Source organism: Mercenaria mercenaria, chromosome 5 (genome assembly GCF_021730395.1).
Source record: "Mercenaria mercenaria strain notata chromosome 5, MADL_Memer_1, whole genome shotgun sequence".
Lineage (NCBI taxonomy): Eukaryota > Metazoa > Mollusca > Bivalvia > Venerida > Veneridae > Mercenaria > Mercenaria mercenaria.
The window spans coordinates 77962449-78023396 of record NC_069365.1 but is presented as its reverse complement, the minus strand read 5'-3'; the positions used below and the strand labels follow the sequence as shown (position 1 = coordinate 78023396).

Below are 60948 nucleotides of genomic sequence, written 5' to 3'. Positions count from 1 at the left end.
TTTTGCAAGATTTATGGCCCCCTTTTGGACTTAGAAAATATCAGATTTTTTTGGGTTTAAATTTTATGTTTAGGTCAACTTTTTCTCTTAAACTAATCAAAGCTATTGCTTTGAAACTTGCAACACTTGTTTCACCATCATAAGCTGACCCTGTACAGCAAGCAACATAACTCCATCTTGCTTTTTGCAATAATTATGCCCCTTTTGGACTTAGAAAATCATTTTCTTGGTTGAGTATTATGTTTAAGTCAACTTTTCTCATAAACTATCAAAGCTATTGCTTTAAAACTTGCAACAGTTTTTCACCATCATAAGTGGACACTGTACATCAAGAAACATAACTCTATCCTGCTTTTTGCAAGAATGATGGCCCTTTTTAGACTTAGAAAATCATGGTAGGACAATATTTCTATTACACAAAAAAAATCAGATGAGCGTCAGCACCCGCAAGGCGGTGCTCTTGTTTAGCTCATCTGATTTTTGAAAAAAAATGATGAGTTATTGTCATCACTTGAGCGGTTGTCGGCGTCGGCGTCGGCGTCGGCGTCTGCGTCGCGTTGCCTGGTAAGTTTTATGTTTAGGTCAGCTTTTCTCCTAAACTATCAAGCTATTGCTTGAAACTTGGAATACTTGTTCACCATCATAAGCTGACCCTGTATAGCAAGAAACATAACTCCATCTTGCTTTTGCAAGATTTATGGCCCCTTTTGTACTTAGAAAATATCAGATTTCTTGGTTAAGTTTTATGTTTAGGTCAACTTTTCTCCTAAACTATCAAAACTATTGCTTTGAAACTTGGAATACTTGTTCACCATCATAAGCAGACCCTGTACATCAAGAAACATAACTCCATCTCGCTTTTTGCAAGATTTATTGCCCCTTTTGGACTTAGAAAATCAGTTTTCCTTGGTTAAGTTTTATGTTTAGGTCACTTTATATCCTAAACTATCAAACTATTGCTTTAAAACTTGCAACACTTGTTCACCATCATAAGTTGACCCTGTATAGCAAGAAACATAACTCCGTCCTGCTTTTGCAAGATTTATGGCCCCTTTTGGACTTAGAAATATCAGATTTCTTGGTTAAGTTTTATGTTTAGGTCAACTTTTTTCTTAAAACTATCAAAGCTATTGCTTTGAAACTTGCAACACTTGTTCACCATCGTAAGCTGACCCTGTACAGCAAGCAACCATAACTCCATCCTGCTTTTTGCAATAATTATTGCCCCTTTTGGACTTAGAAAATCATTTTCTTGGTTGAGTATTATGTTTTAAGTCAACTTTTCTCATAAACTATCAAAGCTATTGCTTTAAAACTTGCAACAGTTTTTCACCATCATAAGTGGACACTGTACATCAAGAAACATAACTCTATCCTGCTTTTGCAAGAATGAAGGCCCTTTTTGGACTTAGAAAATCATGGGTAGGACAATATTTCTATTACACAAAAAAAATCAGATGAGCGTCAGCACCCCAAGCGGTGCTCTGTTTAAAATACATTTAAAGTAGCGGTGTCACTATAAACATTATATCGATATATTGCAACTAATTTGACGCCATCTTAGGAAATATTGAAATAATTTTTTCATATATGGGCAATATGATGAATTCCCCACTTGCGTCAAACACTCGAAAGACCAAAATGATTGAAGCAATTCCAGATGAAATTTTCATCACTGCTGACGCTTTACTTGCTATAGGTATTAAATGCCAATTATTTCACGAATTGGCCATACATTCAAAAAAACAATGTATCGAAAGGATCAAATTTAATTCCTCATGGATTTATGTAAAATTAATTAAATAATGTCCAAAATTAGGAATTTTCTGGTGATTTAAACCTGTGTACATACTACACACCGATTTACGTTTACCATGTGTCTACACGCCGATATGTTAAAGCAATAAAACCAATAACTTTACATGACTGTGTAAACGTCTGCCTGCTTAGCTTGGTAGAGGGTTTGGTCTACGGATCGCGGGGTTGTGAGTTCGATCCTCGGCTGATTGTATATTCTCCATGACTATTTGATAAACGCACTGTGTCTGAAACCATTATTTTCAATGTGGTTTGGATAACATGTAGTGTCAAGAAAAAAAAATTAAATATATGTTTAAAATGTAAATGATTAAATACTGAAGTATACTATTAAATTAGAAACATATTGCAGAACCGTGATCATATAAACTTCAGAGAAATTCAGACCTCAGAGAATACCTGACTTTACATGCATCATTCTTCTCTAACCGAATTCTGCTTGACAATGTATTAACTATTAATTTGGGCTGACTTTTAACACCTTTTGCAATAATATTAAAGACTGAATGGCCTCCACCTCTGATTCATGTGGGGAATTTGGCAGTTACTTGCGAAACAGGTTTGTACTGAAACAGAATCCAGGAACACTGGTAAGGTTAACTGCCCACCGTTACATGACTGAAATACTGTTGAAAAACGTGTTAAACCCAAAACAAACAAACAAAACATGACTGTGTAATGTGATTTATGGCCCATTATTTTGGTCCTTCAAAGTTAAGATTGCCTGTCACAAATAATATATCATCTGAACGTTGAATTATTTTGACTATATTGCAATATGTTGCCAAAACTGTATGGCACGTGATACGCAACCAACATCCCAGTTTTTATGGTATTACTTCACATTTTTCCTTGCTAACCTCGGCCTAGGCACATCGGAATTATGGCCCTTGAAACAAATAACCAATAGGCTGGTTACTCCAACATGTGAATTACCAATAGGCCGCTTACTCCAACACGTAAACAGTATACAAAGACAGACTTACTATCAGAAGATTAGGCAATGTAGGAGACATGCGCTTTTCTCTCAAAGTACCTCTAGTATTATTGTTGTTTTTTTTTTCCAAATAATACAGTACCAGAGTAGACCCCTTAAACACTCTTTAGTTGACCCAGTATACTTAAGCAGCATAACAGAATTTGTCTTAGAAATTTCAGCTGCAGACATACAAATGTTTTTGAAATGCAGCAACAATTTTTTGGTAATTTAATTGTTTATTACATCACTATCGTAAAGTTATAATACTGGCCAGCTAAGATTACGTACGAAAGTTATAGGAAGGTCATTTTCTACAGCAATGCTAAAAACATCCGTTCACGAAGACATTGGCTGGATAAATTTACTTGTAAATTGATAGATTCCACCGATGGAGACGGATATAAAAAATGTTACTTTGGGTTTTCAGTGACACAACCGCCATCATTCGGATACGTCCGTGACACGCTAGAGGAAGTGGCTAATCGTACGATCCCGTATGAATAGTGAAATAAACCGCAGGTGGTTATTCGTATGGCAGTTTTGTATTACATTGTACTGAGGTCATTCAACTGATATGTTTTCAACCGATTTCTTAAGTTTTCTTTAATTTTCAGTCGCCCCAAACAATATAGAAAAAGGCTAATTTTATGTCTGCATGCAATATTGTTGTCCATCGTGTGACACATATGCAGTAAGTGTGAATAATAAAATTGTCATCTATAGAAGTTCACATCATCGTTTGAATATCATGTAATATGCTTACTTTTTCTTTCATATTTCGTTGATAAGACTGGAACTAATTATTTACAATAATAAGTCTTTTTCTCTCCTCTTGCCTCTCTCTCTGCCTCTCTCTCTCTCCCACTGAAAACTAGAGACGCTGCTAAATATCTGAGCGTCACACTAAGTAAATACATGTATCTCATTTGGTCAGAATATGTTGATAACATCACATCAAAAGCAAATAAATCACTTAGATTCATCAGAAGAGGAATAAACAAAAAACTGAAAAAAAACCCAAAAAACAGGAAAGTAAAAGAAACAGCTTACAACACAATGTCCGCCCACAGCTTAAACATTGCTCCTCTATAAAAATGAGACTAACATTTACATGTCTTCACTTGGTACCAGCAGTGTTCCACAAGATTGGAGGACGGCTATTGTTGTCCCTGTATACATAAAGGGCCTATGAAGCAAAGCCAGCAATCACAAACCAGTTCTCTTACTTGCAATTGCCTCCAACTGATGGGGCATGTTAGTATCAAATATTATTAATCATCTAGATAATAAAACTTGATTAATTCCTTCCAACATGGCTTCCGATAAAGGCACAGTTGTGAATCTCAATTATTAAATTTTAGTCAAGAATTTTTGATTACCTTGAAGCTAGTAAATAGACAGACCTAATAGTAATGGACTTTATCAAATCGTTTGACAAAGTCGATCACAATCGTCTGGTCTACAAGCTATTTCAATTAGGTATATATAGAAAAACATCCATGTTGGTTAAATATTTCCTTTAAATACAATACGAACACAAAAGGTCTTCAAACAGATATGCCACATTTGTATCAAGGGTACCGCAAGGGTATGTCTGTAGGCCTTGCCTTTTCTTAACATGTCCGTCACCTGCCAGGCTCACTAAAAGCACCGTAAGACTCGTTGTTGATGATACAGTAGTTTATCTCACTATAAATATCATGCATGATTGTGAGACTCTCTAGCGGTACCTCCATAAAGACCCGGTCAAAGGAGTTAAAATTCCGATAATGCGAAGTGATTTAGGGTATATAAAAAGAAATAAAAAAAAAAAACAACATTGCTTTTCGCTATAAGCTACATATCCATGAATTTAAAAATGCTTAATATTTAGGCGAACCAGCAGTGTAGATCACAAAAAAGACAAACAAGACCCTAAAATACATGAAAAAATGATCAAACAAATGATAAATGTACAATTTAAGAAAACTCCGTTATAAAACATGTTTAACCATAATTGGAATATTGCTCAACTGTTTGGCATTCACAGTCTCTAACATATGGAATTGAAAGAGTACGAAAGGCTGCCGCCAGATATGTTCAAATCAAGTATGTCTGTAGATGAAGCATCACGAAATGTTAAACTGTACTGGCAAACGTTAGAAACAAGGAGAAATTTCACATCCTTACATCCCTGATTCTTTTATATAAAATCCGTCATTCCATTGTTGTTGTTTTTTGTAGATCACCAGTACCGGCTAGACTCTCAGGACCTTCACTTTTATATTCCCTCCTCTCGCACCCATTATCACAAGAACTCAATTTTCCCCCAAGAACCATTAGATTCTGAAACAACCTACCACATCATGTTAAATCTAGTGCTACTCTTAATGAGTTTAGGAGTGGCCTAGATTGTTTAAACCTGAAATATCTGTTTTATCATCTTTTAACCTGTAACTTGTAATATAATAGTGCTGATTTTAATATTGCACACAAATTTGTGTTTTCAATGAAGGCTTAATCATCAGTGTCGACCAGACAGTCGCCTCCCAGTCGCAGTCAGTCATTGACAATGGGGACTATCTAGTTCTGGCTAACATAACTTAAATGACACTGTTTTTATTTTCTGATGGTCGCATTCATTTAGTTATGGCGAAACCCCATTTGTTTAACTAACAGTATCAAACCGCAACATCTCGCACAGTCTCTCGTGAGAAACTCATGATGTCACGCAACAGTTCAGAGCACGTGGTTATTCTTGAAAATCAGTATAAAAATTTTACCTATTTATGAATTTAATTTAATCACATAAAGTCTATAAAACAACATACAATTTCTCAGAAAATGTCAATAAATAACGATTCTCTACAGCCTATTGGTTTTTCAAAATGATGAGTACCCTGATCAGATGACAACTGCAATGACGGACAAAATATTGCAGACAGGGTACCAATTTGAAACTTGTGTTCAAATTATGTTGCATGGATTATTTATGCCAGATCAAAAGGAAAATTGATTAGAAATATTGTATAGTAAAAGGTGAGTCCATTGCATTTGATAAATTATAGCATGACAGACTTCTGGAACGATTCCTGGTTAGTTTTCAGTACGGGATTCATTTTAGCTCAGAGATCCGTAACAGCATATTAATATAAACATCTTTGAGCAGAACTTTTAGCTAGGGACTACTGTGCAGATGTAGACAAATTGATTGTGAAACGTGCGGGACCGTAATACGAGCCACGCTAAATGATTGTTCGTACGGGACTGTACAAAGAGCCACGCTAATCTATTTTAAGACATGTCTAGCACATTCGTATCGCATTTTCTGGTAAACTGCCTTTCCTTTTATTTAACAACAGGCTTAATTTTATAACATTAATGCATTGTTTGTAGAAATGGCATCGAAAAGCAAAATATTTGTAAATTTCTGCATTTTGTCCGCCGTCTTTACACATAACCCTTTCACGGCCGATCAGCCATTGTTGTTTTGACGTATTTAAATTTTTGTCACGTGACACTGTTTTCGTTGGTTTACGGAATTCGGCGAAGCCTGGCGAGTGAATTAGTGACCAGCTGGTCATTAAATATTTCATGGTTTTATATCCATTCGTATCTCAACAATATTTGGCCATCCAAGTGTAACTAACAGGCGAATTAGTTCATTAGACTGTTTTCTACAAATCTACAAAGTTATTTGCTTTATTTTAACGGTGATTTTTAACAGTATTATAACTTAAGTACAGTGGTACTGGCGAGGACCAGACTATTCTAAAATTGTTTAAACATCAGCCAGACATAGACAAAAGTTAATTTTATTAATGGTCCCAGCAGAAATTTTATACTCTGAAATTTTGCTGGACCATAAAATTGGCTTTTGCGATATTACTTGACTGATATTATTTTATTTTCTGATGGTCACGTCCATTATGGCATAGTCACATTTGGTTTACCGTTACCTAACCAGGTCGAACTGCAGCATTTGCGCACTGACTCTCGTGAGAAACTGATGACATCATGCAAGTATGTCATGTGGAGTTCATGGCACATGGTTAATTTTGAATATTAGAAACATAACTAAATTACTTAGATCTAGTTTAAATTCACAAAACAAAATCAATAAGTAACAATTTTTTTACAGCTAGATTTGTTTTCAAAAGGAAGATTACCTTGATCATGGACAACTGCAATGGGATAAAATATTTCAGACAGCAGTGCCGATTTGAAACTTTTGTTATAACTAAGTTACCTGTTTTCAGAATAGCGTTGGGTACCGATATTACCAGAATGATTTAAATTCAGTTTATGTCGGATCAAAAGAAAAATGGATTAAAAATAAATTTAAGTTAACGTGTAACATGGTGAATCGAGTGTGGCATTGATTTAATGAAATTATAGCATGACAGATTTCTGGCATGATCTGGTCACGGTAGGCTTCATTAATGGGTCATTTCAGCTCAGAGATGCAAAATAGCATAATTATAAACATTCTGAAGCTGAATTGTTTTAGCTAGGTAACTGTTAGCTAAAAGATTCAGCATCAGAGATATTTTATATGCTGTTAAGGTAAGCAACTTACTATCTATTAAAGTATAACTAGTTCAATATTTTACCAGAAAAACACATAATTCATTAATAAATTGATTACCAGATAGCTAGACACTTCATATTTTAAATTTTTTCCAAAAGGTTCATGTTATAAAATTAATCAGCAAAAGACTTTCTAACATTTCTCATGACTTCTGTGCAACATGTATCCTCCAACATATCATTTCATCATTGCCATCATGATTGAAACTTCTGTTTGTCAATATTTGTCTCGGCACAACTACAGAGCACAATAAACAACATTAGAATGTTTTTAAACAGTGGCATCTAAAGCAACAGCATTTTTAACACAAATTCTATGTAGTTTTGCAAGTTATTAGTATGTAAAGTATAATAAAAGACTTCAAAAGTACTAAATTCATAAACAAATTGATTAACCTTAACCCTGCTAAATTTCAGAAAATAATGGTCTGGTCTATCTCTCAATTTGGGCAGTACCATTATTATTCCAGATGATGTTCACTGAAAATTTACTGATTGAATAGCAAAAATTGCAAACTATGATCAACTGCAGGGATTGAGGCTGGTCTTGGTCTGCCCTGGTCGCGGGAGAAATTTTATTCAAAATTTGATTTTCATGCAAGCAATAACATAGCAGTCCGTTTTCGCGTAAAGAAGCAAGAAGTTCAAAGCGAAAATTCTCAAAAAGTTAATATCACAGACGAAAGAGACTAATTTATAAAACGTTTTAAGATAACAATATGGCTATTTAAATTGAGGTGTCACAGTCTGTATTTCGCTAGTTGTAATATAACTCATTTGTTAATGCAACTGAAATTCAATCCCTTGAAAACTCGCGTTGCAATATATTTTGTTTCGTTATGAATTACTTCATTTGCGTGCATTTGGTAATACCGGGGTATGCCCTTGGAAGATCGACCAGATATGAGGAAAGGAAAAAGGCCTGATTTCTTGAATGTTTTAAATTAATTTTCAGTCTGTCAATTTATGAAAACAATGTGCATGCTATACAATGCTACAAGAAAATACAAAACACAAAAAAAAAAACGAGAGTAAATATCCAGCCATGATCACATTTTAAAACGTAAATGTCCATAATTATAGAAGTTTTTATATAAATTTGCTTGCTATTTGGTATGTTCATATATACTGATAGATAAATACTAAACTGACTCGTTTGTACCCATTTTACTGCTGTGTATATTATCAAACATATAAAATAAAAAAATATATACTTTGGTAAATAAATATCCGTTAATATTGATTACAATCGTAATAAAGATAAATATCTAAGTATACTGATACCCAAACAGATCACATATAATACTGAATGGAGAAAAGATAAATGCTTGATTACTGTACACATATCTGATACCAACCGCAGCAATAATTTTGTATTTTCTGCTTCAATCTTTTCTGTATTTTTCTTCTCGGTTATTAAAGAAGCCTTTAGAGTTTTGCTTTTCTGTCGAAACTTTTGTGTCTTTTTACTTTCTGCTTCTACTTTTGCTTTCAGATCAACGATTTGCGTATTAAGGTTTTCGTTTTCTGATAACACCTCTTGTAGTATCTCCTTGTCTTCCTCTGGGAATGTGTAAAATATCGATTTTCCTTCTTTTTGCTATAACAAGAATAATAAAAAAAAATATGGTTAAAACCAATGACCGCTCCCCGAAATATGATTATTCCAATAAAAAGCACAACGTTGAATTCATAGACTGTGCTCATACCTTGTCTTAGTAATGAAGCTTCCAATGAAGTCTAAGAACTCCAGCAAGTAGTCGTTGACAAAAGGCGTTTTCAAGATATTCGCATCTCTCTCCTCTTGGGCGTGAAGCTTTCTATGAAGTTTCGCCAAATATCAGTCAAGGGTTGTAAGAATACACCGAACACGGATGGCACTATAGTTTACTTATGTCGAATAATCAAAGGGAAATAAATCAGAATCATCCGACCAGCATATAAAACATATGTGCAACTCTTCTTCAGTGTGAAGCATCCTGTGACTGTTCGCTGAAACCACCCTGTGCTTGCTGAGAAATACTCTAGACAAGGATGGCAATTTAGTTTACAAATGTTGGATGAGCAAAAGAAACTATCTAAGTAAAAATCTTCCGACCGCAACACCAATAAACAAACAAGTGAATGAAGTATTGCCATGCAATACAAAGTCCCCTACTGGTAGGCACCTAACTTTTTCTACTGCAGAATAATATAATGAACTGATATCTGTCAATGATGTATAAACAATATTGTACTATATGTACAATATGTTAAAACAAAAGACTTGGATTAAAATTTGCATGTATAAAAACCTTCAGTTGTTTTCATATGGAATTTTTTGGCCAATTATAAAAATGTTATCATACAAGTTATTTATAGTATTATAGTAACAACAAAGGGAAATTAGTCCTGAAAAAAAATTTATTTAAAGTCCAAACAAAACTCTTTACCTGTTAGAGATAGGTCAAAATACACCTAAAAAATTGATGTAACATGCATGTTGTACCACTGAAAATTGGTCTCGATTTTTCCCTACGGCCAGTAATAATAAAATAACATTATAATATATTTATAGTAACAACAAAAGGACGTAATTCTAAAATCAATGCCTCATGGTGGTGAACATTTGTGCCAAGTTACATCAAAATCCCTCCAAGCATGAAGAAGAATTGCTCCGAACAAAGTTATTATTAAATTTAACCTTTTAATAAAAAAGTAACATTATAATCTATTTATAGTAAAACAAAAGGACGTAATTCTAAAATCAAGGGTGCCTCATGGTGGTGCCAAGTTACATTAAAATCCCTCCAAGCATGGAGCACATGGAACTGCTCCGGACAAAATCATTTTTGTATCGGACATTTAGCATCGAAGTGTGACCTTGACCTTAGACATAGGGCCCGGGTTTTGCGCATGACATGTTGTCTCATCCAGGGAAATATTTGTACCAAATGATATTTAAATCCTGTCTTGCATGACAAAGTTATAGACCGGACAGGAAAAAAATCCTACCGACCTTTGATCTCCAAGTATGAACTTTAAGCTAGGGTTTTGGGTGTTGTGCATGACATGTCATCTCATTATGAGGAACATTTATGCCAAGTAATATTGCAATCCCTTGATGGATGACAGAGTTCTTGACCGGACAGGAAAAAATTTCTATTTATCGTTTGACCTCCAATTGTGACCTTAACCTTTGAGTTAGGGGTCCGGGTTTTGCACATGACAGGTCGTCTTATCATGGGGAACATTTGTGCCAAGTAATGTTTAAATCCCTTCATGGATGGCAGAGTTATGGACCGGACAAGAAACTGACCCTGTTCATGCCATGTTAACATCTGACTGCTAAGTGTGACCTTGACCTTTAAGATTGGGGTCTGAAAGTTGTGCACGACACACCGTCTTATTATGAGGTACATTTGTGCCAAGTAATATTAAAATCCCTTCATCGATGGGAGAGTCATGGACCGGACACGATAATAGCCCTGTTGACGTTTGACCTCCAACTGTGACCTTGACCTTTGAGCTAGGGGTCCGGATTTTGTGCATGACATGTCGTCTCATCATGGGGAACATTTGTGCCTAGTAAAATCAAAATCCCTTCATGGATGACAGAGTTATGGACACGAAATTGCGGACGGACGGACGGAATAAGGGACTGACGGAATGACGAAAAGGCGCATTCCTATAGTCCCCGAAACTGGTTTTCAACCAGTAGGGGACTAATAATAGAAACAATAAGCGCATCTTCTCTTGGGATAAAGATTTCTAATGAATTTTCACTAAATTCCAGGCAAGAGTTGCCGAGGATTTCTCAGGACAAGAAATGATGCTTAAGTATACTAACGTTGAATAATCAAAGGGAAATAACTCTGTCAGAAATTATCGAACTGGAACATGAAGACAGTATGCGCATCTCCTTTTTGGATTGCTGTCTCCTACGAAGTTTCGTTGAATTCAAGCAGGGGTTGCTGAGAAATACTCTAGACAAGGATGGCAATTTAGTTTACAAATGTTGAATAAAAGAAAATATCTAGGTAAAAATCTCCCGACCGCAACACCCATAAACAAATAAAAGAAACAATAAGCGCATTTTCTCATGGGATAGAAGTTTCCAATGAATTGTCACTAAATTCCAGACAAGAGTTGACGAGGAATACTCATGACAAGAAATGGCATTAAGTATACTAATGTTAAATAATCAAAGGGAAATAACACAGTCAGAAATTATCGAACCGAAACATGAAGATAGTATGCGCATCTCCTTTCTGGATTGCAGTCTCCTATGAAGTTTCGTTGAATTCAAGCTGGTGGTTGCTGAGTAATACTCTGGACTAGAAATGGTACTAAAGTGTACTATGTTGAATATTCAAAGGGTAATAACACAGTGTAAAGTCATCCGACCGAAACAATATGATAATATGTGCATTTCATCCCTGGATGAAGCTTCATATGAAGTTTCGCTAAATTCCACCTGGAGGGTACTGAAAATTACTCCGGACAAGAATTGTGGGTGGACACGCGAACGGACGGACGGACAGACAAACGATGTGGTGACTATATGCTGGATGAGTTTTATATGAAAGAATTCTACAACAAAAGCGAGGTTTCGAACATTCAGCGCTTGAAGAGCAAGTGACTTAAAGTCCGTGACCATAACCTCTAAGCAAAGGAAGCTTCTTATTTTCTGAAACTTTATACAAATGTATATGGATCAAAGTAATGAATATTAATGATAATAATTTATTCCTTAAACTTGAAAATCTCGTACAAATAAACAATATTACTTCTGGACCTAAGGGAAAAAATAATTTATTCAGTAGACATTACATAGACTCCTCTATTCCTTTTCAAAAGAGTCAGAGCAGAAAAAACAGATATTTGTCTAACTATAACAAACCATTTGCTGATTCAGGTTGTGCAAATCTCTTTCAGTCCGAGACATCATTTTTAACAGCTGTGGTTTCGTTTCTGATGGCTTGCCTCCTTTTAATGTCCTTACGCTTTCATTCAAGTCTGTAAGATGTTTGTCAATATTGTCAACCATTTCATCAGTTGAGTTAGAACGACTGGGTGGTCTAGGAGGACGCGGTGGTGGTGCTTTGCCAGGCTGTTGTGATCTGGTTGGTGTATCGTCATTCTGCTGATGCTGAACATACCTTTTAGGATTTGACGTGTCTGACACGGGTACAGGAAGTATGTTACCCCTGTACAACAAAAAATAACTAGAAGTGGGTGTTCTTAGTATGCTAATGTTGTACAATTACTTGTATTAATACTTTTCTAGCCTTCTTAGAACCTGTAATCGCATCGAATATAGTCTTTTAATGGAAGAGTTTTACAATAAGATATCATAACTCTGACGCGATTGCCGCAATCGTCTGGTAATAAGTGTGTCTTTTTCAGGTAACATCTAATTCTTTTATACAAGAATATCGACGTAAATGATGGATTTCGCCGACGGCGCTTTGCCATAATATACAAAGAAGAACAAAGATGGTGTTGAGGAAAACGTCATGAAGAAATAACTGCAAATATGTAGCGAACGCGACACATTGCAGAAACAAAACTGATAAAAATGCTTTCATTTAGAGGTCAAAGCAGAAACTGTAAAATGCATATGTTTACCAAAGCAGAAAATCAACCCAATAAGTGAATCATTGTTCTATATAACTGGTTATTTGGAGTGTTTAAAATTGGTGATATCGGTATTAGAATTTAACCGTTGAATAGCTTCGTACATCAATACAATTTAAAGGTAATAAATTTCTATGACAAAACACATTTCCGAATCAACAATTTCAACACTGATTTATTACTTCCTGAGTAACCAAAAGGCGTACATAACTGTGTCCAAATGTAGTCAATAACATTGAAGAAATTTAAACAACAAGTCACGCCAGTAGTGCAATGACAAATCAGCGTAATGTTTTAATGTTAATTTTATGTTCAGTGTACGTGTATTTATAAATGAATTCCTTTCCTTTTATTTCAGTTTATTACTATGAAGGTTACCAAAATGAGTCATTTCTACATACTTGCTGACTAGATTAATGAAAATACCAACTGCCTATTACTCAATGAATTAGTTTTGTCCTTTTATCTTACAAATGCATGTACATATAAATGATATACATTATGGAAACTTGTCTACCTCATTTGAAGGTTAAATCAAATATTTGCGATAACATTAAGTCATATACGTTTAACCCTTCAAAGCCGGTTTCAAAACACTTATCTATGTTTGTTAATAGTTGTAACAAATACGGAAAAACAAATAATATCCCATTTAATATCACAAGAGGAATATTCGTTGTGTATTCTTTACTCTGTATAATTAGGTCTCCCAAACTTTTGAGATACAAATATATTGTTTTCGTCCTCTCTATCTTTCTGTCCGTCCATCTGTCCGACCGACAGTGAAGGCCCTCTGATTTGCATATATAAATTAAACCTGGACTTAAGAAACGTCTTATTTTGGACTTAAATTTAACAATTGTAAATAGTAATATAGAAACATAAAAAAAAATATGATAAAAGAGACTATTTTAGTTCTGAAATTGTCAACTTCCCCCACATCGTTGGAGATGTTTCGCGAACGACATCATATGGTGTCTACAATTCGCAACTCATTCGCTTTGCAAGATCTTACTTAAAGTTAGAGGACTTTAATGGTAAAAATCTTCATATCACCAAATAATCATACAACAGGGTTACTGATATTAAAAGGTATGGAAAGTGTTTACTAAATATTACTACATATCGTCTGCACTTCTAAAGAAATAAAACACAAACACTTTTAAAGCTTGCTCTTACAGACCCGGTATACTATGGAGATGTAGTTTATAAAATTCGAAATATAATGCCTACTCCAATCAAATATTTGAAAAATGTGTCCCAAAAAATATCAAAAGAGTATATAATGCGGAAAGCGTTAAGCACAGTGAATGTCTGGTGACTGACCCCTCTACAATTAATCGCTACGCTTTGATGGTGCGATGACTCAAGGTGTAAGACTCCTTGATGCTATCCTCCGAAATCTTACAAAACGGACGGAGGGAGAAGGATTTTGTCTTACAGCTAACTTAGTCGTGCCCTGCATATTACGCTCTTGGTGTTCTGACTTCAGACAAGTTGTTGAGTACATTGGTGTAATTATACCTTAGATTGGCCATATTTTTATGTTTTACTTCATATGATAGTGTATTTTGTCACTAACGTTACAGCCTTTCTCGGCGGGAGTGATTTTATATACTGTAACAGTGTCTTGTCTAACTTGTTGAAAATATGGTCAGTGCAAGATACGCGTTTAAACCCCAAGTTTCCTTTTTATAGTTACTGACCTTTCCAAGACGGTGCCCCTAATGTTTTCAACTTGTTTTCAGTCTGTCGTACTTTGTGTTGTGTATGTTGTCTTGTTTGTTGTTAGCGTTTATTTCCTCTTTCTCCTCACTACTCCATTATCCCATCGCCCCATCCCATCCCTTTCCCTTGCAGTTATGCTTACTTGCATTTGCTACCTCTTTTTATAAAGAGTAAGTTATCGTGCCCACCATAATTTTGACCGCCAGTCATCCTAAAGCGGTTTCCTACTGTTGTTATGGGCGATGTCCTACAGTGTAGTTTTTTCTTACTTTTATGTTTATTTATCTGTGTGTGTTAGTTGTGAGTGTGTGTGTGTGTGAGTGAGAGCGTGCGTGTGTGTGTGTGTTTTGTACTTGCGTATCTGCGACGTTGTATTAATACTGCCATTATGGAACGTGGCTTTGCCTGTTGAATATTTATGCTTGCTCCACCTCCCCACTACATCCGACCCTTTTATCTACCCCTTACTGTCCCATCCCATTTTTCTGTATTTTGCATATATTTATAATGTACTAATTGTTGGATGGATTCTACAATATTTTCCGTTACAGCTTCTTTTTCTTGTGGGCATACTTTGCGATGCATGGCTCTATGGCTGTGTTTGGGGTGTTCTGTGCTTCCGGGAAATCTAACCTTACATTTTATCTTTTATGTGTAAAACTGCTTCCTGAGTCTGGTACTTAGCCTAGTTGTTGTGCTTTCTTCAAGATATTTAGGCAGTAAGCGGCGGAGCAATGTCCACTTTAAGTTTGTTTTTAAAAAGCATGTGCTAAGTATACTTCTCCTACACTATTTTCTTGGAATTTTGATGAAACTTCCCCGTAATGGTCAATACCAGTCAAGTCTTTAGGTTCTTTTTGCTTATAATAACACCATCCTCGTTCATTTAGTCATGTACACCAATCTGTATATATTTTAACATTTACTTTAACATTTTAACATTTAATTTCCTTACACAACCTTATCTCTTATCCTTTTGCACGGCTACTAAACCCTAGCGCCACCACCAAAAAGTGGTGATAATTCCGTGGTGCAGCTATCACCGGTTTTAGCATGTAAACAGGTGAGTAAAATTTATATTTTACATTACATTTTCGTTGATATAAATTATTTCAAAAATCGGAGAATGTAGTGCCGCGTAAGAACATTATTACTACAGGTCGACTGTAATTTCGTTAAGATATTATGCAAATTGTGGTGCCAAGAGCTTTTCTCCTGATTCCGACGTTTGTAAATTTTGGCATATGTATGCATTCCAGCTAAATTTTGATGCATAGACACACTATATGAACATTATCGCGCTTGCAAATGGTCTAAATGTGTATGATACTCACACAGACACATACATTAGTATCAATAAAATGTCCAGTAAATGAAATACAACAGCATTTTTGAAAGTGGTGGCGGTTTCACATCAGTGAAGGCGCTATACAGTAGTGGTGGCGCTGTGGCGGACGGTAAGCATTAGAACGTCTGACAATAAATAAGTAGTTTTATTCAAAACAAATAAGGTATGATTACAGGGATTGTCATTTACCTTTTCAGATTTAATGTTTTAAAGTTATTTTTGAAGCATGTGTTTGAATAATGATTGAACGACTAATTCTAATTTTTTAATCAAATTATAAAACTTTTATATATTCAAGTATCATGCAGAGACTGTTTATCCGTTGCAGATGAAAGTCTCGGGCGAAAAGGTAAAAGTGGATCTCTCCTAAAAACTCAATAGAAGAACAATATCTTGCCAAGCCTTTCTCTCCGAAGAGATTAATTCAAATAAACACAATTATCTCATAAACCCCACAAGTTCTACAACAAGAACACATACCCTCCAAAATACCATCACTCAAAAACTTTTAGAAGGGGATTAATTTGTTCACTGATCAAAAAATATGTCATAAAAATGAAATCACATTCCAAATAAAACAAAACTTTTGACAAGTCAGTCGCTTTCAAATCAAGAATTACTTTAAGATATGAAACGATTCTAATCATGATAATGAATATGGAGAGGTACTTGAAAATATTAGCGAAATGGAGGAATGTGACACTTAGTTGTATTTATTTGGTGCACGTGAAGACTCTGTCATTAATTAGGCAGATAAGTCGATTGATTCCTTTGTTTTTAACAAAGGAAAACCATTTCAAAAGTATTAATAGATGTTCTGAAAACACTGGAAAAGAATATAAAAGTTGAGTTTCTGTCATTTCACGAAACTTCCACATGCTGATGTTACATGTATGTTGTTTCTAGATGTAATAATTGATAAATGATTCAATGCAGGTGGAGTTCTGCAGGTAAGATATGTACACGGTGCATATCCATATCGGAATAGAAAAGGTGGAAACTTCACAGGTCGCTCAACACGACAAATACAAAAATGTTGCAGGCTCGATTTGATTGAGCTGTTTGCAAAATCTGACTGATAATGGAATAATGGATTTATTCCATATTCATTATCATGATTAGATCGGAAGACTGTTTGCAAAATCTGCTACATGTATATCGGCGGTTTCTTTGCGTCGGCACCGGCGACTCTTTGCTATAAACAATGTCCAGGTCGTCAGGAGAGGTGAAAAATCGAGCTGCCATCCATGGTAATAGGTATGCTGCTCTAAATAAGTGGGGCGCGGAACATTAGAATGTCTTTATTATGTATTATAGTGTTTACTTTTTAATTATCAGCGATTTTGCTCGCAAACTCGATAGAATTAGTTGATGATGTACTGACATGGAACACTAGCCCCACCTTTATCAGTCTTTAACGAGTGTTTTGCTTTGATATCATACATATCAAGCACACTATTTGCATTCATTTTTCAATATTCTCCCAAAAATACTGACAAATAGGCCGAAATGTTAACTGAATTATTCAAAACGCCATTACTTTCGGTTTTGTCGGGGCACCGGCGGTCTCTCTGCACACCAGTTTTTGATGCACATGCAGGCTCTCTGCATTACGCACAGGCAGGCTCTATGCTAATGACAATTTGGATCCATTATAGTTTAATTAATTTGATGTGTATATCTGACTTTTTTGAACTGTCAACCTTCACGCCTTATTTCAAAACGTCAAAAATCAAGCTGAAAATGAGTTTACTATCGATCCATAATATTACTATATTAAAATACTTACGTTGGAGTGACAATCTTTCTATTTAGATGTATGATCATTTTTTATTTAACCATCCTGAAGACGTCTGAAAAGTCACCGGGCAGATTTAAAACCTTTACATTTTTTTTTTGTTTAGTTATATTTTTCTATTCTGTGTGTGTATATGCGTGTGCGTGTGTGTGTGCGTGTGTGTGTGTGTGTGTGTGTGTTTTATTTGTGTGTGTGTTTTTTTTTTAGTGGGGGGTGGGGTGTTGTTGGGTATTTTTTCAAATAACACAGACTGTGTAGGTTTTTGAAAAATGGTAAGTTGTTTTATTGTTAATAGGGTTGATATCAATATTATCTCATTTGTATGAACTTCATGATTTTATATTAATAGTCTAAACGGTTCACCATATCTACATTCGTACAAGTAAGAAAAAAAACACAAGAAAGATGAAAATAACTAAACAAAAAAGCAGCTTTAATTTTACACTCGTTAAACAATTGAAACCGACACTGGTGAAAGAACTTTAGGAGGAGAAACAACTTTTCAAAATAGCTTTTCTTGGTGTAAATCGGCTGTTCATAGCACAACACAAACACATATTTAGTAGATTTTGTGAAACGAAGCGTGCGTGTAAAGGTTTTAAATCTGCCCGGTGACTTTTCAGACGTCTTCAGGGTTCCTGGTTGTATAAAACAATTTATACATCTAAATAGAAAAATTGTCTCTTCAACGTAAATCTTTTAAGTATTTTAATATTGTAATATTATGGGTCGATAGTAAACTGATTTTCAGCTTAGTTTTTGATCTACACACCAAATTAATTAAGCTATAATGTGTCCAAATAGTCGTTAGCATAGAGCCTGCCTGTGCGTAATGCAGAGGCCTGCCTGTGCATATAAAAAAACTGGTGTGCAGAGAGACCGCCGGTGCCCCGACAAAACCGAAAGTAAGGGGTTTTTAACAATTCATTTACATTTCGGCCTATTTATCAGTATTTTATGGAAGAATTTTGAAAAATGAATACAAATAGTGCGCTTGATATGTATGATATCAAAGCAAAAACTTGGAAAAGGTGTGGCTAGAGTTCCATGTCTTTGCGAGCGAAATCACTGATAATTAAAAAGTAAACACTATAATACATAATAAAGACATTCTAATGTTCCGTGTCCTACTTATTTAGAGCAGCATACCTATGATCATGGATGGCAGCTCGATTTTTCGCCTCCTCTACCGACCTGGTCATTGTTTATAGCAAAGAGTCGCCGGTGCCGACGCAAAGAAACAGCCGATATAGCAGATTTCGCAAAGAGTGCATCGATATGGATATGTACCGTGATGTATAACGAAACATTTCTCGGGGGAAATATATGTGGCGGACACTTTTATTTCGGAAATGCTTACCTAGAAAATGTTTTCTTTTCTGTGTGTTGATTGAAGATTTGCTGTTTATATATGAGAAATAAAACTTCAATTTGTTCAGATCTTTAAAAAAGGTAGACGTGTAAGTTGGTAGCCACAACTGAACAGAAAACGCATGCCATAGACACAGCGCCACCACTACTGTATAGCGCCATCACTGGTGTGATAGCGTCACCACTTTTAAAAATACTGGCATATTTCTTTTAGGGGAGATTTCATTACTGCTGATGTTTGCCTGTGTAAGTATCATACATATTTAGACCATCTGCGTGCGCGATAATGTTCTTAAAGTGTATTTATGCATCAAATTACAACTCCATTACAAACAGATATCAATATGTGCAACTGTGCGAATCAGGAGAAAAGCTATTGACACCATAATTTTTAAGATATTTTTAATGAAATAACAGTCATCATGTGAAAAAGTGCTTTTACACAACACTACATTCTCCGATTTTTGAAATAAGCTTTATCAATAAAGATATAAGACAGAATGTTAACATTTACAGTTTGAAAGTGGTGATAGCTGCACCACGGAAATGTCGATAGCTCTTTTCCTTATCACAAGTTTTTGGTGGTAGCTCTAGAGTTAAGTAGCCGTGTATTGTTGATATACACCTACTTCCGTTATAACAGTAATTATCACAACAAATGGATAAACAATAGTAAGTTTAGAAACAGAAAGTAGACAAAAAACTATTCTTCCAATGTTATAATACATGTATTTCTATAACAATCACATAAACCACTACAGATTAATCAAAATTGCAAATTAGCAATAAAATATAACTATCAGGAGTTATGTTTAAATCTGTTAGAGATCTGTAAAGTAACTTACATTTTCCTTCTCGGTAAACGAATAAGATATAAATCACTTTCTGTATCAATCAACCGCTAAATATAGTTTGTCTAATTTACTTCCGGGTTTCACACTTGCATAAAACCATATTAAGTGCACTTGTAAACATTGTAATCTAGCGCTTGTAAACATTGTAATCTAGTCAAATTGATCATATATTGATTTCAGGTACAAATTTTACACATTGAGATAATGAGATTCCTGGGCAAGCGCCAGACGATACTAGTAACTGATAACAAGTTGTATATATAATATTACAACATCAAATCACATTATATTCATTATGTGGTAAGTTACTGTCTTAACATATCTCCTGCAAAACACATTTGACGAGTATCATTTATTTGGGGAAGAAGATGGCACAAAAAAACAGGAGCTGACAAACAAAATACATTATGATTGATGTACATTCTAATACGTATGTAAGTGTAAATAACACACTTTATAAATGTCAGGATACTGGTTATATGACCCAGGGAAGTGCCTACGCCTTTAGTATCTTGAACAATGGTTTGGGTCCAATCGCTAAGGTGACTATGTCTTAGACTAGCTGACAAACGATGTAGAATGTCCTTTGTTTAAAACGTAGAGCTGGTGAGACCAAATATCTCAGATAAAGAATTTTCCTCTGGCTACCTTGCCTAAATGATTCGTGTACCAATGATTCGTAAATGAGTTTAATTATGAGCTAGACAATTGCAGGGATCAGGCAAATCACTAAATGTTTCAAACTAACAATTTTCAATTAGCTCAAACTCCTAGGCTGGAGACTCTATACTTGACTGGTCTTTCTGTTGAAGTTCCCGTCAGACAATGTCTTTGAATCAACAACATACGAGTCCTATCGCATAGATGCTCAACCTCTGTCCTCTCAAACTCTATATAATTGCCCTGACTCCTGGATCCTCAGTGCCTATATGCTATCATATGTAGCATTCAACTACCATATAGGTATATCCCCGATGCCTTGGCTGTACTTCGCCAATAATGCTGAACCTTCTATAAGCTGGAACTCTCCTACTATCTCAGTAGATTACCAAACTCTGGTCTCTGCCTCAGCTTCCCGATGCTCAGCCTATATATGCTATCGTCTATAGCATTCAATTACCTTTAAGGTTAAACTCCTATGCGCTGGCCCTATAGCTCGAAACCTTATTGAAATTCTGCAACTCTTCTTTAGTCTATGAACTTCAAAAGTCTTCTTTTTAATAATTTATCCGCCCTGACAGGGTAACTGCAATAGTTTCCTTATCAAGGTACTGGGTTAAATTATTAGTTGAATCCTCGATGTGTCTTCTTCAACCGCTGGATACCGAATGAGCTCTCTGTCATCCATCTACCTATTTATACCCAAGCAGACGTGCTATTTTTAGAACTTGTTTCTGATTGGTCCAAATTTAAACATAACGTTCTACAACGAGTACTTGCTCTATCAAATATCTGGTTCCCTTTAACCTTTGTATATGATATAATGTGCGAAGCTGGGACCTAGCTATCTACATAATGAACCCAAATCAACCATAAATGACCCAAATTCTATTATTAACAGCAATTCAACAATAATTATAGCAATGATAGCATGGAAAAGGAGTCAAGCACTATCTGTGCTTATGTGTTACGTTTTTAATATATTAAATATACAAATTATTCTGACAAATAGCCTCCTTCTCAAGAAAATACTTTCAGTTTTTCATAAACATGAAGAATAATTTGTAAACAAATTTCTTTTTCTTTTTACTATTTCTTGATTGATTTTTTTTAAAGCTCTGTTACACCTAACGTATATAACCCATTATTGTCTGCTTAAATAATCAGCACATACATTTTCTGTTCCTTTGATAGATTCTATCTTGAATCTGTAACACTGCAAAAACAATGCCCATCTCAAAATTCTTGAGCTTTCTACTTTACATTTCTGTATGTAACTCAATGGGGCATGATCAGTCTGTAGGATGAACGCACTGCCGTACAAATACTTCTGAAATTTCTTAACACCAAAAACTATTGACAAACATTCCCTTTCAATTACCGAGTAGTTCCTTTCTCTTTGGAGCAATTTCTTACTGGCATATGCTATGGGACATTGTCCATCTTCATACCTCTGAAGAAGTGCTGCTCCAACCCCAGTATCTGAAGCATCACACTGTAATATAAAAGGTCGTGAAAAGTCTGGTAAAAATAAGTGCTTGTGTAAGCAAGGTTTTCAAAGTATGAAAAGCTTTGGCATGTTGTTCTTCCCATACTACAGTATTAGGTTTCCCTTTCTTGATTAAGTCGGTCAGTGGTGCTGCAACTTCGGAGTATGATGCTATAAATTTTCTATAATAACCAGTTAGGCCAAGGAAACTCCGCACTTGTCTCTTAGTCTTAGGTTCTTCTGCATTCTTTATACGTTCTAATTTATCATCTTCCATCTCCAGCTGATCATTTCCGACCTTATGCCCAGTGAATGAAATATTATCATATCCTATGAGACACTTTGATGGTTTTAGTGTAAGATTTGCATCTCTAACTCTCTTAAAAATATTTTGTAACATTGAGACATGTGTGTCCCACGTTATGGTGTGACCTAAAATATCGTCCACACAATTGTCAGCATGTTTGCATCCTGTCAATAATTTTCGCATCATTTTATTAAATGTAGCACCAGAATTTATCATACCAAATGGCATTTTTCGGAACTGGAAACTTCCCTCAGATGTTGTGAAGGCTGTCAAGTGCCTAGATTGCTTCTCGACAGGAATCTGCCAGTAACCTTTGCTGAGGTTTAATTTTGTGAAGAATTTATCTCCATGAAGTTTTGACCGAATATCTTCATCATTTCCCATAGGCTCCGTATCAAATTTAGTTATAGAATTCAACCGCCTAAAATCAATACAAAATCTGTTTGTATTATCTTTTTTTTTCACCATAACGATAGGGGAGCTGTATGCAGAGGTGGCAGGTTCAATAATTCCAGCTTTTAACATGTGTTGAACCTCTTGGTTAACCTCATTACGTTTCGCATATGGTATGGGGTATTGTTTGACTCTAACAGGTTCTGTGGTTGTAAGTTCGACCTTATGTTCTACAAGATTCGTCGTTCCAGGACTTTCTGTGAAAATGTCTTGATATTGTTTTATAAGCGGCTTAATATCAGTAATTTGGCTTTCAGACAAATGAGGATTAATTTGTACATTTTCATATGTTTCTGACCCTCCTATTCTGACAAGGTCGAGCAAATTTTCGTTATCAACTACCTCAGTATCTGTGCTAACATCGGCCTCGATCACGGCGACACTTCCTGCAAAAATATCTTGTCTTTCTTCGTACTTTTTGAGTAAATTGATATGGTAAAGCCCTATCTTGTCACCGACTTTTACTTTAAAATCCATTTTGTTGACCACATCAACTACTTCATAAGGTCCTTTCCACTGAAGCATTAACTTATTGTGGTTAGTTGGTAAAAGTAACAGCACTTTATCCCCGACCTTTAAATTTCTGTTTCTGGCACTCTTGTCGTAATGGTGTTTGTACGTTTCTTGTGCTGAATGAAGACTTTCTCTAGCTATCTTACATGTTTCCTCCATCCTATTCCGTAAGTCTAATATATACTCATATGTGTTTCTCGTTTCTGGTGTTTCAGCTTCAGTCCAAAGTTTTTTAAGTACTTGCATAGGTCCTCTGACTGTCCTGCCATAGAGAAGTTCAAATGGTGAGAATCCTGTACTTGCCTGTGGAACCTCTCGATATGCAAACTGTACAGCTGGCAAATATCTATCCCAATCTTTTGGTTTTTCTTGACACATCTTTTTCAACAGACTACAAAAACCATTGCATTTTGGGTTATACGGAGTTGTGAACAATTGTTTCAGGCTGATCAGCCTACAAACTTCTTCCATCAGTTGTGAGGTAAACTGACTTCCTCTGTCACTTAAGATTTCGGATGGAAATCCTACTCTGGAAAATATATCTAGCAAAGCTTCAGCCACTCGTTCTGTCTCAATCCTAGGTAATGCAACTGCCTCAGGATATCTTGTGGCATAGTCGACCACGGTAAGAATATACCGATTTCCTTTTTCTGAAATAGGAGCAATAGGTCCTATTAAATCCACAGCCACCCGATGAAATGGTGTCTCCATTATTGGCATATCTCCCAATGGAACCTTTCTAACTTTTCCTTTTGGGATCATTTTCTGACATATATCACACGACCTACAAAACCTTGTGACATCACTAGTTAACCCAGGCCAGTAAAAACTTGTTTGTATCCTATCAACCGTCTTTCTTATTGATAGGTGTCCTCCAACTATTGATTCATGAGCTAAAGACATAACCCTTTTTCTGAATTGAGTTGGAACTACAATCTGCTTTATCTCTTTGATAATACAGTCTCTCTTTTCTTCGAAGGTTCTGTACAATACATCCTTCTTGACTTCGTACATAAATGTAAACCCACTCTTTGTCTTCATTTTCTTTTTATCAGAGGCATACGTCCACAGCTTTCCTAAGGTATTGCCCTCCTTCTGAGCTTTTTTTAAACGTTCGACATTAAGTTCATCATGTTTAGGTTCTGTGACCTTCAAAGGTTTTATTGACTGTTTTTCTTTCTCAGCCTGTGCTCTTGTTACCACAGCTGCAACAATGTTTTCTTTTGATGGAGACTGTTCTCCATCCCTACTACTCCAGTTAATGTCTGGTCTATCAGAAGCCCCTTTTATATTTCCTATAACTAAGTCGCAGATCAAAGTTGTCAACACCATGGCTTCAACTTCTCCTGTAAAATATGGTGTATCAACCTGTATCCTTGTTGAAGGAACTATCCTTGTACGCCCATCAATTGCAACCATAAGATACTTATCTAACATTTGATTCTCTGATACGAAATCTTTCCTGACAGCCGCCAGCTCACACCCTGTATCTCTCAAAACTTGAACTTCTTTATTACCTATATATCCTTTCTTCAATATCAAGTTCCTTTCACCGTTTGTTGAATCAATGGTACAGGTGCTTGCTATGATCGAAATAGATTTTCCATGTGCTAACATAAGTCGTCCATCTTCTATGCAGTCTTTTAACCGTTCGTCATCTAATGATATTGCTATAACAGATGCTGCAGCTTTTCTGTCATCCGACTGTCTGTCTTTCTGCGCTTGACCGTCCTTTCTCCAGTCTGTAGGTGTAGAATCTTGCATGCCATGCCTATTTCTCTGTCTTTCCTCATAGGAACCTCTACTAGCTAAAGCAGCACCGCTAATTTTCCTCTTGGATAGGTCTCTGCATTCTCTAGCTATATGACCTTCCTTGTTGCATATAAAACATACAGGCTTTTTAAAAGCTGGCCTTTCTCTTTGTTGGGGCTGAGATGAAGGTGTCATACTTAAACGTTGTGGTGGCCTATTGGATGAGGAATTATTTTTCAAAACCCTGTTCGAGGTTACAGAACCACCATGCGCTTCAATGTACTGTTCTGCTAACTGCGTGATCTCAGCTCTCGATTTTGCAACTCTTTCTTTTAAGAACAAAGCAAGGTCTGTGGAACATGTTTGGATGAACTGTTCTCTGATCAAAAGGTCTTTCAGCATTTCAAACGTATTGTCAACTTCTGCCATTTCTGTCCATCGACTGAAATACCTGTCCAGCCTTGCCATAAACTGAAAAACAGTTTCACCACGCTCTGGCTTGCATTCCCTGAACTTCAATCTAAAACCTTCTTCTGTTAACTGATAACGCTTCAGAACTGCTTTCTTCAATGCAGTATAGTCACTTGCTTGGTCTGGAGGCATTCTTGTATATACGTCCAGGCATTTTCCTGTTAATAATGAGCTGAGGCTCACAGCCCATGTCTCTTCTTTCCATCCTTGGGTTTTTGTAAACCGCTCAAATCGCTCGAGGTATGCATCCATATCATCCTTACTTTCCTCAAACTTTGGTAGCCTTGGCCGCAATGTTTTACTGCTCAAGGGCTCAGCACCTTTATCAGTTCCTAATGCTCCGGCATCAGCCTTTCTTTTAAGCCTTTCCAACTCCTGTTCCTTCAAAACTCGGTCTTTTTCCAAACGTTCAATCTCAAACAATCTTTTCTCTTTTGCCTGTTGTTCCTCATAATGCCGTAACTTCTCGGCCTGTTCAAGCTCAAAAAGTCGTTTCTTCTCAGCTTCTTGAGCCTGAAACCTACGCTGTTCTTCATCATAACGCCGCTTTTCCTCATCTCGTCTCTGTCTCTCGTCTTCCCGTCTCATCATACGTTCCTCACGTTCAGTATACTCCTTCTCTTTTCTATCAACATAATCACTAAGCTCAGAGCCTGAAAAGCCCATTCGGTCTCCCATCGAAACCCACTTATCATAATCCATCTTGAACCCTTAAGCTCGAACTATCTCTGAAACGCAACTGTATGTAGCTGTAGCTCAGGCTACCTGCTGTCACAGCGCCTTCTGATACACCAACAGAACGTCTAAACCACTAGTCTCTCTACCTCCTTGGATATAGATCCCGGACGAGCCCCCAAATTGTCAGGATACTGGTTATATGACCCAGGGAAGTGCCTACGCCTTTAGTATCTTGAACAATGGTTTGGGTCCAATCGCTAAGGTGACTATGTCTTAGACTAGCTGACAAACGATGTAGAATGTCCTTTGTTTAAAACGTAGAGCTGGTGAGACCAAATATCTCAGATAAAGAATTTTCCTCTGGCTACCTTGCCTAAATGATTCGTGTACCAATGACTCGTAAATGATTTTAATTATGAGCTAGACAATTGCAGGGATCAGGCAAATCACTAAATGTTTCAAACTAACAATTTTCAATTAGCTCAAACTCCTAGGCTGGAGACTCTATACTTGACTGGTCTTTCTGTTGAAGTTCCCGTCAGACAATGTCTGAATCAACAACATACGAGTCCTGTCGCATAGATGCTCGACCTCTGTCCTCTCAAACTCTATATAATTGCCCTGACTCCTGGATGCTCAGCGCCTATATGCTATCATATGTAGCATTCAACTACCATATAGGTATATCCCCGATGCCTTGGCTGTACTTCGCCAATAATGCTGAACCTTCTATAAGCTGGAACTCTCCTACTATCTCAGAAGATTACCAAACTCTGGGTCTCTGCCTCAGCTTCCCGATGCTCAGCCTATATATGCTATCGTCTATAGCATTCAATTACCTTTAAGGTTAAACTCCTATGCGCTGGCCCTATAGCTCGAAACCTTATTGAAATTCTGCAACTCTTCTTTAGTCTATGAACTTCCAAAGTCTTCTTTTTAATAATATATCCGCCCTGACAGGGTAACTGCAATAGTTTCCTTATCAAGGTACTGGGATAAATTATTAGTTGAATCCTCGATGTGTCTTCTTCAACCGCTGGATACCGAATGAGCTCTCTGTCATCCATCTACCTATTTATACCCAAGCAGACGTGCTATTTTTAGAACTTGTTTCTGATTGGTCCAAATTTAAATATAACGTTCTACAACGAGTACTTGCTCTATCAAATATCTGGTTCCCTTTAACCTTTGTATATGATATAATGTGCGAAGCTGGGACCCAGCTATCTACATAATGAACCCAAATTAACCATAAATGACCCAAATTCTATTATTAACAGCAATTCAACATAATTATAGCAATGATAGCATGGAAAAGGACTATCTGTGCTTATGTGTTACGTTATCAATATATTAAATATACAAATTATTCTGACAATAAAAATTCTTGTATAATGTTTTTGTTGTATGCCGAGTACCAAATATATCCGTCACTGAAATACCAGAGCCGCACAGGAAAACAAACCATTTTATGGACAAATAAAACCTGTACCCGTGGCAAGTGCTATGCTATCTCTCGGGATAAAGGATGTCAGGATATTCTCATCCTAAGGCACTCTGCATACGACGTTAATTTCAAACTTGTGTACATGATATTTAATCATTTTCCGTGTTTGTATACAAATCCGTTGTATATTCTATTTTTAGAACTGATAAGACAAAGATCGGGTGGACAGACGCCGAGCGTCCATGTTAACGGTGATGTTTTTCTAATGGCTTAAACTTTCTTAAAACACAAATGATATCAATATTTTTTTGATCAATGGAAAGAGTATAAAACAAGCAATTTATTGATAACTTTTAAATATTATTTTGATATAAAATGGATTAATTATGAACGCTTAACTTACAGTGTTTTTTTCTAAAAGTTCGGAGCATCGCTACGCCGCTATTAAAATCAAATGTCATTTAAAACGGTTATTCATTTTCAAAAAATATTTGAATAAGAAAATCTGAAAATTGTAAGCATTTCTAAACTTTTTGAATTTTTAAAATCCATATATGAACGAAAAAGTTATTAAAAATTGAAAATTCCGATACCATACACAAACGATGTAAAAACATTTTGTTTTGCCCACCGCCAGATAAACAGGTGTTGATGCGTGACGTCAAGGCGATCTCTCCTATACTTATACAAATAAGCTGTTTCTTAAAACACAAAAGTTCCGACCAACAGTATTTAAGAGCAACGGCTTAGAATATGAATGACACGACATTGAATAACAATATCAAAGATACAATAAGAATAACGAAATATAGAATAACAATAATGACTTTTAGAATATGAATGACAAGACATTGAATAACAATAACAAACATACAATAATAATAACATACATATACAATTTAGCAACGTTTGACATGCCATACCCCTCTATGTATATTTTGCATAAATTTATATGTACTTGTTATATTTTTGAAGCAACCCGTATATAATATTTTTCCATTACAGCTTCTTTTTGTTGTGGGCCTACTTTGCAAATGCGTGGCTCTGAGGCTGTGTTTTGGTGATCTGTGCTTCCAAGAAATCTACCCTTACCTATTATCTTTTGGGAGCTAACCTACAACCTCTCGCACGCAAAACAGGCACTCTCACTCTACGAAGAAAAATAAATGAAATGCTTATAGACAGCATCTTATTGTCAAATGGGTACATCAAGACTAACTTGCATTTTCAATTTTCTGACAGGTCTGGTGTATTGAAAGCTTATCATACCTGACTATAGTTTGGCGTTGTCACGTTGCTCCGGAATCCATACGACTTTATTGGAGCAATGCCTTCCATATTTGCTCATTATTACATACTCGTTTCTATTCCCCGTTAAGTACAGTGGAACCGAACGTCAATATTTTTCCATACACTGACGCCTGAATTTCATGTCGGGTGCGTGACGTAATTTAATGTTTGTCGTTGCATTAAAACTTTTATTTAGCTCAGTATTGTCAATCTGATTCTGGCTTGTAAACAAATTCATAACATTTACATTACATTTATACGTGTAGATACGTATGTTACAAAAAGGTTATTATTTTGCATCGGGAACTTGAGCAGAAGAATATTGCTGAAAGTTACATAAAAACAACATTGCCTTTCCCTTTAAACATGTTTGATGAAGATTTAGACAAGCGTCTGCTCTTATACCATCACTAATCTAACAGCTTTAATGGTTTAGCACACTTTCTGCAATGCAAATAATTTTGAAAAAAAAAAAGAAGCTGGTGGACTTGAGGAAGTCTTGATTTAAGAGTTTGGATTGAATCATTTAAAAGTTGAGTTATCTCCTTTTGACCATAATTGTATTTTGTGTTCATTCAGGTGTAAAACACATTCCCATTTAGCCCCTGTATCTATTTTATGAATGACCCTAAATACCCGGATGTTTAGGTAAATGAATCGGACAAATATTGAGAGATGTGTTGTGTTGTTTATATAAAGTCAGTGGATTGTGTGATGGTTGTATGATGTTTTATATATTTTGTTTTCAGTTAAATACATTTCAAGCTTGTCCTAGAAGTGGGTAAACTTGTTTGCAGAAAACATCTATTTTAACGTCTGTGATGATTTACATGCAATAAACTGCTTTCAGCCCAAATAGCTCCTGTTACGCAGATGATCTGATTTAAGTTCGATTCTAAATTAACATTAGTTACAAGAACAAACTAGAATTCAATCACGCTCTGTATTATCAACAACATAAAATACACCGAGGTGAAAATAAAGCTACTAATAAGCTTTGATAATGTGGCAGTTGAGTCCAATAATTCCAGGGGTATTCAAAGATAATCCGTCATAGATCCATTATAAAGCAAATATTGGATTTACCTGTATTGGAAAATAAACTGTGTCGATTGTATTGCGGTCAACTGCCACATTATCAACTTTTATTAGTAATCTGTAATTGATTTGTTTGTTTGTTTATTTGTTTGTTTTGGGTTTAACGCCGTTTTTCAACAGTATTTCAGTTGAATAACGGCGGGCAGTTAACCTAACCAGTGTTCCTGGATTCAGTACCAGTACAGACCTGTTCTCCGCAAGTAACTGTCAATTTTCCCACATGAATCAAAAGTGGAGGACGAATGATTTCAGACACAATGTTTTTTACCAAATCGTCATGGAGAACATACGCCCCGCCCAGGGATCGAACTCACGACCCCGCGATCGGTAAATCTGCGCTCTATCTATTCATCTAAGCGAGCGGGCAATCTGTAATTGAAGACTATGTGTGTGACACTTTAAAGAGTACCATTTGATTGAAATACATGTTTATCAAACGGAAAATACAAATGTGGAAGTCACATAAAGTGATCTGTCAGTATAAAACAATTTCTTCTCTTTTTTGAAAAACGAAAGTGGGGAAAAAAGAAATCTCGTTCATGAACATCTTTCTTATTTTGTAAGAAAGTTTAATGTTTAGTTTAAACAAAAAGCACCATCAGCACGTGAGCCAACTCAGTCGGGTCAATCAAAATGTTGCGAGTTTTGATTTCAGTGACATTATGAAGTTATATTGGTTCTCAATCGGAACATTGTGCAGTTAACATCAAAATAAGAAAGATGTTCACGAGCGAGAATTCAGACATACAATGATACATTATTTCAAACTACTTATCATTTTTAAGACCTTATCACAGTAGCACTTGCTAATATGTGTTACATTGTTCTACAACACAGACCTGAATGTAATATATTATGCTAGACTATCTCAGTACTTCAGCAATGACAGAAAAGTGGGTGCCATTCACTGGGGCTGATTGTTTGGGCAGGGCGGGTTTATTAAAAACAGCTCTACAAAACTGTACAACCTTTCAGCTAGACGCTTGGTTGGAAGAGGGAGCATGTAATTTTTATCAACCGTGATAAAACATTTACATAGGTTACACAACACTAATAAATGGGTCCCCTAAACAACCAGCCCCATTCTTTAGTGAATGGCACCCTTGTTTAGGCGACCAAACCAAAAAGGGGAGAACGCGAAACAACATCCGCAGTCTTCATTTCGCATCCGCCCCCTCTGGAATCTAGTGGGCCTTTGACTTTGATTCCCCTATCAGCTTTGTCCTCTACTTTATATTACAACAGAAGACGAATACACCGATAATACACTAACAAAATAAACTTAACCAAGGTATGGCATAATATTGGCGTGAACCCTTAAATGATATAAAATGTCTCATTCCATCTTTTACATTTTCAGGCACCGGGCAAGTTGCCGTGTCATTGGCGCCTTCGATCCCATAAGAAAATTAAATCCACCAAAGCTTTTATACACTTAACAATTGCTATGGCTGCGAGAAATGCGAGGTGATCCTTTGAATAGATGTGAAACTCTAATGCTTAAATAGCAGAATAGCCCCAAGCATGTGCAGTGGCTTGTGAACATTTAGTATTGCATATAAGTGTACTTTTGTAAATTGTATTACACATTAAATTATTGTTCAGTAAAACGTCCAATTCAGTCGCTGGCTGCTAAATGGAGGCGGAACGCATTAAAAGATTTTTGGGGGTTTTTTTTAAGTTAATTTAAATATCAGAAAAGCCAGTCTCAACTTCGAATTTTTCATAACATTGACACTAAAATGAATGCACAAATTATGGATAACATTAATTTGTAACCATCAAAACATGTAATTATACTTTAATGCATGTACATGCATGTATAAGTGTGTATGTGTGTGCATATATGCATGTATATGTGTATGTATTTGTATTTTATATATATGTGTGTGTGTGTGTTTTCGGGGGATATTCAGTACATATAGTATATGCATATTTATACATGTGTGTATGTATATATGAATTTACCTTTGCTAATTAAATGACCGTTGATCTATTTAAATGTCTGGGATTTTTACATCGTTTTAGCCTCAATATATATTAATTTAGAATTTGATAAACTAAACAGACACGGTCAAACTACAGAAATTGACAAGGGTAAATCAGTTGTGTAGCTTTTATTTATTTTTTTAAATGGACACGTATCTTATAATTCAATTAATGAATGGTCATACATATTTTATTTGTCGTGTTTCTCTTTTATATTGTATACTTTGTATATGAATAAGATTGAAATGAAAAAAAAATGTAAGTTTATATTTCTTTTTCAACTGATAACTGTTTACATTTGCCTGTGAATCATTGAAAGCGACAGACAGCCTAGAGTTTGTTGTGGCTAGATAGTGTTGTTGCGCAACTTGGTAAGCCTGACAAGGTGTTAGTTACCTATACATATATAACCTGTAACTGTATCTATAACGTACTTGTATGTTTACATGTAACTCAATTATTTATCTCAAATATTTGATATGTTTCAAAACAGCAATGTGTCACTAGACACAGCTATATGTTTTAATCTTTATTATTATTATTTGAATAAACAATAGATGTAATTAATTTTATATGTATGTTTTTCTAATGTATGTATCTATTATGTGTATAACCTGATAGTAAGATTTTATAATGTTGTATACTTTTCAGGATACTTCTTTTAAAGACACATCAAAAACGTAGAATACTTCAACTCGTTTTTAACACATGGCCCGATGATTGACTGACCTTTCCTATCAACGCCCTTTGCACTTCTACTTTCCGCATATTAAAAAGGGATTTTTAAATTGAAACTAGCAAAATGACATACTTAAAAAGTTTAAAAGTCAGAAAATGGTTTAAATCATTAAGCTGTTAGTCAAACAAAAAATACATGCACAATGAATGTGCGACAGACCATAACATTTTAACACCTTTAGGCCATTATTATAGCAAAGTCATGACCTTATTTCCTTTAGTTATTTTCACATACATAGTAACACTAATTGCAAGACGAGATTTACTAAAATATAAACTGGATTTCCGAAATAAGTGTATCGAATGGTTAAATGGGGTTGGATTCTATACAGACAAATCGCATTATTGCAATTTCGTATTTGGTTGATGTTTTCTCTTTATTAAGCTGATGGAACTGTTTAAATACTTTAAAAAAGTGTTTACTGAAAAATGCAAACACTAAAGGCTTTTGGATCTGATACTGTTGATAAACCGTTTACCATAAAGGAAGCGCTTACGTTGAGCTTGCGTAAACATTCGGATGACCTGGACTATACATGTGATATATGTGACAAGACTTACAAGACAAAACGGTCATTAGATCAACACATGGAATCTCATTCTTCAGAATCATACGAGTGCCACATATGTGGAACGACTTTTCCGGCGTCGTATAACCTTAAGCGCCATGTAAATAACATACACAATAGAACTTCTCTTCATGTTTGTAAACACTGCAATAAAGAGTTTACGACCTCAACGCATTTGAAACGACATGTGTTGATCCACACTGATGAAAGACCTCACAAATGCGACGTATGTGATATGGCATTTCGAGATAGAACAGCTTTGAAAAACCACCAGAGGGTTCACACGGGAGCTAAACCGTATAGGTGTGAAGTTTGCAAAAAAGGATTTTCTCATTCCTCTTACCTCAATGCGCATGCGCGGATACATACTGGAGAGAAGCCCTATTCATGTAGCTTTTGTAAACGTAAGTTTACAATGCAATGCTCGCTTAAAGTACATGTGAAAACGCACACTGGTGAAAAATGTTACAAATGTGAATTATGTCCGAAAGTGTTCACACTTCCCGCGCATTTAAAGATTCATTTACGATATCATACTGGAGAGCGACCTTACGTATGTGTTACGTGTAAAAAGGGATTTGCTTCTTCCAGTCATCTTAAACGCCACCAGTCAGTACATTCTATTGACAAACTTTACAGCTGTGATGTATGTGACAAGAAATTATCTAACAAAGATACTCTCGCATATCACTTACTAAGCCACAACACAACCGGGATTAAATGTGATATTTGTTTTAAAGATTTCAAAAGTGCTAGATACCTTGATATGCATATGAGAATTCACAATGGCTTGAACCCTTATACGTGTAAAATATGTCGCAAGGACTTCACGTGGCTGGGGCAGTTTAATATCCATAAGCGTAAAAATCACCCGATTGAAGTGGATCGGTTTTGTCTTGTGCACTTAACTAGGTTTAAGAAGTGACTTTGTACATTCATGTTTTGTGTTTTCAGGTTTTAAGTGTTAAATCTATGCTTATATTCATTTTAATTCGTCTAAACCTAGTAAGATATAATTAGTGATAAGAAGTTTTATTTCATTCTTGTTCTTAGTTAATAAATAATATATCTCGTTTAGTGATTTGCCGCTGAATAATTCATTTTTTTGGAGTTCAGATGCGAAGGAATTATATCTCGAGAGCGCAGTCTGAGTGATATGCTGATACGCATCTGAATGACAAACAATGATTTTATTCAAGAGCAAATCACTAAATGAGATATATTATTTTGATTGTAACACGTTATGAAGGATTTTTAAAGTACATCCTTTACGACATTCATTAAATATTGGTCCGTTTTCAATTGGTTTTCCAGCGCGCCGTTTGACGCTACGACGTAATAATTGTGGCGTCAAAAATATTAATTGTTGTAGAGTAATTCAGTTTTCAGCTATATTGTTTTGATAGGAAAATAAATCGGATCGTGTTAGCTCTGGAATATGACTTAAGCAACAATGGAACCGGAAACTTCAATATATAGAGGATATTTGTTTGTTTCAGTGAAATATCAATTTTATTTCACAAGGGAGCATCAAAAACTGATATTTTCACGAGTGGCGTAGCCACGAGTGAAAATGACTTTTTTGGTGCTCACGAGTGAAATAAAATTGATATATATTTCACTGACACAAACAAATTTTCTTTTTATTTCATGTGTAAAACTCTACTTTTGTCGCGTAATTTATAAAAATGTCGAAAATCGCGGGAAAGATCAACAGAAAGCATAACGCAAATGACGTCATTTTAACGATGTCATCGTCATTATGGTCCCCGGTATTCATAACGCTCGGTATACAATTTGACTTCAATCGCGACGGAGGACCGGAACTAGTTCGGAAAAAACAGTGAAAAATAAAAAAAAATGATGATCTACTGTTTCAAAACTGTGGATTGTCATTTTTATTTCACTGGAAAACATAAAAAAATTATTATCACTGAATTTCATATCGGGGGGCGTAACGTCATTTTTTATGTATGTCGTTACGTTATCGTTTATTTACGTTTATCACATGTTTGACGTCGCGGGAGTGTAATAAAGCCATTAAATAAAAATGATAATACACTAGTGTAATAAAGCTATGAGGTCGACGTCGTTTATAGTATAGGAGACGTTGGTCAAATTGACTTGTTTATATAGTAAAAGGAAGTAGAATTTTTGATGTTTCGACAGAAAAGGCTAACATGTGATAAAAAGAATATTTCATTTGTGACTTTCCATATTGAATTTATTAAACTCGTTGAATAAAATTGATAAAATGCGAGGCTGCCTCGCATTTTATCATTTTATTCAACTCGTTTGAAAAATTCAATAAAAAAGACACTATGAAAAACCTTTATTTATACTTCCCTTTTTATTCACTTTTAAAAATTTTTAAATAAAATATTTTATATAGTTTTTAAATTGTAAAACGAATGTGAAAAAAGTCACGCAAAATCGGTGCATATTTTTCGATACAAAGTAGGGACCTATACATACGAATTTACTCGAGGGCGTAATCAAAAACTCATATTGCCCTTCAGGATTAAATGACTTAAAAAAAATTTTGGAGTTGGGGCCGAAAATAAAATTTTATATTTTTATTTATATTAAAATTTCGATCGAGAATGGTCTGTTTTCATTTTTGATGGGTTCGTTTTCATAGCTGCGGTGAAAACTTTTTTTATTTACCATTCAAGAATGCAATTTATTAATTTTTTCAAATCAAATTTTAAATATGTGTAAGAAAAAAGAAGACTTTTAAAAAAATTTTGCATAATACATTAAAACTGGTTGTCAAGATATTAATCTGTGTTTTCAGGGGTTAAAGGGCAAAAATTTTTGAAAAGATATGAAATGTGCGCACCCAGGTAAAAAGAGTTAGTTAGTGCAATTTTACGAACAAGCGTGTTAACTTTTAAAGGTTAATTTTGTTAGGGGTTTGGGTTAAAAAGACGATGAAAATGACACTAAAATTTTTTATTAAATTTTTTTAAAAATGGATAACCCGTGTTCAAAGCTGACTACTTTTTTGTTTATAAATGTATACCTTTTGTTAATTTGAACTATTGTGGATAAAATAAAAATAGTAAAAATTTCACAAAACGTTCGTTCTAAAAACCCCCACACCCAGTTAGACGGCATCACTTTACCCATGTTATGGCGCAGCCAGAGTGAAAATTTAATTATGGTGTTCAATAGTAAAATTTTTTTCGATCTTAAAACCCGAAACAAACACATTTTCTATTTTTTTTATGCCTTTTAATTTTTTTAAAAAAACCAAAAAATACTCGTTGTCCCCGGGAAGTTACTGCATACATCAAAACGTGATAAAAGTCAAGACGCAGGGTTCTTTGTAGAAAAATATTAAAAGTTTTATTACGTTTTTGATTTTCTTGACATTTTAAAAATATAAAAAATATTTTTATGATTCTTTTTTTATTTTATACATCTTTAATTTAAAGAAAAATGTTTTGCAAGGAATTTCCCATCATTTATGATTCAATCATTTCGCATTCAAATGTAGTTTCCCTACCTGTGAAAAAAAAAAAAAATTTTCCTGTTTTTAAAAGTGAAAAAATCAATTTTATTCAAGAAAATTCAATATTTACGAAGGGTAAAATAAAAAAGTTTTTTTTTTTATGTATGTAAAATGAAGTCATTTTAAATCATTTTTTGAATCTTTTTTTAAAACCCCCCCAAGAAGTAGCGCTAATCAGTTCATCTACGGTCTGACCGGGTGAAAAATTTTTTTTGAAAAATGTTTATGCCCCCGGATTACTGATGGGGGAGGTATATAGGATTTTATGCCGCCCTCCTTCGTTCGTTCGTTCGTTCGTCCGTCCCCACGGTTAACCAAAATGGGCCGTTTCGCTAGCATCAATACCCCCTTTCAAAGAAACTTTATACTAATCAGATTAAACCCGGACCATTTCCCATTTCAGACAACACCCCCCACCCCAGTTGACCCTTTACCCCATTTTGGACTTAATTGCTTTATATGGGGGCCCTTCTTGGGTTTCTAAATGGGACGTTTCGTCTGCATCAAAAACCGCTTACCCAAAAATGAATTGGTAAAAAATACGTTTTTTAAACCCGTGACCATTCCCACTTCAAACATCACCTGGCCCCGTTTGACCTTGACCTTGACCTCATTATGCTTAGGTTTTTTTTTAGGGCCCCTCTCTTGGTTTTTAACCCAAAAGGGAACCCTTTTTTTCTAGACAATCCGCTAACAAAATTGAATTGATAAAATATAGATGTAAATTTTGACCATTCCTTATCTTCAAACATCACCTGACCTCAGTTTGACCTTGACCTCGTTTTGGGCTTTGGTTGCTTTGTATCGACAAGGATGCTACCGGGGGGCCGGGGCATCAAGCGTTTATTGAACGTAGCTCCGAGTTCAATCGTGCGTTAGCACCCTTTTTCTCGTTTCAGTTTTCCAGTCTTAATTAATTTTTTAAACAACTGTTAGCAGCTTCTCCTTGGTTTTTATTTTGTAGATAATTGTGTAAACTTCTGAATGAATTGTATTTGTTTTGCATTGTGCATGGTCTCTTATAATTCATTAGTAGAATGGCAATTAATGTATTTCTTGTTAGTGATGTTTTCTGTATGTGTACATATGATATGTGATCTACATTGAAGAGACTTAAATAAAGATTAAAATCTTATATCTAATTTAGAAAATGCGAATCTCTTTAATATCACAGTAACAGTAGAATATGTTTCTCTCTTTTTTTTTCGTCTTCTCTTTTTCACACATACTGGAAGTGGGTCGTTTTCCAATTTATTTCTGTAATTACATTGTTTTCTATCTTCATGTTTACGTATGTAGTATAAACGGTAAAATGTAGTCTGGCTACGGACTAGATATTTTTTTTAAATAATTCTGTTATATATGCTGACTTCATCAGTCTTGGCTCTGATTATCTACGTATGTTTTGAGAAGAGAAGGGAACATAATTATACAAAATTTGAATAGCCTCAGGAGTTATCTGCTATGAACAAAACATACGGTCTGAACACAGACTAGGTAAAATGTTTAAGACAATCAAGTCTTGAAGTCTCTATATAGTTGTGTTAAATCATGTGTGAAATTAAATGGATATAAGTCCGACTGGTTTGGTGTAAAACTCGGTCTAAGACAGGGCTGTATACTGTCACGGGTTTTATTCAATTGTTTTATTAATGATTAGAACTGAAAGCACTAGATCTAGGAATTGATATAGGTGATGGTTCGAAGTTGTCTATACTTATTTATGCTGATGATATTGTTTTGTTGGCATCCAACGAAAACGATTTACAGCGTATAGTGGGCACATTACCTGTTTGGTGTGTAAGAAATCATATGGTGGTTAATGTAAACAAAAGTAATATTGTACAGTTTAGAAATCCATCTGTTATATGCACATCGTTTAATTTTAGGTGTGGTAATAATGTTATCAGTATAGCAAATAAGCATGTTTATCTAGGTTTAGTCGTGGGTGATTTTTTAAAGTACAATGTAACAGCAAAATATGTTGCACAATCAGCTGGCAGAGCCCTAGGCCTTTTAATTGCAAAATTCCACAATACTGGCGGAATGCCATTTCAAATATTCACTAAACTTTATTAATCTGTTGTTTGGTCAGTAACTGAATATGAGCCTCTATATGGGATACCAAAACCTTTTCATGCATTGAGGCTGTCCATAATCGTGCAATGAGATGTTTTCTTGGGATGGGAAGATATACACCTAATGCAGCTGTAATAGGAGATATGGGTCGGAATCCACCTTTTGTGCTTCAAGTAAAAAAAAATGTTATATCTCAGTGAGCACGTTTTTCTCAAATGGATGCTGATAGAATAAATTTTAAGATTTTTGATTATTGTAAGCAGAAACCTGGTAGAAACTGTAAAAACTGGCAGTACATAGTAATAAGTATTTTGAAGGAGTATAATTGTACCAGTTTTATTGACACTAGCACCCTGTTATCGAAAAACGTTTGTATTGATAAATTAACAAAATCATGTATAAGGAAGTTTAAACAGTGCTGGACTGAGAATATAAATGCTGTACAGGGTATTAGTAGAGTAGGACAGCACAAACTGAGAACATCCAGGAATTTTAAAACTTCTTTTGGTACAGAACCATATGTTATTACAATTTAACCGGTTAAACACAGGTCGGCTCTTGCCAAGTTTAGATGCGGTGTAGCGCCAATTCGCCTGGAAACAGGCAGATATGAAGATTAATGTTAGATGATAGAGTATGTCCTTTCTTTGTTAATGAACATGTAGTGGAGGATGAAAAACATGTTTTGTTGTGCTGTAGAAAATATCTCGATATAAGGAATGAATTGCTCAGCAAAGCTAGCTTAATATATACATTGTAGCCACTTCATAAATTTGTCTGAAAATGAAAAGTTGAATTTCATATTGTCCGATCATAGAATTATGAAGAAATTTAAGTAATGCAATATTGTCTTAATGAATGATATGTTTTATAAGAGTGCATGCAGGCTGTGCTAATCAGTTCATTTTAGGCCAGATCTAAAATGGTAAAAGTCGTTTCTTAATTTGGCAATAGTCATATCTTTTCAGCTCAAGTGTTTTATTGTACTTTCTTTTTTGGCAATTTCTAACCATGAAACCAATGGTAGGATTAACACAGTTTGCCTGACTTTTAATTTATGTAAAGATCACTGGGCAGGATTTTGTGGTTGGTTGCTAGGGGGTCATGCTTCTGTCGATGGAAGGGCATAGCAAAAACAGTTGTTGTGCGCTGTCATCGATAGTCGCTGGACACAGTGACGGGATGTCTCTGGGGGTAGCTTGTCGCTGCACCACATCAAGACACCCTGCCAGTGCTGTTATTGTATAGTTTCAATGAGATTTGACATGTGTATAGTCTCTTATAATCCATCCATATGAATGGTCATTTATATGTAGTTTTATTATCTTTTGTATGTGTATTTATGTAAATGCAAATGGAAGAGACTCAAATAAACAAAATAAATAAAAAAATTTTATCACTGGGGGAAAAATCCTTTTTTCAATTAAAAACCGCGTGGGGGAAAAGCTGTCTCCGTGATTTTCTTGAAACTTCTTTTATAATCTGGGAGTGTTTTAAAACTGTAAAAAACATTTTTTAAAATTGGGTTTTTAAAAAATAAAAATTTTTTAGATGTTTAAAATTGCAAAAATTAAAATTTTATTTTTTAAAAACACTGGAAGTGAAAAATTTAAAAATCTATGTTAAAAAAGGTTTTATCCACAAAAAGGTCCGATTTTATTTTAAAAAGACTAGGCAGGTTTTTAAAACCCCAACATATTTTGGGGACATTTATTCATCATTTACATGGTAAAAAAAATCTAAAGATAGTAATATCACTTCCTTAAATTCAACAACTAAGCAATGTCGTATTTTTGTTTTACTTTTATTATGATAGTTCAAGGAAATTATGAACTAAAAAATAAAATAAGTATAGAGCCCTGCCATGGGAAAACCCAAAATAGTGTTTTGCGACCAGCGGGGTCCAACCCCTGCACATCCGCGCAGTCGGTAAGGACCACTGTTGCTTTCAAAGCCTTTGTAACAAGTGGCTTTCGACCAGCTTGATCCAACCAGACTGCGATCCCCACTGGATCCAACCCCTGCCCCACCGCACATCTGGTCAGGATCCAGCTGTTTGCTTTCAAAGCCTATTGCAAATTAAAAAAACCGTTACGAACAGCATGGACCTAAACCCGGGGGGTGCGAGGCTGGTCTGGGCCTGCTGGGTTTCAAAGCCCTAGTTTTGGTTTTCCCCCTGGGACGCTCATATATTATTTTTTTTAAAAACTTGTATTTGTATCATGTTTTTTTGTATGTATACAAACTAAGAATTTGTTGAATAAACTTGTAAACTTGTAAATTAATGGGGATAAGGTATAATTGGTTTCAACTGTTCTTAAAATAGGGTCGCTCAAAAGCCCTACAGATCTTATGTTCATTATTTCAAAAAGAGTCGGTAAATAAAGTTTATCTTTACCTTTTTACCTTTACCTTTTCTATTCATGTTATTTTTTGTTTCAAACATTAGTTGTATATATGTTAAAGGTAAGAAATGGAACAATTGCAAATTAATTAGTGAAGCACGTTTCTTAAAAAAAGCACGTTTTGCTGCAAAACATCATTACAATTCAGCCTTAGCTTAATTTATTAGATTCATGTATAGTTTCTTGAATCGATCATGCTATTAACTGTTATGAAAAAATAAATAAAAGAAAAACAATGTTTTGGATGATGGTCAGGTTTCTACACGATTTTACAATACTACTACACAAAATTCAAATATACATGTACAAGAAAAGTATGAAAAAAATCGAGGGTAAAAACGTTGCTTTTCTAGATGTACTGGGCACATCGTCATATACTATTATCCTTATTCATTATCATTACTATTCGTTATCATATTATTAATCATTCATAGTTATCATCAACATTCATCATCATGGTCAAAATTCATCATCGATATTCAATTATAACAACAATTCATAATCCACCATTCATCATCATCATCATCATAATCATCATTAACATGATAACCACAACTATTCATACATCGCATTATCATATACCATTATCACTATTCATCATCACTTCTATTCATTATCATTCTTTATCAACAACATCATTCATCCTTCATGGTCATCATCAGCGTTCATCATCATGGTCAAACTTTATTATTGATATCCATCATTACTCTTCATCATCATACTCCATTCATTAATTGAATCATCACTATCAACATTGTTCCTTACTATCATCATTACTCATCATTATAATCTTTATGCATCAATAATAGTATAACCATCATTCGTCACACGCCATTCATTATCATCATCAGCAGCAGCAGCAGCAACATTGTTTGTTATCATTGTTATATTAAATCGTCTTTTAAGCATCATTCTTATATGAATCATAAATGATATGTATAAACATCCATCATCATCACACATCATTTTCATCAGCATCATTTATCAGAAACACTCTTGTTTTTCATTACCATCATCATTACAATTTATCATCACTATTCATCATGATTTAACATTATCCTCAGTTTTCATTCCTTTATCTGCATCGGTATTCAGCATCACCATTATCTTTCATTCATCTTTACCACTTATAATCATCGATCATCATAATCATTATTATCATTCATGCATTAATTCATTATCATCAGTCATCATCATCACCACCATAATCCTCATCACAATTTCTTTTCTTTAATAGATGACATAAAATATTGAATTATTGGTGAGTTGAATGTGATAATATTGGTGTCATATAATAAAACATTTGGTGACTAATGGGTCATTGAACATTATCTGATATTCATAGGCAGAAAAAAATGATATATGAGCCGCGCCATGAGAAAACCAATATAGTGTGTTTGCGACCAGCATAGATCCAGACCAGGATCCATGCTGTTCGCTTTCAAAGCCAATTGCAATTATAGAAACTGTTAGCGAACAGCATGGATCCTGACCAGACTGCGCAGATGCGCAGGCTGGTCTGGATCCATGCTGGTCGCAAACCCACTATGTTGGTTTTCTCATGGCACGGCTCATATTTTTTTAACCTCATATATCATATCGTATTTAATGACTTGCTAGCCCAAAACTGCATTATATAGTGGATATTCAACCTAAAGATAGGAATAACATGGTGACTCAAAATTAGACAATGAATTTTATTTAGATAAACATATACCGTGTTCAGACTACGTTTTTAATCCTACATTAACTTGGGTTTATTTTTTAAACTCGTTTGCGTCCACACTATATGTGGTGTAAAACGTGAATTTTGTAAAGGTCAAGTGGTTTCTGTAATGTAGCATTAAAACTACCTCGGAAGGTGGTTTTAATACTACATTAAAAAGTAATGCTACATTATTTTACAAATGTGAACGCAAATGTGGGTTATAACTGGTTTTACAATCCCAAATCCACAGATCTTACCTTTTGGAGGAAGAATACCATGTGTTTCTCTTTTGTATCAAACAATTGATGCTGTGGCTGGCAAAAGTAATTGGACTGTTGATGAAACAAAATCATTAAGTTGCGATTTGGAGTCATGCTGACGCTCAAAATGGATAATAGATGGAATGAACAGAAATTCTTAGATGAACACAGAAGTTTAAATATTGATGACCCCTTCTTGTTTCTGTTAGCCTCAATTCTTTGTAACCTTTTTTGCTTATTGCAAGATATTTGTTAACTTCCAATATTGCATGTATATATTTAAACCACATTTCTTTCTCTAGTGTGGACGCAAACTAGATTATATTTTGATGGGTTTTGAATGTCAAATACCAATTATAGCCAATTAGTGCCTGATAAAAATAAAACCGTTTTGCTAGTGTGAACACGGTATTAGTAACATAAACAGAATTTACAGGCTTATGGAATGTAATACATTGTAACAAAAATAATGAAAACTATAAGCAGTTGTAAAACAATGTTGTATTCTTTGTACAGAAACTCAGTTTTTTTTTATCTTAGTGTGTTCGAAAATACATAAGCATTTATCTCAGATTTGTTTTTAGTGTTGCCATCTACAAGAATAAATATTTGTACTGACCAAATCATTAAATTAGCATAGTGCTTTTGATTTAATGACAAAAACAGATAAAACAGTTTTATGAAAAAAATATTCATAATTACAGTGTTAGAAAAACATACTGTCAAGAGTCATAAAAGGAGATAATAAACAGAACTTTGTTAATTAAATGTTCAAATTTATGTCACATTAGATAACAGTTAGATCTACTGAAAATGGGTTATAACAGGACAGAGATATATTTTATGTTCAAGCGCTTGACTATCCATAGGCCTTGTCACTAAAAAAAAGGTTAATACTAAGAGTGAAAAAGGGGCATAACTTTTTAAACAAAATCCAAAATAGAGTTATGGAATCTGCCCAGTACAGAATCACTGTAAATAAATGTGTGAAGTTTCAATCCATTCTCACTGGTGCTTACTGTGAAACCAGCTCAAGACATTCAAGTTTACAAACAAACACCACACAACACACCACAACTACAAAATGCTAAGTTGAAAAAGGGACATAACTTTGTATAAATGCAGAAAAAGTTATAAAACCTGTACAGTAAATGTCAGATCAATATATTAAATTAGTGTGTGAAGTTTCAATTCAATTCCATCAGTGGTTACAAAAACACCAGCTTACATACAAAATTTAACAAAAAAGTCGGAAAGATGCCCAGTAAAAATGCCTACAATGACGAACAACTGAATGCAATATTTCTACCTATTATTTGGTCGAGCTAAACATAAAGCATCCATTATAACTAAAGCCACTTATGACCTTTTCATTTCACTAAGCATATGTAAGCGAAACTGCAAAATTTTCCATACATGTGATCTATTCAGTCATTTTATTTTGTTTTTCAATATCGCCACAAAAAAGATGACATTTTACCAGATAATTATATCAGACAGCAAAACTGTATTGTTTTGAAATGATAATAATTATTTTGTTGATAAAATTGAAAGTCAAAATGATATGCATAAATAACTGCATAAATAATGATGTATTATAATGCTTACAACCCGAGCAAAAAAGAACTGCGATATCATCGCTGAAAATTTGTCTACATGACATTCCTGAAAGCTCATTTTTCACTATTTGTTTTATAAAAATTCCCTTACAAGTCACTAACCTTGAAAAAAGCTTGCTGGCTGCATTGAACTCATGTAATCAACTATAAAAAAATCAATGGATAAATGTTTCTTGACCGATTATGGGAATTATCTTAGCAATTTTTTGACAGCGAGTCAATTTTAGCCGATTTTCATGTGTGCCCCCTCCCCCCATCTGAAAATGCTTCCTACGGTCCTGTGTAGATCGTGATGAGCTTGCACATCCACGTAGTCTGGTCATGATACAGACTGTCTGCCAATAAGTATCAGTATCTTTTTGGTAAGTACCCCTTTTAACAGTTATTTGTACTGTCCCAATCGAAAGATGGGCAAGTTCATCATAGAAATTTAGCAGGGTAAGGGTTAACAGAATGTGCTCTATTAGCATTCCATCACAAAAATTTCATTTGTTTAAATTAAACGTTTACAGAACATATAAATAAACACCTGAAAATATTTTTGTTTTGGCAAAACTGACATTTTTCCAAACCTGTCTCTCTTTACTTGATCACATATTCACATTTTACCACTTTTATAAATTATCTAATCATACCAATTCGTCACCTCAGTGCAAGAAGTGGATAACTGCATTGACTTAAAGAAGGACTTATCCACTTTTTGCGCTAAGGTGACGAATTGTTTAATTATAAATGCAAACAAAATAATCTAGTTCATAGTTTAATTCACACACATTCTTTTAACATGCATATATAATGCAAACTGAATAGATAAGCTGGTTAACCATGGAATATGGTTATTTGCAGTGCAAAAATAAGTTTTTTAAATAATTTTCTTGTCATATATACATCACAATAATACAGAAAAAATGATGTCTTCTACGAGACATGAAGACATATCCAACTGAAGTGAACGCACCTTTAAAAAACAACCAAAACAGACGTCAGACGTCACAAATAGTCTAATAGACATCATAACAACTGAAAAATGACGTTTTTGTTTCCTGGAAAGTGACATTCAAACGAATACATGTGTAACTTCTAAGTCATTCTTTAAGACGCGTTATGCTGACAAGACAACATCTGTCCACCTCAACTGGATGTTTCTTTCGTTTATGTAAATTAAACTGTCCTAGCCATGTGAAGTCCATGTGACAAATTTTACATGTGTAAGGATTAACACCATTATGAATTCTTTGATGCATATCAAGGTACCTTTGACTTTGGAACACTTTATAACAAATATCACATTTAATCCCGATTGTGTTGTGGCTTAGTAAGTGTTGTGCGAGAGTATCTTTGTTAGATAATTTCTTGTCACATACATCACAGCTGTAAAGTTTGTCAATAGAACGTACTGACTGGTGCCGTTTAAGATGACTCGAAGAAGTAAATCCCTTTTTGCACGTAACACATACATAAGGTCACTCTCCAGTATGATAACGTAAATGAACCTTTAAATGCCCGGGTAGTGTGAACACTTTCGGGCATAATTCACATTTATAACATTTTTCACCAGTGTGTGTCTTCACATGACTTTTCAGTGAGCTTCGCATTGTAAAAACTGATGTTTGCAGAAGCTGCATGAATAAGGCATCTCTCCGGTATGTATCCGCATGTGCTCATTGAGATATGAAGAATGAGCAAAGCTTTTCTTGCATACTTTACACTGGTATGGTTTAGCCCCCGTGTGGACTCTCTTGTGGTTCTTCAAAGCCGAGGTATCTTTAAATGCTTTTTCACGTATGTCGCATTTGTATGGATTTTCTCCAGTGTGGATTAACTTGTGCCGTTTTAAATGGCTCGAAGACGAAAACTCTTTCTTGCAATGTTTGCAAATATGACGTGTGCTTTTATTGTGTATGTTTTTTATATGTGTGTTAAGGTAATAGGATGCTGAGAAGCTCGCTCCACATATATGGCACTTGTGCGATACCCCAGAGTGTATTTCCATGTGCTTACTCAACATATCTTTTGTTGCATATGCTTTGCTGCATGTATCACTATGAAAGTTCAGCTCACCAATATGAATGCGCCAATGTAATTTCAAAGATTCCTTTCGGGTAAATGTTTTATCACAAATATCACATCTGAACGCCATACTGTCTCTTTGATGAAAATCTTTTATTGAAGTTGATGACTGTCAGCTTTCAAAGTATCAGATGAATATGTAAGTTCTCTTCAGGGCCTGAAAATTGTCAAAAGACGCTCAACTCAATACAAATAAAAAGATAACAAGACTCAGATTAACTTCAAAATCTACATTCTTACTGTTATAAGGCCAAACTTAAAATATTCTTCGTTTCCCCATCCCGACCCAAGCAGGTGAAGTATGGGTAGGTAGGTAGGTAAAATATTTTTTTTTAAATTTGTAGGAATAACTGCAAGGAGAATACCACACTCTAAAATTTAAATAGGTACCAAGTTTACATGTATTCAGTCTGAATGCCTTTCTGCAAAATGACCAAGTGATTCTTGTGAAGCACATACTATATTTTTCTTTCACTCCTTGCCTGTTAACAATAACGTATTTGGTTGCAATGTTCCTTCATTGTCAATAGTAAAGGGTTCACTATTTTCGGTGGTGGACAGTTTTACGCTAAACTGGCTACTATCAATTGCTGCATTTACTGTGGTTTCAATTTCTCTATCACCAACAGATTCGTCAACAGTGTCACACATTGTCAACTTCGTCGACAACTTGCAAATTTTCTTGTTAACCAGCGAACGATTTGTGTTTCCATTTTTTATAGTTACGGAGATGCAAACTGAATGCTCCGCCATTTTCTAATTTGTCATCTCCAAGCGTCTTTTTACCACCGACTGTTCTAATACTTACTTGCGCCAATGCGATACAGATTAAAAGATTGGTTTCGTACTCAAATTAATTCGAAATATGCATTTTTTGTCCCAGGTTTTTTCATACCAATTAAAAAAAATTTCATTTCGGTTTCGGCGAGAAAATTTTTCGGTTCGCGCCGATTTTTTCGAGTCGGTCGTGGATGGAGAAACAAACAATATTTTATTTTAGGCCTAATGTGTGAAAACCATCCAGCTGGCTTAACAGATGGTTGATGGTTCTACCAAGGTGCCTGCTCACGCCTTAAAAATGCCTGAATGGGCACCTTAGGTCTATCTTCACCATTAAAAGTAGGAACGTTGCCATATGACATATAACTGTGTCGGTGTGACGTTAAACTCAACCAAAAATATTACTTATAAAAGGTAGTCAATATAGGGATATAACGTTTACATAACTTGTATAAGGTAAGCAGGCGTCATCGAAGTATGTTGGTGCATATTTATTTCAAGTTTCATGAAATTCTACCAGCTTGTTACTGAGAAATTGCTGCAGACCTGGATTTTTCATTAAATCAAGGGCAATAACTCTAAGGGAAATTGACCAATCAAAAAAAAACTTTACCGGCATCATCGCAGTATGTTGTTGCATGTTTATTTCAAGTTTTACTCTGAGGAAAATTGACCAATCAAAAAAAAAACTTGAGGGCATCATCGCAATATGTTGTTTCATGTTTATTCCAAGTTTCATGAAATTCTACCAACTAGTTACTGAGATATGGCTGCGGACGGACGCACGCACAGACGGACGGACAACGCCATTTTAATACCCCCCTCCCGATTTCATCGGCGGGGGATAAAGAATCAAACATCATAGAATTTCGAAGTAAAAGGTTGTTTCACATGAAAATTAAACTGCATAGATCTAATAAAACATGTTTTTTTTTCCCCTCTAAAAACTCACCAATATTTCAAAGAACTGTTACATATCTCCGTTTCGATGCGTTTGCAATAATGTCCCAGTGCTGAAATTTCACAAAACTAGGCTGAACGAAGTTTTAAGCAATTGTTACTTTTATTTCCTTACAAATGGTATTGTAGTGAATTGTGGCCTTTGATCAGCAATGGAAGGGGTCGCCGACTTGCAGAAGTGACGTCACCGAAGCAGCACGCGGGGATTCCAGCCAACCAGCGTCAGTCGAGTCCCAGCATTCATACTGTCTAGACGTATTTCTGTATATTCCGGCATCGATCTGCTCCAGCCTGAGAATATCGGCTGTAAGTAGTGGTTTTTGTATTTGTACTGTCCATCCTTGGTACCTGTTAAGCTTTAAAGCCAGATATCATTGTATTCTTGTATTATCGGCATCCTGTATAGTGAAAAATCACTATATTGGTGTCAGAGTGGTTTTCGGGCCCACGTAGCAATACGTCAATTTTCCAAAGTTTTTGGGTGAGAGTAGGGTATTAGCGGCTCGAAACACATCGCCGCTATTGTCCAAAAATCCCCATTTCCCCAGGAATTGTCGTGCTTAGTGTGTTTTCAACCACTTAGGTTATTTTACCCCCGGACCTTACGGGCCCGGGACACTACCAGCTATAAACTTATAGCGTACCGGGAGGTCATCTCGGTGTGGGGAATTTAATAGGGGAGGTTGAAATAGGTTTCTTTAATATTTTTATTTTGTATTTGTGACTTTTTTGTATAAAATAAGTCTATAAATTTGGGCAGGGAAACCGCTGCGCAGAACAGCTGCGCGCGGGACGCGGCGTGGCCCCGGCTTCCGGTTTCTTTGCGCAACCATATTGCGCATAGCTACCGTTCGCCTTCCGCAATATTATATTGTTCGCTGTTTGTTTTTGTATTAAATTGTTAAAATAATTGCTTTGTGACTTGTTTTGTATATTGTGTATCTACCATGGACCATCACACTCAAACGTCGGGTAGTACCGACTTGATCTTTATAAATTTTACCGAGCTACACCACATGAGGTCGATGATACCAGGTCTATCCCGGGAGGGGGCAAAGGCAATCGCCGTGCACAGAAAAATGTACGGCAACATAGAGTATGATATGTTCGTGCAATTGCCTAACCTCAGCATTGGGGAGGATATTATCAAGAGGATACTGTTTACTGACAATTATGATTTGGGTGGTTCATTTGAGTGGGAAGAGGAGTTTGATATTGAGGGGGAAGAGGAAAGGTTAGAAATTTTAGACTGTGGTGAAGACACTACAATCAAAGACAAATACTTACAAAATTCTACCCTCGTAATTAGGGTTACACCCTTCCCCAGGGAGCAAACAAAAAAGAACACCCCTTGTGAAACGCCAGGGGAGTTGAAGGCTCAATGTCCTCTTGTCAAGATTAATTGTTTTAATCATGAAAATCCCGGTCGACCTGGGTATAGGGATCTAGGGAACAATACTCAAAGAGTTTATGGTGCTAAAGCGTCCAATATTCAGAGGCTTCGTCAAAGCAGAGTTGGCCAGGTTGCCCCACCTACACACGGGGAGGGCACTTGGGCTTGCCAACCCTTGTTCACTAAACCTGGTACATACCCAGGTACCTTGGGACACAGCGGTCATGTCCTGTCTGGAGCACCAGTATATCAGTTGGTGGGTACAACACCTACTACACCCCCACCTTGGATATCCCAAACCGGGGCACCGCCCACGGGGTCAACTGAAACTACTTCACCAGGGTACCCATCGTCTGCGACACCACCCGTTCCTGCACCTTGGTGGCCTTCACTAGCAAACCCAGCCTATAAGGGACCAAAGACAAGCTTCCCAGACCCCTGGCAACCTCTTAGTTCAATGCCATCAGTTGGGGGTCCACCTGGGACTACTCAAAACGCATGGTGTTTATCTGCAGTGACAGCCGTGCGTGGAGGCTTACCCTCTGCCACTGCTCCTCCTTGGCACCCTCCACCTGCAGCACAAACAGTGGGGGACGCCCCCGCACTACCCCCTTTACCTTGGAATCAGGTTAGTGGGGGTTCACCCCAGGTAACCCAATCTAGTTTGGGACTACCCCCTGGGATGTCGGGGGCAAACGCCCATGTAGATAACCAATACCACCCAAGCCCTCATACACCATGTCAATCAGATCCGGTTTGGGATCCTACCAGGTGGTATATGCCACTTGGGTGTGGGGATAACCCTAATAAACAGCGTCACTTTGATTCTCATGGGGTTCCTCACACAGGGACTCTGCCCCCGAGGTCCGAGGGCAGCTCCAATACACCAAACAATATAAGCCCAGATGGGAACAGTTTCATGTGGACTATGTCACCCGGAAATGGGGACAACGCCCATTCACAAAGTTACGTAGTCCAAGATCAGAATCCTAGCATGCGCGATATTTCAGAGCAGAGTGGGGAAAACCCCCATTTGCAAAGTAACTCCGATTCATATATACCCCAGACTGTTGATACCGCATGGTCTAATTCGTCACAGCTTTTGCAGAACAGTGACTGGGTCTGGGAACTAATTTTAGATCAGGGGGATTTTGGGGATCCCAATTCATCTCATAGTTTGTATGGTCCCCAAAACCGAGGTCACCAGGTTGTTTTACAAAGCCAGCCCAACGTCAGGCTTCTCTTGAGAAGTGCTATTCCCAGCAATGCCCTATGACCACAACCCCTATGAAAACGGCGATAATCAGTACATTAAGCAAGTTGGCCAAAACATTAAGCCCTGTAAAACAGAGCAAAAGATTGTGCAAGACAGATTATGATTATGATAATTTACACAAGGTATTTATCGAACCGGGTCAACATGCTGTACCTAGGCCTATTAAAAATCAGTCCCAAGATAAATCTGAAGATTCCTTATTGGAAGCCTTGGTAGAAAGTGCTTTATATACTGAATGTCAAACCCAAAAGGTAGAGTCCGAGAGCAAATCCGCTCTTACCGAAGTTGAGGGAATTAATGCTAAACGGTCCCACTATACTAAGGAAAGGTGTCAGACCAGTAATGCAGAGTCCCTTGACCCGTTTCCTAATGCTAAAGTTGGAGGTCAGACCCTACATAACGAGGCTAAGGGTCAGTTCCTAAATACAAAGGCCGAGGGTCAGTCTTGTACTAAGGTAAAGGATCAGACTACCTATACAGAGGTAAAGGGTCAGCCCTCGTGTTATGTTGGGGCTCAGTTCGTTAACAGTGAGAAAGAGCCCTTGTATAACAGCGTGGGTCAGAACATTAAAAGTGAGGTTGAGCCCTTGTTCACTGTCGAGGGTCAGTACACTAAAACTGAGGTTAAGCCCTTGTATAATCACATGGAGGGCCAGTATGATAAAACCGAAGTTGAATCCTTTTATACTGTTGAGGGTCAGTCAATTATTACTGAGGCTGAGGACCAGTCTGATAAAACTGTGGTCAGTGGTCAGTCCCCGATAAGTTTGGTCAAATATCTGTCCCAAGAGACTGAGGACAAAGAGGAACAGTGTCAAGATAGGAATGGTTACCGGCTTGATAAACCTATTCTTTCGAATGATGACCTAGAACAGTTTTTTCAGTATCTGGATGAGAAACATCTGGAACTCTCACAAAAGGCTAATAATGCATCACCCGAATGTTCACCCTGTGGAACTGTGACCCACAGGGAGGATAATACCCTACATGTAATGGGGGGTGGAGTAAGTCCCCAACCTAATTTACCACAGAATACCGGGCCTCCCACCTACTCCGAAAGCACGACATGCCCAGATATTCAGCCTAATCAAGGTGGAGAAAGTCTTTGTAAATTAGGTAAGGGAGAGGATAGTGCTGTTAAATGGCCGGATTGTCAAGGTGACCTTGCTTAATTGACAGAATCACACTGTGAAACTGTGACCAGTAGGGATGGGGATATTCTGCTGACAGAATCACCCTGTGGAACTGTGACCCACAGAGTGCGGAATATTCTGTTGTCGGAATCACCCTGTAGAACTGTGACACACAAGGAGGGGAAGGCCTTATTGTCAGAATCACACTGTGAAACTGTAACCAATAGGGATGGTGAAATTCTGCTGACAGAATCACCCTGTGGAACTGTGACCCACAGGGTGGGGAATAACCTATTGACAGAATCACCCTGCAGAACGGTGACCCAGAGGGAATGGAATGCCCCATTGACCGAATCACCCTGTATAACAGTGACCCGCAGAGAGAGATATGGTCTGGCCATTTCCTCAGCAGTTGTTATGGGAACTCAAACAGCACCTTGTGGTACTGTGACCCACAGGGAGGGGAATGCCCAATTAACAGAATCACCCTGTGGAAATGTGACCCACAGGGAGGACAATATTCTATCGACAGAACCACCTTGTGAATCAATAACACACAGGGAGGGGAAGGCCCTACTGATAGAATCACCCTGTGGAACTGTGGCCAATAGGGAGGGGAATATTCTATCGACAGAATCACCCTGTGAATCAAGGACACACATGGAAGGGAAGGCTCTATTGACAGTATCACCCTGTGTAACTGTGACACACAAGGAGGGGAATTTCCTATTGACAGAATCACCCTGTGTAGCTGTGACACACAGGGAGGGGAATGCCCTATTGACAGAATCACCCTGTGTAACCGTGACACAGAGGGAGGGGAATGCCATATTGACAGAATCACCCTGTGTAACTTTGACACAAAGGGAAGGGAATGCCCTATTGACAGAATCGCCCTGTATAAGAGTGACTTGCTGGGAGGGAAATGTTATCACCATTTCTTTAGCAGATGTTATGAAAACACTTACATCATGGGCAGTACTTCTAGCAGGGAATACAGGGGCAATACTTCCCGCGGATGTAGCAGAGTCACCTTTAGAACTGCCCTGTGGAAGTATGACTCACAGGGAGGGGAGTATTCCAATCATTCCCTCAGAAAATGTTACGGGGACGCCACTGGCCTCTGGAATAGCGGCTGACAGGGGAGGAAACATAACTGCAACACCTTTGGCAGAGGTAGTAGGGCCATATGGGGATTTACTCTGTAGAACTGTGACCCACAGGGAAGGGAATATATTGAAAATACCTCCGGCAGCTTTGGTGGAATCTGGGGAATCATCCTTCAAAGCTGCCCAGGCCAGGCTAGTTTCCCAAGTGGATAATGGTCATGTGGACACGCCTAAGACTGTTGTGGGGAGTAGAGCAAGGGAGACCTGTGACACAGAATGCCAAGTGATACGACAGCGCTCGTATCAAGTAATTGCTGGTTATTTACCCTTAGGTTCAAATACGGGTTTCCACCAGGGTTTGGTCGGCAAGGGTGACCTACCCGGTTGCCAAGAAACCTCACTTGTCTCACCCATGCCCCAATATCATGTAGGGCCAAACCTACGGTTATATAGGTTATTGGCCTTTCACAGCTGGAGGCCTCCAGCTGTTGAGGCTATATTGGAGTGTTCTGTAGGACTGGAGCCTGGTACAACACTAGGATGGCAGAACCGGGTACCAGAACCTACAGACCAGTCCCGGTCGTCTGGTAAGTAGGGCTGGGTTGGTACCAGCCATTTGGGTGGGGGGAAGTCAGGGATCACCCTGATACGTATATATAAAATGGTTTCACTGGTTGTCGGGGATCACCCCCGATGTAATGTATATGGTCAAGTGCACATATTAAATGCATTCTGTCTGAAGAGGTAAATCGGGGATCACCCTGATACGTATATATATATATATATATAAAATGGTTACCCTTGGTATCTTTAATCATCCTGATATAAATCAGCGATCACCCTGGTACATATAAAATGGGTACTCTGGTTGTCCCAATGTATTATGAATAAAATATATATGCAGTCTATCTAAAAGGGGTACTCCAGTGTGTCAAAGCCAAATATTTCTTACTCTGGCATAGACGTACAGGGATGTACTTTAAGATTGAAGTTAAAACCTTTCCATATGAGTGAGGGTCAGTAGAACCCAGTTTTGACCAAGGTTAGTAATTTGCCCTGTAGAACACTGGGACTTCATCTCCATTGGAAAAGTAGGTCTAAGACTTTGGCCTGTTTATTTGGGCTAATGATTTTCCCTTTAACTTAGTGCCAGACCTTAGCCCCATGCATTCTACAATGATGCAGTGTAGATTGCTTCTGACAACTCGCCAGGATTAATAAATTCCAGGGGAGGATTGGATGGTACCCTCCTAGGGAATTTAGGTCCTGTATGCCCGGGGTGCCCCCCGGGACATATGAAATACAGATTAAGACTACTGGCAATATGCTGAAGAGCTAGTATTTCCCATATCCTAAATATATATCTGTCTGCACTGCTTTCAGGGACCCGCTGATCTCGTTAGCCATGCAGTGGCTGCATACTTACCCGTACCACTCTTTCAGCGTAAACAATGAGGCAGGAAATTACGACACCGACCAGTTAGACTGGTTAATCTATAGAGTATTCCACGGGTCGTTACTGTGTGAATCAAACCTTTCACATTTGACCGTCATGGAATATTTGTTTAATGTCTTATCCCTTTTGCATCATTGCTGTTGATGCCACACCTCCTGGGGTTCCCCCAGGATCCCTAATGACCAGCCTATAGGGTATTCTACGGGTCGTTACTGTGTGAATCAAACCTTTCACGTTTGCCCTTTGTGGAATACTTGTCTAATGTCCAATCCTTTTGGCATCATTGTTGTTGATGCCACACCTCCTGGGGTTCCCCCCAGGATCCCTAATAACCAGAAGCTGTGGAAATGCTAACAGGTTGTTTTCCTGAAATGAAACAAACAAAGTCAGATCATGGTGCTCTACCTTTCAGTTATTTAATTATTATGTCACCCGTTTTATTTATGTTGTCAAGAAGTCATTACACTTCTGGGGGGTTGATTTATCTTATTCTCATATGCAGGCTGGGCCAAACACTTAAAACATGCTGGAGTTATGATGTATTCTAGAAACCTAACGCCGTTTGATTGTTAAAGATTAATTGCAGAGTTGTCCCTGTTGTTTTATTTGATTTCTACTTATGTTTTCTTTGGGACGCTGGTTACTTTAGGTATACCCTTCTTTATCCACCGGGGCAATAGATACCCCTGGGGGTTACTCTTAATGAGGCAGTTCATGCATTCTCACCTGGAAGCCAAACTTGGCTTGAATTTTTGGTTAGCTAGGCTCTTGCCTACACCTAGGTTAGGAGGTCACAGTGCTTCACTGTAACACACTTATAAGCCAGGGTTAATCCCTGACATCAGCCTTACCCCCGGGGAGTCACTAATATTTATCCCCGGGGACCTGGTTTATAAGAAAGGGAGGAGTGTAGTGAATTGTGGCCTTTGATCAGCAATGGAAGGGGTCGCCGACCTGCAGAAGTGACGTCACCGAAGCAGCACGCGGGGATTCCAGCCAACCAGCGTCAGTCGAGTCCCAGCATTCATACTGTCTAGACGTATTTCTTTATATTCCGGTATCGATCTGCTCCAGCCTCGAGGATATCGGCTGTAAGTAGTGGTTTCTGTGTTTGTACTGTCCATCCTTGGTACCTGTTAAGCTTTAAAGCCAGATATCATTGTATTCTTGTATTATCGGCATCCTGTATAGTGAAAAATCACTATAGTATTCATTTTTAAAGGGGGACAACTTTTTGAGAATATTTTAAGTATCCATCGTACGGGACAGTACGGCAAAACATCTACTGTAATGGTAGGTAGATTGTTGGTAAAGATGTTGTTCGTTTATCAAATATTTCTGTGTTTTGAAGATAAACCTTAACATAAATTTTGTCTTATTCATTTTAAATTCCTCGAATACATGTATCTAGAATGGCATCAGTCGTTTGAGTCATTAAATCACTTGGCCATAAAATCAATCCTCTCTAATTAATAGCACTTTCTGAAAAAATTTACAATTTCTCTTACCTCTGTCTGGAATATGTATTAGACCTTCCTGCCGTGTGGCAATTGGTCTGCTGATGCGTCAAGTGTGGTGTGCTGTGTGTTGTGTGCTTGTCACCGTCCACTTGCAGCCTCCACCGCTGGCTAGCCCTCTGGTGAAAAAGGAGCCGAGTGCGTAAGTCTTCCCTGCCAGTACACAGCCTCTCTGCAGACAAGCCCTTTTGCAGTGCCTCCGAGTTGGCGCCACACGGTAACTGAGCACCTTGCGGCCTCAGGAAGAACTGCAGAGGACTCGGAGGAGGTCTGCCCCCAGACATGTGGCATGCCAGGTCCACCGTAGTGTGGACACGCCCTGATGCCTATGAACAGACCCCCAGCTATGGGACAAATAGCTCCTGTGTTCCCAGGATAGGGTTTAAACTCGGAACTAAGGGTGAGGTAACCCCGAAAGAAACCTAGAGAGTTGAAGACAGAGGTGCCGGGCCATTGGCACTCTCTTAACGAACCACAACACCATGCAATATCGCTATGTCTACACAGCCATCCGGTATTCACCAACGTGGTGCTGAATCTCTGAGGTCCCTCCAGGGGGATTCAGTGCCGGGCTCTGAGCCTCGACAGAGTCCACCCACAGCTACTGGGGGTCCCATCCTTCAATCCACAACATGCAAAGAGAAGAAGGAGGAACATACCAAGGAAAAGAACCAATCCGCATCAACCTTTCAGGCTGATGCATTGGAATGCGTAGGGTGTCTTCAACAAGAAAGCTGAACTTGAGCATATCCTCCACGAGAAAGACATCAATGTCTGTTGCATTCAGGAAACTCACCTACAGCCAGAGAAATCCTTCAAAGTCAGAGGATACCAGTGTTTCCGCTGTGACAGAATTGGCAGACGAAAAGGAGGCATCATGACATTGGTCAGGAACAACATCAGCGCTGTCCAGACCAGCGCACATATGGATGACTCCGAGTTCCAAATTCTGAGCCTCAGAAAGAACGATTTCAGATTGAAACTTGTGAACATATACTCTCCAAGTGACAAAGCTCTGTCCCTTGACAAAGTTACAACTGATGAAACCAGGTTCATCATTGTAGGAGACTTAAACAGACACTCACAAAGCTGGGGATATGACCACCTGGATAAACGTGGAGAGGAAGTGGAGACCTGGCAAGATGATAACAAGCTAAACCTTATCAACAAGCCAGATGATCCCCCAACTTTTTACTCCAGAAGCTGGCGAACAACATCAACCCCTGATCTTGCTTTATGTACTGATGACATACATGGACATGTCAAGCGGGAAGTCAGTGAACAACTAGGAGGTAGCGACCACCGCCCAGTCCAACTCACTATGGACCGTATAGCCTCTACTTCATCTAACATCCCCAGATGGAACTACAAGAAGGCCAGATGGACCTTTTACCAAAGGCTGAGTGATGAGCTCTGTAAAGACATCAGAGTGGAAGGTAGAGACATCAACCGGGTTGTCAAAGACTTCAACGCCAGTATACTTAAGGCTACTTACAGCGCCATTCCAAGGGGAGCAAGAAAGGACTATAAGCCCTACTGGAATGATGAGTTGGAGAATCTACAGGCAAAGTTATCAGAAGCCAGGGAGGAAGCAGAAAAAAATCCCTTACAAGAAAATAACCTCTCTCTACAGCAAGCCAAGGCCAAATTCCTCAGGCACAAACGGGAAGCACAGAGGAAGAGCTGGAGAAACAAAACAGCCTCGCTCAACCTAGAGCGAGATGGCCAAAAGCTGTAGAGATTGACGAGACAGCTGAACGATGAAGAAACAGGAAGAGGCTCAGTAACTTTGGAAGATAATGGTGAACTGTTGACGGGTAAACAAGCGGCGAACACTTTTGCCTCTAATTACAAAGATGTTTCCAACATCCCCATCAACAGGGAACGGCAAAGGGAAGCCCGAAGAGAAAAAAGGGAAAGGCAGCAAGCCAAGTGACACCAGAATGCATGAAGCAGGGTCTTAAACTGTATGAGCTACAGGACAGCTCTTAGGCAGTTGAGACAAAGAAGTCTCCTGGACCAGATGGAGTCACAAATGAAATGCTGACCCATCTAGGCACTGAAGCAATTTGCAAACTCCTGGAAATTTACAACTACAAGGACTGCTTCCACAGATATGGAAAGAGGCAGTCATGATCCCCATCCACAAGAAAGGGAAGGATCCAAAGAAGGCTGCAAGCTACCGCCCAATCAACCTAACCAGCTGTGTTGGAAAGACCATGGAGAGGATTATGAATGCACGCCTGAAGTGGTACATGGAGACTAACAACCTATTTGCAACGCAATCAAGCTGGCTTCAGACAATTCCGCTCCACTGAGGACCAGATCCACTTATCTATCGCAAGAGATAGAGGACGCCTTCAAGAGCAGAAAGTCATGCTTACAGCATGGATTGATCTGCAGAGGGCGTTTGACAAAGTCTGGACTGATGGACTCCTCGTCAAGCTGATGAGGACTGGAGTAGGAGGTCACATGCTGAGGTGGATTAAGTCATACCTCCACAACAGGGGAGCAAGAGTCAGTTTAGAACATGCCAGTAGTAGGAAGTTCCTGTTGCGTCATGGTGTCCCACAGGGTGGAGTCTTATCCCCTACACTCTTCTTGCTTTTCATCAATGATCTGGTGTCTGAACTACCGAAAGGAGTTAAGGCTGCTCTCTACGCTGACGATCTGGTGTTATGGTGTAAGGAAGAATATGCCACTACAGCCACATACAGGATGCAAGAAGCCATCAACAAGCTTTCAGCTTGGGCTGAAGATTGGTGTGTATCGATCAATACAGAGAAATCGTCCACCACACTATTCTCCCTGTCGTCAAAGCAGAGGGCGGGTAAAATCAAGATGGGAAAATACTTCGCTGATTGAAGCAGACGAGGCAAAATACCTTGGAGTGACCTTTGACAAACGGCTAACCTGGAAGCCCCACATTAGTCAAGCAGAAGGGAAGGCCCGTAAAAAGCTTGCCATGATGCGCAAACTTGCTGGAACAACGTGGGGAGCAAACGAGCAAATACTCAAGACAGTATATCAGGGAACAGTGAGACCCCATTTAGAGTATAGCTCAACTGCCTGGTCCACTACTGCCAAAACTACCAACAGGCTTTAGACAAGGTTCAGAACCAAGCATGCGGATCATGACAGGTGCTACAAAGTCTACACCAATCTCCTTCATGGAGAAGCTAACAGGCACACAGCCGTTACAAGACAGAAGACATGCAAAGGTTCTGCTTCAAGCAGAGAAGTTCAGGTCTTTTCAAGACCTCCCATGAAAGCCAAGCTAGATGGCTATACAAAGAATCGGCTCAAACGTAGCAGCTTCGTACATGAGGCAAAGAAACTCAACCGAGAGTTCAAAACTGAGCTGAGCATTCCAACGACTCCCTTAGGTAGTGAAGACATCATAAACCCACTAGCGAATGATCTCTCCTCAGCGACTGTGAAACTTGCTGTTCCTCGTCTTGACCGCGGGAAGCAAGAGGATGAAGGCATTCGGAAGAGCCTCACACTTGCTATGATCAATGAAGACTATCCTCCGGAATTATGGACTCATGTCTATACATACGGATCAGCCACATGCGCCGTCAAAGATGGAGGAGCAGGAGTTTTCATTCAGTACCCATCAGGCAAGAGGAAACACTACATGCAGCCACAGGAAAACACTGCAGCAAACTATAAGGCAGAGACTGAAGCACTCATGAAGGCCGTCTCAATGGTTGAAGATCCGCAGAAGAAAGCTCCCAGTCGTCTTTTTCACAGATGCTCTGTCTGTCATGGAAGCTCTGATCAACAATAAAGCTCCGCAGCTAGCCAGGAGAATGCAGAGCCTGAGTATGACCTGCAAAGTAGCACTTCAGTGGATTCCATCCCATTGTGGACTTGCAGGCAATGAAGAGGCAGACAAACTGGCTAAGCTAGGAGCTCAGTCAAAACAACCAACAGTACCTGTGAGTTACAAGGAGAAAGTCACCATCATCAAGGCACTAATGAGACCAAGGATGGAGGAAGATGCTTTTCATCTCCTTAATCGGTCTGAACAAGTGATGATGGTCAGGCTCCGCTCAGGGCACAACAAGCTCAATGCTCACATGTACAAAAAATACAGACTGACATCATCGCCAACTTGTCCAT

General features: G+C 37.2%; 2 protein-coding genes across 2 annotated transcripts; both read right to left on the bottom strand.

Annotated features, from left to right (window-relative positions):
• Window positions 1-7561: 7561 nt before the first annotated feature.
• On the bottom strand, window positions 7562-20341 carry LOC123557700 (uncharacterized). The gene is made up of 4 exons (XM_053544706.1): window positions 20076-20341; window positions 12249-12555; window positions 8725-8966; window positions 7562-7604 (listed from the first exon to the last, which is right to left on the bottom strand). Coding segments are annotated over exons 1-4 (594 nt in total). The 5' UTR covers window positions 20078-20341.
• A 1547-nt stretch (window positions 20342-21888) lies between these two features.
• Window positions 21889-26431, bottom strand: LOC128557380 (uncharacterized). The gene is made up of 4 exons (XM_053544705.1): window positions 25843-26431; window positions 22759-24156; window positions 22340-22563; window positions 21889-22239 (listed from the first exon to the last, which is right to left on the bottom strand). Exons 1-4 carry the CDS (start codon window positions 26429-26431, stop codon window positions 21889-21891), a joined length of 2562 nt encoding a protein of 853 aa, XP_053400680.1.
• Window positions 26432-60948: the final 34517 nt, after the last annotated feature.

What these genes read in the sequence shown, in the direction of transcription:
- LOC128557380 (XM_053544705.1), bottom strand. Translation starts at nt 26,431, where the DNA reads ATGGATTATGATAAGTGGGTTTCGATGGGAGACCGAATGGGCTTTTCA. An exon ending in AATGCCTCCAGACCAAGCAA is followed by an intron (nt 24,157 to 25,842) that starts GTGACTATACTG and finishes CTCCTATTTCAG; the next exon opens with AAAAAGGAAATCGGTATATT. An exon ending in GTTCCGAAAAATGCCATTTG is followed by an intron (nt 22,564 to 22,758) that starts GTATGATAAATT and finishes AGTGTCTCATAG; the next exon opens with GATATGATAATATTTCATTC.
- LOC123557700 (XM_053544706.1), bottom strand. An exon ending in ACAACCTGAATCAGCAAATG is followed by an intron (nt 8,967 to 12,248) that starts GTTTGTTATAGT and finishes TTCTTGTTATAG; the next exon opens with CAAAAAGAAGGAAAATCGAT. An exon ending in AATACAAAATTATTGCTGCG is followed by an intron (nt 7,605 to 8,724) that starts GTTGGTATCAGA and finishes TGTGCTCTGTAG; the next exon opens with TTGTGCCGAGACAAATATTG.